The sequence below is a fragment of the Chiloscyllium punctatum genome, unplaced genomic scaffold, assembly GCF_047496795.1.
Source record: "Chiloscyllium punctatum isolate Juve2018m unplaced genomic scaffold, sChiPun1.3 scaffold_100, whole genome shotgun sequence".
In the NCBI taxonomy this organism is placed as follows: Eukaryota; Metazoa; Chordata; class Chondrichthyes; order Orectolobiformes; family Hemiscylliidae; genus Chiloscyllium; species Chiloscyllium punctatum.
In genome coordinates this window covers 308,642-380,730 of record NW_027309834.1, presented here as the reverse complement: position 1 = coordinate 380,730, position 72,089 = coordinate 308,642, and the positions used below count along the sequence as shown (strand labels likewise).

The following is a 72,089-nucleotide window of genomic DNA, read 5'->3' as shown; positions in this document are numbered from 1 at the left end:
ATTCAATGTCTAATTTGGATGACTTTAAATGTAAAGAGATATTGTGAACGGGTGCAGCTGAACAAGATTCGGCCAAAAAAAAAACAACGATTTTGAAGAATTTGCATTAATATTCCACATGAAGTGTAAGAATTGGAACTGAGCAGATGTGATTGATTATCAAGGAAAGACATTCCATAATGAATAAGAAGTGATCCGTCGTTTGGAGATGTACTTCCTGCTTTAATCACATGCCTTACAGATTTGAGGACAATCAGCACGATGTTGGGTTCATTTGATACCCTCTGAAATCGGCCAATGTAACTGAGCACCAAAACGTGCAGTTTGGTTTTGCAGTTTAACCTTGTATTTTTATCATCAGTGTTTCGTTTAAGCTGAAATAAATTCAAAGTTAATTTTAATAAATCTTTAAACGTTCCAATGAAGTATATCCAATTCAATTCCGGTCATTGCACTGCACAGAGTGAGGTTGCAGCAAAATTAATAAAATGAAACGAACAAAATAGCATTTCCAGGAATTTTACCCAGCTCAGGTTCAGCCATAGGAGAAAGGCCATCGAGCTATAACATGACCGTCACTTCTCTCTTCACGTGCGAGAAAATCTGTCTGAATAAATTATAAGTCGAGGCGAAATGTGCGTGTGAATGTGACAGGCATTCCTTGTTCGAAGGTTCATTCTGAGACAGTTCTCACTCGGAATGAATTAAGGACAGCTGTTCCTTTCAAGGACCATGTTGATTTCTTGGAGTTTGCTGGTATTATTCTCCTGAAAGCAGGAACATAATGGTGTGTATTCGATTCTACTCAGGGAATTTCTCATCCCCGACCTTCACCATACATACTGTTGATGTATCACATGTCAGCCCAATTTCCCAGAGTACTAGGTGGCCAAGAACTTAAAGTGGTGGGTTAGTAGTTCATTGAAGTGCGTGTGGTTTCGAATCCTACTCGGATTTCTCCTTCCTTTAAACACAGATGTGGTCTTCCTTTGCGACTTCTATTCTTTGGTTGATATGGGATGGAGAACGTTGTTCTTGTATGGGAGTTTAACGAATAATTGGAAACACATCAAAGTCGAAATAAAGCATTTTGATTCTGTTGTAAGTTAAATTGGGATAATGAAAGTCAATGCAACTTTTCTTTCCTCCTTTCATTCCATCTTGACTTTCTAGGAATTTACATCGAATGACGGAGAAACAAATAAGGAGAAAGCAGGAGCAATAATTTTTCCAGTGGAATTGTGAATTACTGTTTTAACGTAACACTCCTCACTGACCAGTATGTCAAACGGTCAATTGGAATTGGAACCACAGAAAACTTCTGCAATGAAACAAACCTTTCATTTTCCATAACTTTTTGCTGTGTGTGAATCATACTGCGAACCATCCTCCAGCGTGATCACAAAGTAGCCAACAATATAAGGTTCACCAATTTTCTTTAACAATCCCAGCTTCGGCATATATCCATTTGTGATGTGTCCATTGTCATTTGTTTCCTCCAGGTCTTGAAGATCTTATACCCCACAAGAGGGGCCTTTTGGTTCGAGATCGGTCAAAAGAATTAACGAATGCGGTTTTGTTCAAAAAGCATGTGCCATTAATTCATTGAATTAAGGTACCTTGAAGCATTTCTATCCAGCAACACAGAGGTTAGAGTTTCTGTGTTCCGTGGTGAAATTGCGCAGTTATATTTGAAAATTAGGTATTATCTACACTTTTTTGAGAAATACTACAGCCTAAATTACAATAAAGATTAATCATATATAATATCGTGACATGTTTTGCAGCAAGTTAATTCAATGATAATTCCTGGGAAAGAGTTCTTAATTACAAAAACGTCCACTCAACTGCAATATGAGGCATGATTGACAACATGTTAATCCAATGGTAATTCCTTGGAAAAGATATCTTATTTACATAAATTGTCATGCCATGGCAAGAGTTCAAGGTTATTTCAAATGGTCAATTAATGTGTCAGTATTCATTTTATGCAAACTCTGTTGTTCTCGTATCTTAGAATTTCAGCTTTATTCTGCAAATCACCAGTACAATTTCACAGTGTTCAATCACTATTCTCAGCCAAATCATTGTTATCTTTTAAATTTCAAAAAAAAACATTTCGTGTTAAGGCAAAATCCACATATACTTATTGCTTCAAGCAATAAACTAAATTCTAATTTAAATCTTCATCTTCCCCCTTTGGTCATTCTATGACCACATCATAAAGGCATGGAACAAATCATTCCAATTCGATGGCAGTAAAAGACTGCATTACTTACTCTTCCTTCGAAGGGGAACCAAGGCCAAGCAATGGTGTTTCCTCATCTTCATCTAAGTGGAGAATAAGCATTTTCTGTGTGGACCAATATTGCCATTAGAAGTTAATACTTTAGCAATAATACACTTCACTATCGGAATACCAACAAAAAGACCAATTAAAATCATAGCACTGTACATAGCCGTATTAATTAGCCAGTTTCACATTGCTTCTTCATGAGCTTATGTGGCTAGTTCCTGATGTGTTTGATCAGTTTGATAAATCTTGTCAATCACTCAATCCTATCCTGTCGGAAGTCTAAACTTATCAATAAAAGAAGGTGTTAGACTAAATGATGCAGTAGTGGAGGTCGGCCATTCAGACCATTGAGTCTGCTCCAACATTCAATGAACTCATGGCTGATCTGATAATCTTCAACTCCATTCTCCGGCATTGACTCGACAAAGCTTCATCGTCTTTCTGATTAAATATCTGTCTGGCACAGTTTGAAAATACTCAAAACCTCAGCCTCAACACCGGTTTCGGGAAAGATTTCCACAGATTCACTGGCCCCTGAGCCAAGAAACTACTCTACATTTCCGAATAAAGTAGGCAATATCAAATTTTGAGATTATGTCCTCTGGTGCTCTCCTCACCCCATAGGGAAACTACATGTCGGTATCTACACTGTCAAAATCCCATGAATATTTAACGTTTATAAATGTTATTACGTGATTATAGAGCTCTCTCTCTCCTCTCTCCCCCCCACTCCCTGCCTCCTTTGTTTCAAGGAGATTTATCCCAGCCTAACCAATCTTTCCAAGAAGCTCCATTTTACCCAATGTTGGCAACAAGTTCGTAAATATCTGCTGTCCCCAACAGGATCCTTGCATATTATTAAGGCAGGTAGAGACATTTCTGAGAGGCAACAGTTGAAATTTCAGGCAAAGACGGGAATTGGAACTTGAAATCAGATAAGGAAAGCACTAGGATTGGTCCACACAAGGACTAAATACCGTAATGAGAACTCCGACAAATGAGAATTAAATCATATCCCATTGACTTTCAGTGGCTTTACTGGAACCTAACCCTCGTGTAATCGTCTGCGGAGCTATTATTGAGGAAAGACGGGCTGAGACTGGCTATATAATCACTTTGACAACAGAAACTTGTGCGTTGGTAGATATTTTTGTTTACAAACTCAACTCTTGCCTCTGTGAAGCCTGCATAGTTTGCATGCTATAACTGAGATGTGGAACAGATGGGTGTGGCTTCGATTACACTTAAAGAACTGGACCCCCTCCACGACAATGCAGTCACTTGATTGAACCCTCTTCAATACCTGAATATTCATTCCCATCACTGCGAATTCACAATTGCAGCAGAGTGCACCAACTGCAAGTTGCACTGGAGAAAGTCATCCTGGCATTTTTGACAGGCCTTTCAAAGCTCAACATCCATAAGGATGATGCATTGAAACGCCACCATTTGCAAGTTACACACCAAGGTACATAGCACCCTGACTTGGAGAGGTATCACTGATAAACACATTGAGTCGTGAATCGGTCTTGATGGGTGAAGTTGTATACTACAGCCCCCATCTGTTAACTTACAATTTTAAAAAATGTTGATTCATGCAGTGACCAGACTTGTGCTCAGTCCTTTTGCTATTCCCTAAATTAAAAAAAGTTCTACTGTCCTACACAGCCCGTGGTCGACAACAGCAAATACCCCAAAACCCTTGAATCAACGGATTTCCCTCAAAATTAGAGTCGTGCTGGAGAAGCACAGCCCGTCTAGCAGCATCTGAGGAGCAGGAAAAATCGACGTTTCAGGCAAAAGCCCTTCATCACGAATGAAACTGGAAGCCTATGATGTGGAGAGATAAATGGGAGGGGATGGGGCTGTGGAGAAGGTAGTTGAGAGTACAGTAGGTGGATGGAGGACGGGGTGAAGGTGATGTGTAACAGAAGAAGGTGGAGCAGATAGGTGGGGTTAAGATACACAGGTGGGACAGTCAGGATGACGGTGTTGAGCTGGAAGGTTGGAACTGAGGTAAGGTGGGAGGAATGGGAATGAGAAAACTGATGAACTGCACGTTGATGCCATGGGGATGAAGGGTCCCAAGGCAGAGATGGAGGGTTTCTTCCTCCAGGCATCGCGTGTTGAGGCAGTGGCGATGGAAGAGGCCTAGGACCTGCATTTCCTCGGGAGAGTGGGAGGGGGAGTTGAAATGTTTGGCCAAGAAGCAGTGGGGTTGATTCTTGCGGGTATCCTGGAGATGTTCTCTGAAGTGCTCTGTGAGAAGACATCCGGTCTTCACAATTTAAAGGAGACCGCATTGGGAGCAACGGACGCAATAAATGATATGTGTGGAAATGCAGGTGAAACTTAGATGGATGTGGAAGGCTCCATTGGCGCCTTGGACGAGGTGAGGGGGAAGATATGGTTGCAGGTTTTGCAATTCCTATGGCGGCAGGGGAAGGTGCGAGGGGGAAGGGTGGATCATTGGAGGTCGTGGGGTTGATTTGGTCTTTAGTGAAAGTGGATAGGTGTGGGGAAGGACATATATCCGTGGTGGTGGGGTCCGTTTAGATGTGGCGAATCTGTCAGCGAATTATTTGATTTATGCGACGGTTAGTGGGATGGAAAGTGAGGACCAGGGGTTTCTGTCCTTTTGGTGGTTGGAGGTGTGGGGTTCATGGGCAGACTTGAGGGACATGGATCAGATGTTTTGGAGGGCATTTCAGCCCCATTGGAGAGGACGTTCTGGTCTTTAAAGAAGAAGGGGAGGTGGTGAGTTCTGTGCTGTAACTGGTCCTTTGGATGCAGATAGGTGGAGGCAGGGGAATTGGGAATACAGGGCAGCATTTCTGCAGGAGGTGGGGTAGGTGGAGGTGTAAAACAGATAGCTTTGGAAATCAATGGTTTAGTAAACAAATGTCAGTAACACTGACATCCTGGGATATTTTTCCCTCCAAACCCCTAGCCAATTTGAAATAAGACAGTTCCATTCACAAATACCTAGTCAAGTCCACGCCCTACAACGACCTACGCCCCCATCCCAGTACCTTCCTCTGCCACTGCAGGAATATCAAAACCTGCGCCCACAGCGCCCCCCCCCGGCCTCTGTCCAATGCCCCAAAGGAGCCTGCCACATCCAACAAAGTTTCAACCGCACGACCACACATGTCAGTTTTTGTATCCATTGCTCCCAGTGAGGTCACCGCTATATTCGGGCTACCTGACACCTTCTTGAAGAGTGCTTCAGAGAACATCTCCAGGACACCCACAACAACCAAACGCAATGTCTCGTGACCAAATACTTCCTCTCCCCCCACAGTACCGAGGGCATGCAGGTTCTGGGCCTCCTCCACTGCCACGCCATCACCACCGAAGGCCTGGTGGAAGAACGCCTCATCATCTGCCTCGGGACCCTATAACTCCATGGCATCAATGTGGATTTCACCAGTTTCCTAATTCCCTCCCCCATCCCACCTTACTCTATTTCCAATATTCCGGATTGGCACCGTTTTACTGAGCTGTCCATCTTTTTTCCCACTATCCGCTCCACCCTCTTCTCTGATCTGTCATCTTGGTCTCTACCTCCATCCCCCTATTGCACTCTTAGCTAAATTCTCCCCGGCGCCACCCCTTCCTATTTATCTCTCAAACCTCGAGGCTCCCAGCCTTATTTCTGATGAAGGGCTTTTGCCAAAAGCGTGAATATTTCCTGCAGCTGGGATGCTGCCTGACCTGCTGTGTTTCCTCAGCACCACTCTAACCTTGACTCTGATCTCCAACATCAGCAGTAAGCACTTCCGCCCAACTGATTCCCCTGTCCATTGATCTTCAGCGATCGTGAATGTACACTCCATGATCTCTTTGTGCGTCTCTGTAACACAGAATATTACTGTTATTGTTTCTTCTCCAAAAATTCATTAACACTCATTGATCTGGATTCAATTCCATTCGGCATTTTACCTTTCCACCTGATTGATGCATCCCTGCTGTCCCTGGCTTTCTTGGTCACGGTCAAATACACGACATTTTTTTGCATTATCAGCAAACGTATAAATCATGGCTCCTACAACTAAAGCTAAATCATTGATCTACATCAGAAAACAGTGGACCACCACTGGAAACAGGCATCCAAATATTGTTCATTGCTAGTTGGGATTAACAACTGGAATAATAGCAGAATCGATCCCCTGCTGTCATTTGTAAACTTGCTGGTGATTCTGCCAGTTGGTCTCCTGAGTGATCGCTTCTCACATATGGGAGAGGTGAATGACCTGTGCGCATTATGACTTTGCAAGTGAGTTTAGACCTTAGCAGGTGATTGAATCCCATTATGCAGTCATCCTATGGACCAGACTTCTTGGCGACATGGGCTTCCTTGTTTCTATTTAGTTTGGATAATCAGTTGAATTCGAGTCCACACGGACATAATTCCCATTGTCCTCGTCGTCCATGTATTTTTCTTCTTCATTATTCTCCCACGAAATGTGGCTATCATTGGTCTGAAGAGCAGTTGATGTTCATTCTTAATTCCTCCAGCACTAGACCTGCTGATTTTGTTCAGAAATTTCTTTTGTTTTTTGGAGAACGTTTTCTGTTCTGATCGCCAGACTTCAGGAAGCGTGTGTTTGCACGAGAGGGTGTTCGGAGGAGATTTACCAAGGTGCTGCCAGGGCGTGACAATTCCCACTGCGAAGTGAGGGCTGCAGGTGCTGGAGCTCAGAGTCTAACTTGTAGTGCTGGAAAAGCTCAGCAGGTCAGGCAGCATCTAAAGAGCAGGGGAAGCAATGTTTCTGGCACGAACCACCGCCATTCCATTACCACCGGATGCGTGGAGGAAGAACGTCTCATTCCGCCTTAGGACCATTCAACCACACGGGTGTGTACTTGAACAGCTCCCTCATTTCACATCCTTCCACATTATACCAGTCACAAGCCTCCAACTCGGCACTGCTCTCTTGACCCGTCGATCAAACACCCCTCTGAACTGTCACTTTCTCCCTCACCTTCATCCACCTGTCGCTTTCCCAGATACTTTACACTAACAGAACTCCCCTCCCACTTATATCTCAACCCCGACCTACAAGTCTCATTCCTGATGAAGGGCTCATGCCCGGAACGTCAATTCTCCTGCTCCACGGATGCTGCCTGACATGCTGGGCTTTTGAAGAACTACACTGTCGCTACTGCAAAGATAGATGAGCGCGGCTGGGGCTCTTTATCTGACAGTGGGGAAAGCTGAGCTAGGAACTGATTAACGTGCACAGAAAGGGAATAGATATATGTGATAGGAATAAACTTCTTACGGGAAGGGTTAATAACCAGGGACATAGCAAGAGAGAGGATATTCAGAGAAGATTTAGGAAGAATGCTTTCATCCTGAGAGTGTTGTTTGTCTGGAACTCACTATTTGAACGTGTGGTAAAGCTAAGAGACATCAGAACATTCCGGAGTATTTCGCCGAACATTGAGGAGCTAGCCCTTCATGACGAGGTACTGGAAAGTGGGGCAAGGATCAAACAGATGCTCGATGAAAGACTTGAAACTGTATCTTTGAGTGCAGTAAAATGGAGGCTAGCGCAGCTCTGTGGCGAAACGAAAGATGTTTTAGACTTTCACTGCGTTGTTAAGATTGTGATTCAAAGTTTGTTTCTTTGAGTCCCACCAGATTCGGAGTTTAGAACATAGAAAATAGAACAATACAGCACAGAACTGGCCCTTGGCCCTTCGCCCCTCGATGTTGCACCGACCTGTGAACTATTCTCACTTCATCTCCCTACATTATCCCAAAAATCATCCATGTGCTTATCAATTTATTTCACATTTCAGCTGAATCAATGATTGTTCTACTGATTCATCGTCAAGTCCAGTCATCTGGAGTTCTCGTCCCTGCTACTGACCAGAGGACATTCCTCACCTTCTTGGTGGTGAGCTTTGAGGGAATTGTATCATTTGAAACATGATCAGACCAGAATCGGCTGCTCATTCACAAAACCCACTGCAGAAACCCACTGTCTCTAAACACATTTCTCACCCACAGTTACACAGAGTTTTTCGGTTTATTCAGTGTCTTTTTCACTTTGGGAGACAGGTTGATTTGGATAGCTTTAAACTGAAATTCAATTTACACTTGTTTAACATTCTTATATCTTTAGTATTCATGAAAAATGTGCAATATGTCCTCGGATGTGTTTGGTCAGCCATAATGATATCAAATGACGGGGTAGTGCTGGCCGGTGAAATTGCCTCCTCTTGTCCCTCTTCCTGCCTCTACTGTTTCTGACAGAGGAAATTTAACAATAACATGATGAGGACACTGTGAATGTACACCACTGAATATCAAGGACCACCCCTTTATCACACTGCTCTAACAGCTGGAATACACAGCTTCTGTTGCAGCTTTGATCAGACAGTGGAGGATTCTACTAGGCGCTCTGTCAGACTGCATGCTCCTTCACACAGGTTTCCAACTGGGCACATGGAGTAATCGGCCATGTGGATTTTGGAAATTCTGGGACAGATTTCCCCTTTGCTGGGCTAGAGTTCTGGCCACGTTAATAAGCATGAATTTAAGCGATTCTCTATCTTATTATGAATTCTTATCATTTTACAATTTAAACTGAAATTCAATTTACACTCCTTTAACATTCTTATATCTTTAGTATTCATGACAAATGTGCAACATGTCCTCGGATGTTGGAATGGTGAAGATTGGTGATGAGTGTAGTATGTTTCATGTTGTCTGTATGAACTTTCAGAAGGAAATTAGTGAAGTATCTTTGAATCAAATTCTGTGCCGTATTGAAGCCGACCGAATGAAAACCCTGTGACAGCGATAATGGAACATTGTCTTTAAACAGGACAGTGACCCACGGAAACGCAGCTTTCAATCAAGTCTAGTTAACACTACATTTTTCTATGTCCCTTTCCTGAACCAGATGCTCCAATCGCCACAGGTCAAAGTCAGTTCCTCTTCCTCTGCCTTAACTTTAATTTCAAAATTACAACAAAACTAGAACAGGTTGGTCGAAGGTCCCAGAGGTACGAATAGCGCACGTTACAGGTTGGTACTCTGCTGCTCCCGTGGAGCAATTCATCATCACTTTCCAGCGTGTGAAATGCTGCAGCTATAAATTCAATTATTATCTGAAGTTGCTTTTCCTGATGTTGATCAGGGATCATTGGTGCACCAAACTGAAGTGTATTTGAAAAATAACGTCGAATAAAGCAGAATTTATTGTAAACCTACAGCTTCTGATTTGTGGGACTTTTCTGTATTTCGGAAATGTGGCAATTATCAGCCGCAAAGCTGTCCATATTCCGCAGGCGATTATCCATCTGTGGATCGAGAAACAGAGGTAATGTTTTAACATGATGACATTTTTCAAATCTTTGAACCTCCACTGTATTTCATTCTTGGAAAGGCTGTTAAACTCCTATCATATTATCCCATTTGCTGCAAACTCGCACAGTTTATTGAACTGTTCGAAAGGAATTAGATTTTTCTCTTTGGGTAGATTGAATGTTGCCGATGAATGTGCCGATAAAGTCATAACAAAAAGTTTTGCTGTTTTGCAGAACAGAGTGTTCAAACAGGAATAAGGACGAGTCTTTTTGCTGGGTTTTTCGCGCAGAGATCAGTGAGTATTAAATGGACTCCGTTCCGTTCCTGGTCATTGTGACCAAAGGTTCAAGGCAAGAGATGGCAATGATGGTGATGCCTGACGTCTACAGGGCCATTTCTACTCACTTGAGTCACCATTGTATTACAGATCAGGTGAGTGGGAGAGATGAAGATCCTGATGGCAACCCGAGACAGTGCGACGATTAATCCCACGTTGTTAATCTTACTCTTTACCATAAACCAGTTAGCCAGCGGAGTGAGCTAACTGGCTTCCGTTTACTGCAAAGCTATAACAAACAGGTCAGTATATTAACAATTTGTAGTAGTTCACGTAGAACCAACCGCGAGAACTTTCAAACCACTCGCCCTTCTTATACCTAACTTCTTCAGTTGCAGTTGTTATGCAATTTCTTTCCAATGGAAGCTAAACAAATCGTGAGTGTGCCACTTTTGCATCCCCATCTAAGCAGCCCAGAATCCCTGTCCCTGTTAAATTCGCCCCTTCTGTGTCTGCATGTGGCTTTTCAAATATTCTGGAATCAGCTTCAATTTTTTTTTCTTTCTGAAAAATCATCTCCGATTTCAATAACTCTCAGAATAAAAAGTACCTGCTGAAAAATTCTTTGTCGCTCCTCGCTGGTTTTGAAGCTCTAACCTTTAGATAAACATTCACCTCAACAAGGGAATTTCCCTCTTATTTACCCTTACCAACCTCACATAAGCTGAAAAAAACCTCCATTAGGACACAACTCAGTCATTCCTGATTTGTTCCGCTTATTCTTCATCTATCTCACCATCCCTTTAAACCCCTTAATTTCTTTTCACTTGGCTTTATCTCCCAGTAAATCTCATTTCCATTGTCTCGAACGATTTTGTATCATGGGAACTCTCACCATATCCTTCCGAACCATATTCCAACCTCAACCCCCGTGTATTTCATCATGTCTTTACATCCCAGTAAATTTCGTCCTGAGAAATGATGTTGGGTCGAATTCAACGCATGAAAACTTACCACTATGCTTTGCAATCTCCTTGCCGGTACAGGAAAGAGCTGGGCTATTTCACTTACAGTTGAATCGGTTGGCTGAAGCAACATTGGTTCAAATCGCAGTCACAAGGGTGAAAGTTGTGTTCATTTTAGTTTCTTCTCAACGTATGGTGAAGTAACACAGTGAGGAATCAATTAATATTATTAGACATACATAAGGGCGCGTGTTAAATGTGAGGTTATTAGATCAGGGTAATTTTGATTAACATAGACCAGAGATTATTCAAATCTTAGGCTCATGAGATTGACAGAGAACGATGTTGAGCGAAATAGACTGTCTTGGCAAATGCTAGTGTTATTAAGTTGTGGGTGTAATGTACTTTTAATGGTGCTGAAATGTCTGGCTAGCGCAAGGAGTCCAGAACAAGGTAACAACATAACATTTTGAAGAAACAACGAACAGCTTTGTTACATGGATAAAAAAACAAATTTACATTCGCCTAATCAGTTTAAATTATGCCCCAATCATGTTTGAAGATAGTATTTTAACAATGTTAAAATCAGTGAAACGATCCGACGGTTTGTCAAAGAAATATCAGACATGTTGAACAGTTCACCAGAGTGGCAAAAACCAGCAAAGAGAGCAGCTAAAAGTCCAACAGATGTCGGTTGCTAGTACGATCTCGGAGAGGTGACTATCTGGAGAAGGAGATTGCATTAAAAAAAAGCATCGACACCGACCTGGAGAGAAAATCTACAGAGGAAGATACAACGGGAAGATTCGACAACTGGCTGGTTTTAAATTTGAATGTTTTTGTAAATATTTATGTGGTCGGGGTTTGGGGAAGGCTTTTGAGACCAGTATTGTTGAGCAGAATGTTAAAGACAGGTTTAGAGAAAGGAGTTGTAAGTAGTTGTAAGTTAAGTGTTCTCTGTAAAATGCAAAACATTAATAGTTGTTATTTTTAACTTTAAATGCTAATTTTTACTATAGTTCTTTGCCTCTTGAATTTTAATAGAATGTAGCACGGGGTGAATCCTTTCTGTTTTGCTTGTTTACATAAGCAGAGGAGTTTACTCCGTTATGTAATACCAGTTACTGTGGTTACTGTGTTGTTTCGCTCATTTGTGCATTATGCCTCATTGATGATTTTGAAGTTGTCCCCTCGACGCAAAAGTTCCGTGCTTTTGCACCATTATACAAAGGGTGCAGTGTGTCTAAGCAACAGGGCTCCCTCCAATAACATCCGACGCTGATTCAATCGATCTATCCTGGTATTGATCCATGGAAGCAGCACTGCGCACTCTCCTCGAGTTTGGAAAACAATTCCCTCTAAGATAATGTAACATCCCCGCATTCAAGGGGATTTCATTCCATCTCATTCAATTCCTCAAAGAATCCGATTTAACAGTTTTTGTCACTGAGTCATTTATTTGTTTGAGTTCAAATCGTGTGAGCAAAGGGTCACAGTTGGAGAGTGCTGGTCCCATAGCCCAGAGGTCAGACCATACTCTGTGCACTGAACTTTGCTGTTCATCATTTCACTAACAGCAGGTAGATGTATCTATGCACTACAAAATTTTCACGTCTGTTTTAAGAAGCAAGATAAACAGTTCCTGGTTGCTACTGTTGTTGTCACAAAGACCAAGATTGTAAATGATGGAAACATGCACTGATCGAGACTGTCTGCTCGATCAAATCCCTTTTCTCCCCAACAGGTGGTCAGATAATGGTCTGAACCGCTTTCTTCTGTTCCCTGTCACTCTGGGATGATGTGAGCTGTGAAAACTCTTCTCTGAGCTGGGGGTAACGTGGTAAAGTTTATACACACCAGGTGCAGTGTTCTGAGCGACAGGGATCGCTGCAGTAACTTTCCGTGCTGATTCAGACAGCAGAGCCCTTGTTGTGAATTCGAGAAGTACACAGACACTGTTCCCGATTACTGGCAGAGATTTTCTCTTTCCCAGCATTTCTGCGCTTTTCTATCTGTCTCACACGGAATTATTTGGCCAATCCTGGGTGGAGTAACCTGAATGCCTTTTTGTTTCTCACGCTGTGATCTGCATGTCCTTGATTAATATGATCTGCCTTTACCAATTACAAAGGTTTTCACTGCACTCAGGTAAATGTGACAATCAATCAATCAAATATCATCAATCAATGGAATGACACAGACATTTCCTTATTGTTTGGATCCAGCACAGCGAAGGTGGGCTGTATGGCCTCACTTTGCACGATTTCGTGATTCTGAGTGAAATCATAGTTAAACCAACAGAATGTGGGAAGTTGCTCACAGGTTACATTGATACAGCCGGGACATATACGCGCCGCAGTGTATCACACAATAATAGAGAAGACCTTCTTGAAATCATCTTCTGAAGCACATGCCACACGCCAGATTAAATGTTGAAGACCGCTGAAAACTGCTGTAGTCAACGCTAACAGAGTGATCCAGCGGGAGCGTACTGGGCTCATAACCCAGAAATTAATGGATTGAAAACATCCTCTGCTCGTTGACAATTCCAGGTTTCAGTGTGTGTACTGCCCGGCCAGTGTTCCTCTATACCATAGCTCCATTCAACGTATTGCATGTTGTTTCAATTTCCACTTCCTTTCTCTCAATGTATCTGAAATGAATATTGTGTACTGATACACCCGCCAAATTTACACAGGTGAAGAAACACACTTGTGAATGTCTGGAAGCTCTTTTCCTGTTCTCTATCTGTCTTCTCTGATTTAATTTGCAAAATCACTTGCCAGAGCTGGGAATAAGCTGGTTTTGGTAAGATATATCAGTTGCAGAGTGCTCTATCAGTATGACGCCCTGCATTTCTTCCCCACACTGTCTGCTGGCACGTGAGTGACACCACGCATTGATGCTATCTCTCCTCCTGTCTCTGGGGCAGAGTGGCTGAGGGTGAAACAATGTCTCATCTTTAACCCTCCTTCCACGTTAGATTATCTGCAGCCCCGCAGTGTATACCTGTGGAAATGGCTCTTAGTGAGTGAGGGTTTTACTCGGAATGCCTTCATCTCGGACAGTTAGAGCTCAGATGCAGCAAAGAAACAGATGTCCCTATTAGAAAAGCCTTTCTGCGGGATTGCTGTATGAAGATCGATTCTGAACACCAAATACGCTGCACAAAAATGCCCTCACATGAAGTTACCTGTGGGAAGAGAATCCGGAGTACATTTCTCTATTTCCCACTATCTTAATATCTTTGTCGCTATCTCAGATAAATGATATTGGGAGGAGGTCCCCAATCAAACTTACTCATTTCTAGCACTTGAGGGACCTGGTTGCGCCGATGAGAGAGAGCTTTAGCGTGTATTCGCGCTTGCCTCCCCCCACACTGCCTGCAGGTGAATGGAAATAGATGAATAATCTGCCGATGGACACCATTCAGTCCAAGCGGAAGAGATAAAGAGCACCGTCCCGTGAACAAGGAGCGGGAAAGAGTAGGTGATATTCTTGAAACTCTCTTGCTGTTTCGAAATCCGAGAGCAAAGTGGGATGTTATTGGATCTGAGTGACTCTCAGCTGGTTGAGTGTTGGAAATACAAGAGTGTCTCGGGGTATTATCTTCACTTCGTAGCTTGTGTTAATACTGGCATGTGAGAATTCTTCGTTAAAGTCGCCTTCGAGCCTTGGTTGTTTGACTTCACTTTTGTCCGGTCGCCCTATCAACTGTTAGATTAAAAAGGTGAAAATTATGAAGTTGCACCCCTTAAAATAACATTGTATTTTGGGGTCAGACGTGTCATTGTAGTGGACATGACACAGTCCCATACGTGGTGAAAGCGAAACAAATGGTTCAGGATGTTCACACACACAATCCCACTCTGAATAAATCCACCATCTGGATGTTCGCACAGTTCTGAATGTTGACCTTCAGGAAATGGGAACGTGAAATGATTAGACACAGCGCTGAACAGGTTGATGGGAATGGTGTGGTGTATGAGGAATAGCAACAATAAAGCTCATTTGGAAAGTTGGGACAGTTCTCCTTGGAGATCAGAAGGCTGAAAGCTGGCTTTATTGAATCTTTCCAAGTCATGAGTGGTTTAGTCGTCGGAGAAAAAGGAAGGGAGAATGTTCCCTTCACCTGAAAGGTTCGAGAACGATTCGGTACAGTCTTAAAGTCAATAGACAATAGACAATAGACAATAGACAATAGATGCAGGAGTAGGCCATTCTGCCCTTCGAGCCTGCACCGCCATTCAATATGATCATGGCTGATCATTCCTAATCAGTATCCTGTTCCAGCCTTATCTCCATACCCCTTGACTCCTCTATCTTTAAGAGCTCTATCCAATTCTTTCTTAAATGAATCCAGAGACTGGGCCTCCACTGCCCTCTGGGGCAGAGCATTCCACACAGACACCACTCTCTGGGTGAAGTAGTTTCTCCTCATCTCTGTCCTAAATGGTCTACCCCGTATTTTTAAGTTGTGTCCTCTGGTTCGGCACTCCCCCATCAACGGAAATATGTTCCCTCCTGCCAGAGTGTCGAGTCCTTTCATAATCCTATACGTTTCAATCAGATCCCCTCTCAGTCTTCTAAACTCAAGGGTATACAAGCCCCGTCGATTCAATCTTTCCGTGTAAGGCAATCCTGCCATTCCAGGAATTGACCTCGTCAACCTACGCTGCACTCCCTCAATAGCCAGAATGTCTTTCCCCAAATTTGGAGACCAGAACTGTACACAGTACTCCAGGTGTGGTCTCACCAGGGCCCTGTACAGCTGCAGAAGCACCTCTTTGCTTCTATACTCAATCCCTCTTGTTATGAAGCCCAGAATGCTATGAGCCTTCTTCACGACCTGCTGTACCTGCATGCTTGCCTTCATTGACTGGTGGACAAGAACACCCAGATCTCTCTGAACAGCCCCTTTACCTAATTTGATACCATTGAGGTAGTAATCTGCCTTCCTGTTCTTGCCACCAAAGTGGATAACCAGACATTTATCCACATTAAACTGCATCTGCCATGCATCTGCCCACTCACCTAACTTGTCCAGGTCACCCTGTAATCCCCTAACATCCTCATCACATTTCACCCTACCACCTAGCTTCGTGTCATCAGCAAATTTGCTAATGTTATTGCTGATACCATCTTCTATATCATTTACATATATTGTAAAAAGCTGCGGTCCCAGCATGGATCCCTGCGGTACCCCACTGGTCACTGCCTGCCATTTCGAAATGGAGCCGTTAATCACTACCCTTTGTTTCCTATTAGCCAACCAATTCTCTATCCAATCTAGTACTTTGCCCCCAATCCCGTGCGCCCTAATTTTACTCACTAACCTCTTGTGTGTATCTTTATCAAAAGCTTTCTGAAAGTCCAGGTACACTACATCCACTGGATCTCCCTCGTCCATCTTCCGAGTTACATCCTCAAAACATTCAAGAAGATTAGTCAAGCATGATTTCCCCTTCATAAATCCATGCTGACTCTGTCCTATCCTGTTACTATTATCCAGATGTGCCGTAATTAGTAAAAGAAGAAAAATGTACTTGAGGAAAAACGTTTTCTCATAGGGAGTGGTTAGGGTCTGTAAACCACTGTTTGACTTGACAAAGACACAGTTTCAATCGAGTTATTTAAAAACGAATTTGATGTTTATTTTGAAAGTAAAAGTGTGCAGAGTTACAGGGAGAAGGCAAGAGAATGATACCAAAACAGAAGCACATTTTCATCTGTGGAGACCCAGCACAGCTGAGGTGGTTTGTGACACATTTTTGATTCTGAGTGGACCAACAGAATGCAGGGAGTTAAATAACGGTGATATTGGCAAAGCCAGGATAAATCTACACAACAGAATATTACCCAGTAGGTACATGTCACAGGGAGGATGGCGCTGTCTAAAAATCCTGCAGGGTGTCCTGCCATCAGGCACAGTGCACTTCACTATTCAAATTCTACCAGAGTGAGAGCCAGAAAACGCAACTTGGTTAATTGTACGTTTTGTTTTCAGCACGGGAGTTACGAACAATGAGGGAAAGTGGAAATACTAGTGATTTATTCACATTGTATGTGTTTAAGGGAAACAGGGAGCTGAGGAAGACACCATAAGACCATAAGACCAAACGAAATAGGAGCAGAAGTAAGGCCATTCGGCCCATCGAGTCCACTCCGCCATTCAATCATGGCTGATGGGCATTTCAACTCCACTTACCCGCATTTTCCCCGTAGCCCTTAATTCCTTGTGACATCAAGAATTTATCAATTTCTGCCTTGAAGACATTTAGTGTCCCAGCCTCCACTGCACTTTGCGGCAATGAATTCCACAGGCCCACCACTCTCTGGCTGAAGAAATGTCTCCGCATTTCTGTTCTGAATTTACCCCCTCCAATTCTAAGGCTGTGTCCACGGGTGCTCGTCTCCTCACCTAACGGAAACAACTTTACTACCGTCCACTCTCTCCAAGCCATGTTTTATCTTGTACGTTTCTATTAGATCTCCCCTTCATCTTCTAAACTCCAATGAATACAATCCCAGGATCCTCAGCTGTTCCCCATATGTTAGACCTACCATTCCAGGGATCATCCGTGTGAATCTCTGCTGGACACGCTCCAGTGCCAGTATGTTCTTCCTGAGGTGTGGGGACCAAAACTGGACACAGTATTCCAAATGGGGCCTAACCAGAGCTTTACAAAGTCTCAGTAGCACAACGGTGCTTTTATATTCCAACACAAGGTAAAGCTATTGAGATCTGACTACAGAAGTAGCAAATACGTTGGACAGCGCAGAGGAGATCGTTGAAGTCTTGAATTCTGGTAGATGATCCTAGCGTGCTTTCATAAGGCCACACTGTTACAAAAGGTAATGTGTCCTTGTCTCTTGGCCTTGTGTTATAGCAAGGCAAATATCACCGTTACACTGCAGGAAGTTCCAAATTCCAACGAGAGGTCAGTCAGCATTTAACAAAGGATATATTGCAAAACCTTTCACGTAAATTGTTGCATTCCATATTAGTGTCTTGCTTTGATTCCTTCCCACGTGACCTGTCATTGTGCCTGCACTGAAGGTGTATTGCTTCTTCTGCGTGGCTTTTACAGTCTGTTTGACATAATGAAGCTGTACTGCCCCATCCTCTGATGCAAATTTCCACTGCAAATCAGCTTACCCCAACTTCTCTATCTGATACTTTTTCCTTTGCTTCGGTTTTAAGCGCTCGTTTTCGACTCAACCTGTCCTCCTCCAAAATAAAAACGATACTCAGCCACACTGTTATCACTGCAAACCAGTGACAATTTCATTCTGAGGTCAATCATTACTGCTGTCTCATTTCACATTATCAGCTTCCGCGCTCTATGGTGGTTTCTGGAAATCACTATTATTATAAACTGCTGCAACATCCGCCAATATGAAATAAAAACTGAAAGATTCAGGAAATTTTATCATCCACAAACAAACTACAATAAGGAATGTAACTATTGGGACAAACGTTAATGCAAGCAGATTGCAAAAGCTTCGTCTGAAAATCTTGCTGCAATTGTTTTGCTTATAATGAGCACACACATTGATTTCAAAGCAGAACCAATCCCCAACTCGTCGAAGGGAATTATTGGCTTTGAAGATGCGTTGAGAATGTTCACTGGAATCATTTCAGTAATGGGAGGACTGTCCTCCGGGAGCATATGAGTAAAATCATTCAATGTCGAATGGGGTTTCCAAACATCAGTGGTGAAGGGAATGTCTTCATTCACAAATTAAACGTTGGGTAAGATTTAAACAGGGACACACGAACAAACCAGACAAAAACATAGAAAGATGATAAACATTAGAAATGGGATAATTGTTTTTGGAAAGTTTTGATTTTAGATCCACGGTGGTCTTTGGTGATGGGTATTTCATGTCCACAACAAGTCTGCACAGAAAACGACTGCAGCCCCACTGTGATGTGGTTGAATGTCGGTTACCTTTAGAAAAAGCTGAGACTCACTCAGGTCAAGGGGATTTAGGGATGCTGGCCTTACAAACCTATTACCAAATTCATTGGAAGTACAAAGGAGGATTTCATGGCGAGGTTGTTCATGATCTGGTTAGATAATAATGAACGTTGTTTGAATTTATGAATAGGGAAATTGTATTACAAAGCAAGGAGTTCATAGTGTAACTGTAAAATCTAAAGGTCAAATTCAGTGCAAACATTGTTTGTAATCCTTGTCCTCAGTCTCCAACAATCAAAAGTAAAGACATTAGAAAGGGCGCAGCCACAATTTCGTGTATAGAAAGGCATGGGGAAACTCAGGGTTAGGTTTACTGAGGCATAAAAACATTAGAAATGATACAAACCAGTTTTATGAGGAAGATAGACAGAATGAGGGATTTTATTAACATGATTTTGAAAATGCTGTACTGGAAACATGCAAGTTTGGGAAGTAAACGAAAGATATCTTTCACATAACACAAGGTTTGAAGTGATTAAATCAGCGGTATTCCCTATTTCGAGTAAATCAATAAATAGATTCTCAGATTCAATACCATTGGTCAATGATCCTGAAAAGCTAGGGTCAGAGTTTCTTCTGCTCAAGAGCTATTTAAATTCAGAACGAATTTCCAGAAAGAACGATTGAAGTTGAGTCCAGAGTCTTTTATAAGACACATGAACAAGCACACAAGTAGGGAATTTACCATTGGGAGAAAGTCAAAGTGTGTGTAAAAAAATTTGAATTTTGTTGATTATCAAAAAAGACTTTTCATGAACACGTCCAGCTGGATAAGATGGAATATAAAATGTTCATGAATTTGAAAAGTATGGCATATTATTCAACACGAAACATTGCAAATGGAATTGATCTTCTAGACAATTGCAAACAAAAGTTACTTCCTAATGAGAAGGAATTGAATTGTCACTAGGAGACAAAATACCTGCTTTAAATATTTGCCCACATCCACATTATGTTACCTATATTTCATGCTTTCTGATCTCCATCCATTAAATTCTCAAAGTTGTCTCTATCTTTTTTAGCCCTCTGTTCTTTCATACAGCACGCAATTTTAAGCTGAAAGAAGCTCTGATCAAAACTGAATGCAATATTCGAACGGTCCCTTGTGATCTATCTAATTCCTTTTTGATTATTACAATGACCTTTGCGCGTTAACAGCAAATTGATTTACATGAAATGGGCTCACCATGTTTTGTTTTCTCTGAATTTAACGCAGTGTGCATGGGAAACACCATCCATTTGTTGAAAAATTATTTTTGGTTCTCTGTCCACACATGGTGTCACGTTTTAACAATTTGCAGCATGGTTGTTGGTAATGAGTCATTTTCCAGAAAAGGTCGTTTCTCAATTCAAAAAACTGGTACTTTCCAATCAACTTGGCTTTGCTCAACATCGCCTTCCGTCCTGAAACTTCAACACAACGATAAATTGAAGCTGCTCCATGCGAGGGTCAAATTTAATACCTCCACTCAACACAGCCTACTACATTGGCACAGAGATACCATCCACTGATTACCTGCTGCACTGGATCCACGCATTAATGCTTACCGCCACATTCCTGGTTGTATCAAAAAGGATGGCAAAACGAGTCCCTCTAATTCCACGTCTGGTAAGTGAAATTAAACGTTCGCCTTTACCAGTGGTTCCAAGGTTCTATGAGGAAATTGATGAGCTGCTCATTACTAAGATGAGTTAATTATTTAAAAATATATTTGCAATATTTCCGTCCACTAACTCCTGGGCTTTTTTATTTAGATTTCGATACGTAGAAATCTTTTAATTTTAATTTTGAACAGACTCAATGACTGATCTCCACAGTGCATGCGGAATCAATTATAACATGTCATAACACTCTGAGTTCTTCCATCTCACTCTGCTGTTTGGGACGTGTTCCAGTTCTGGGAAATTCACTTCCCTGTGTATCTGCTGCGGCTCCCAGCATGCCCTGTGGTACTACACGCATTTTCCTTCTGCCATTTGCTCACTGTGTTGCTGTAATTGTACAGTGGCCTGGTGTCATACGCCCCAGGAAAACAACACAGGCCAAGGTTGAGCAAAACAAACTTTATTGTAAAGTGTCGCTCCTGTTGGTTTTTGCGTTGTTCAATTCAATTTTCAGTTAGTCTTATTTCAGATTTTGAAATTGTATCGCTCTGTACATAAGTGCGATCGCTCAAACATATCTGTTCAGAAGAGAGGGAGTGCTAGTGCTGCCACTGAGCACTGGGGACTGTCTTCGAGTCGGGAAAACAATTCTTCAGAGACAGTGTTACGTCGCCACCGTCACGAAACTTTTAATTCCATCAGCTCCAATTTTTGATAGAATTCAATTCAACAGATCTTGTAACTTCTTTATTTCTATTCAGATCATTTGAGCAGAATGCCACATTGGGAATGCACTTGCCCAATCGAGCAGAGGGGAGGCCATACTCTGGGAAGTGGATTGTGCTATTTATTATTTCACCAACATCACGGAGAAATATCCACTTCTATGCACAATTTACTCAACTCAGTTAAGCATATGGTCAGATGCGCACAGTGTATGCGACGAGATGTCTGAGAAGTTAAAGTGATTGACAACTGACTCATTGTTGTCTACAGGCGTGAGATCGAATCTCACTCTCGTCGCTTATGGAGTGCAGTCGTTCGTGATGCTGTTTTTGTTTGGGTCTCGGCTAAATTGAAGGTCGACTGGTCAGTTTATCGCCATCGATGCTGCAGTAAAGTCTCCATTAATTAGTCAAATCTTTCACTTAAACGGTATTGAAATGCAGACTGACTTCGGATAATGAAAAGGAACACGGTTGTCCTTTCGAAGACAAGTTATTGTGAGCTTTTATCGAATGAATGAGATCCAGGAAAAGCAAATAACGAGAGATGGCAAGCGCATGTTTATCCAATGAGTTCATGAGTATTTTGTCAGATGAAACCTGAAGCAGCTTGGGTAGAAGTGATTCATCTTAGTGACAAAAGCACAGTCAGACAGCAGAAAATAATGGAGAAATTTCAAAAGTGGCCGAGGAAGGGTTCAGGGACAACGTGCACTGGCTTAAAATGCACAGCAGAGAACTTGCTAATGTAGGTACTGTGCATGGGCATGGACACAGTTACACATTGGTCTCTCCCTTTCTCATTGCTCTTGCCAGTGATGAATGCTGAACATGAGACGCAGACAAAGACAAGAAGTATGAAGCAAGCTCCCTCTCTTTATGAACAACTGGAGCAGACATCATGGTAACTGCAGGGACTGGCCAAAACTGTGGATCAATAACCGCTGACTAATGTCGAACAAACATGTGAAATTATTTAAATTTCGTTTATTCTCTTGTCATTAATAGCTATTTACTTCTAACAAGTGTGTGGCCAATAGAATTCAACGCCTCATTTCATGTTGGATAACAACATTATCAAAAATTTTTCAAATTGAGATCTATTGTGATCATGTGACACATTTAATAAGCTCATTTAAATGAATAGAAACCTCATTCCCTCACAGGAAAGAAAACTGCTGATTTCCTCAAATACGTCATCCTTGTTAAATAGCAGTTACTCAGCTTGTATCATATGATGAGATATTTATTGAAAATCCCCAATTTAGCACGATTATCTTACTTCACATTGAGTGCAATAGGCACATGCTAAATAATCCTTTGGGAAGAAAGTGTTTCACAAAGTATATTTGGGTGGTGATTAAAAATAAGTTAAGGTTCTCATATTGTGGATAATACACCTGTATTTGCATCCAACTTTAATAGTGCAACTACTCTGTGGCCCTCAGGGATGCAATCAGTGAGCACACGGTACTTCTATGATCGCATAGAGGCGCATTAGATGTCGGGGTTTCAGCTCAAATAGCACCTACAGTAGCTTCTATTGATATGGAGCAGCAGGGAGCATTGGGGTATCAGGCTGGGAGCTCCACCCTCACATGGAGCAGTTTCTATTCACATGACGCAGCACAGACCATTGGGATACCAGACGGTAAGCTCCAACCGCACCTGGAGAAGCTTCTATTGACATGGAGCAGCAGGAAGCATTGGGACATCACATTGGGTCACCAAATCACCTGGAGAAGATTTGATTGACATGGAGCTGGGAACATTGGGACATCAGGCTGGAATCTCCAACTTTACCTCGTGCACCTCGACCTCATGCAGCTCATGGTTATTTTATGAAATCTAAACCGAACATACATTCTTACACACACATACATTTACAGCTGAAAAGCGTCTCAGAAGATAGATTCAGATAACCATTAATTTATGTCTGGATTCATGGGCTATCCTTATCTGCTGCGAAATTGATATTGTAGCCAGCATTTCCCAGCAGCTGTGAAAGCAGGAGAGGGATTACCCAACCCTTTCCCTGAGAACGTGCTTCTATTACTATGCAGGCGCATATGTGAAAGCGTGCAAAAAGGTCATATGGCGCAGTGGGGTGAACAGGTGTATCGAGGTTTTTGAATCTCAGTTATGTGAATTCGAATGCCTGCGCTGCCATTTCGGTGGATCAGCTGTAATGCTACAGCATGTTGAAATGTGGATCAAAGTTAAAACGTTAGGGTTTGCTTCTCAAAGACTTGACAGTGGTGGGTGCGAATATAGACTCAGGCAAAGGGGTCAATGCCGGTACTAACATAATAGTGTTCGCTTCCCAAACGAAAAATCACGGGCTCAAGCAGCTCTATCGCTGGTGTTTCGTTTCAGAAGTGTTGTGTTTTCACAGGAGCCGACAGCAGACTGTTAAGTCGCGAGACACACGTTCCAGAGACGAGGGTTCGACTGCCATTTCTGCTGATCAACTCTAACGCTGCAGCTTGTTAAAATGCTGTTTCGGTCCCCACTGTATTGATGTTGAAAACAAAAGAAAAATGGGGTTGCCTCCCGAGGAATTAACTGTGGGGTGGGATAGTGCCAAATAATTCAAAATGTCTCTGCTGTCATGATCGTGTTCGCCTCCCACTCGGGATTATCGCAAACAGCTCTGCTGTTCCAGGCAAGTTGAGCTTTGACTGGAACCGAATGGAGACTGATATTTCATCGCTGTTGTGAAACAAAGTCCTACGGTGACTCGACTCGTCGTAATTTGGTTTTCTGGCAAATGGGAAAATCGTTCCAACGAATTTCGATGTGATATGTTATTGAATTTGCCCCATTTCCTTCATTTCCGTCCTGGAGACATCGGAAGGGAAAGGTAATCTAATCGAAACTGTGATTGTTGAAATTTTATGGCCCATTCTTATTAGGTTCTTTCTTTCTCTCTTTTCAGCATTGTCTGGAAAGTGGTGGTTCCCTAATGCTGCAGTATGTTTGAAAGAGTAGTTTGGAATTGTCCTGTTGTTAGTTGTGAGATTACTTTATAAATCATGCACTCGGACTGTCTCACATTTAGCATTCATGCATCTCTGTGTCTGAAAATGCATTAGGTATGCCAGTTTTGTTTGTGTCCCATGTTAAATGCTTTCTGTTTTGCGATTCGGTCAATACATTACGAATTAACAGGGTTTTTGAGGCAACTTCCAGCTGCAAAAATCCTCAACTGATGATCTGGGAAAATTTCACGGAGTATGGTCAGTCGGAGCAAAAGTAAGGAAGTCGTTCCTTTCTGCAGTGTTTCGCAATACTACTTTTCCCGTGAGCAGTCGAACACACTAAAGGATTGTGCCACAGACTGCGACAGCAAGCTCCGCTAAAAAGTAATCCTTTAAAGCCGGTGTAAGCAACACAACATTATTGGGGGACATTATTGGAGATCATGTCGCAGCAGTTACGCTGCAGGGAAAGTCGTCCCAGCCTAGTCCACCTCGCCCTACGGTCCAAACATTGACCACATCCTTGTCTATATTTTATCATCAATTTCACGTGTCTTTTTTTTATGTTTTGAAGATGTCAATTACGCTGGACAACAACGAGCTATTGGAAACAGAAAGGTGAAACGAAGAATGGCTTCAACTTTCAGTGCTGGATGCCCCTGAGCTGCCGGACGGGCGGCTGCGGCTTGTTTCTGTAGTGTAGTGGTCATCACGTTCGCCTCACACGCGAAAGGTCCCCAGTTCGAAACTGGGCAGAAACTGCTTTGTTCTTCAACGGCAGCCTTTTACATGGACAAGAACGGTGCTTTCTTGCTTGCTTTCCCATCTGCAAACCTGCCTTCGAAGTTGCTTGAATAAATCTGCTCTCGTAGTGAAATGTAATGCAATTCCAATTAATGACTGTGCAAAGAATTGTAAAGTTTTTATCCAAACTGGTTCTGATCATATGCAATTCTGTTTGAGAGTGTAGTTACCCCCTTCTGATTCTTCTACGAAAAGCAGTACCGCATTTGCATTCCTTGCGCAGGCGGCTCGGTTCAAAGACAGGGAAGAAGCTGATGCGCTGGTGTCCCAGCGCACCACGGATTCCTGAACTTGTCTGTCTGTCAAATGTACCCCAAAGGCGTCTCTGAAAGGCCTCGTTTGGAAGCTGTCTGTTGTTATTCAACGTACGAGAATTGGCACCAGAGGTCCTGAATCATGTTTTGGAGCAGTTCGCACTTGAGTGGCTCTTTCAATCAGCAACAGCAATGAAAGAAATTACACTCTCAGAGGAACCTCTGGACCTGTGCTTTCATGGTGTCGCTAGTATTAAGGTGCGCCCCGAGACCTAAGCCACGTTGAAACTGAAACGGAGGAATCGACAGAGAGGTTACAGAATGACATCGCATCCATTTGGTTTTCTTGAAATCACTGAGGAGCAGGAAAATGTAAACGGCGAAGTCGAGTGGGGAAGTCAGGCAGTTGCAGCTCTGGAGAAACTCCTTCTTTGTGACTCACTCAGCAACCAGACACGTGAAGGTGACTCAGAGGCGTGAGAGCTCTTCACATCGAGAACAAAAAGCAATCAAGGGCAGTTAGCACCTCTTCCGGAGTGGGGGTGGGGTGAGGTAATTACCTTTTGACTTCTGTTACTATGTTGAGAAACTGCCTTTTAGATTGAGGTGAACAGAAACTGCATTATTGAGTCGCTTCTCGTCGATTCCCACACAGGTTTCCAACTCAGTTGCTATCCATGTGGCTGATGTCCAGGAGTGAACATCTCTGCAGCAAATTGCACGGTTAGGGTAAAAGGCAAGGAAAGTGTCATCTCGAACTGGCTCCGAGGTCAGAGCATCGTCACAATGTGATCTGTCGTTCTCGAATAGGAATGCGACCTCCGGTTTTAGGGTGGAGTACATTGTTTGGGACTCCTTTTTCTGCAAAACAGACACAGTGACTGAAATTACGCTGCACGGTATGATGTGGAACACGGCTTTGTGCATTTTCCCTGTAGTCCGGTGTGCTTCATGTTCCGTGTAAACGTGAAACTTGCCCTGTTTCAAGCAATGGGTGAAATCATTTAGCAAAGCAAGAATCGAAATTGCAGTAATGTCAAGCAGCTCGTGGTTATTTGACCAAATCATAACCGAACATATATTCTCACAGATACATTTGGAGCTGAAAGGAGTCTGAGAAGATAGACTCAGCTTACCATTGATTTATGTCTGGATTGATGGGCTCTCATTATCTGCTGCGAAATTGATATTGTAGACGGGCACATCCCAGCAGCTGTGCGAGTCGGAGAGGGATCATGGAACCATTTTCATGTGACTTGGCATCTGTTGTTATGCAGGAGAGCACAGTTGGAAACGCAAGAAAATAGGTCGCGCGGCCGGCTGGTAGTGTGGCCGAGCGGTCTAAGGCGCTGGATCCAGGTTCCAGTCTCGAAAGGGGCGTGGGTTCGAATCCCACCACTGCCATTTCTGCAGATCAACTCCAACGCTGCAGCTTGTTAAAATGCTGTTTCTGTCCCCACTGTATTGATGTTGAAAACAAAAGTAAAATGGCTTTGCTTCCCGGGGAATTAACTGTGGTGTGGGATAGTGCCGAATATTTCAAAGTGTCTCTGACTGTCATGATCGTGTTCGCCTCCCGCGCAGAAAATCGCAAGCAGCTGTGCTGTTCCAGGCAAGTTGAGCTCGTACTGGAACCGAATGGAGACCGTTATTTCATCGCTGTTGTGAAACAAAGTCCTGGGGTGACTCGACTCGCCGTTATTTGGTTTTTCGGCCAATGGGAAAATCGTTCCAACGAATTTCGATGTGATATGTTGTTGAATTTCTCCCATTTCCTTCGTTTCCGTCCTGGAGACATCGGGAGGGAAAGGTCATCTAATCGAGACTGCGATTGGTGAAATTCACTTTTTATGGCCCATTCTTATTAGGTTCTTTCTTTCTCTCTTTTCAGTATTGTCTGGGAAGTGGTGGTTCCCTAAGGCTGCAGTATGTTTGAAAGAGAAGCTTGGAATTGTCCTGTTGTTAGTTGTGAGATTACTTTATAAATCATACCCTGGGACTGTCTCACATTTAGCATTCATGCATCTCTGTGTCTGAAAATGCATTTAGGTATGCCAGCTTTGTTTGTGTTCCGTGTTAAATGCTCTCTGTTTTGCGATTCGCTCAATACTTTCCGAGTTAACAGCGTTTCTGAGGAAACTTCGAGCTGCAAAAGTCCTTCACTGAGGATCTGGGAAAATTTCACAGAGTATGGTCAGTCGGAGCAAAGGTAAGGAAGTCGTTCCTTTCTGCAGTGTTTCGCAATACTACCTTTCCCGTGAGCATCGAACACAGTAAAGGATTGTACCACAGACTGCGACGGCAAGCTCCGCTAAAAAGTAATCCTTTAAAGCAGGTGTAAGCAACACAACGTTTTTGGGGGACACCGCGTGGAAACAGATACTTCGGTGTATCTCGTCCATGCTCAGCACATAGCCAAATATAAACAAGTCCGGTTCCCCAGTATTTGGCCCCAAACCCTCTCAACCCATCCTATCCAGAAACTCATGCAATTTTCTGAGCCTCCTCCGCTTCCTCTGGTAGCTCATTCCATACACGCACAACCTTCTGTGTGGGAAATGTGCCTCAGGTCCTTTGTCAATTTCAGCCCACTCACCTTAAACCTATGCTCTCGAGTTTTCAACTCACCCCAACTTGGGTAAAACACGTAAATACTCAGTTTCCAACCCTTCCATTAGATCATGTCGCAGTCGTTACGCTGCAGGGAAAGTCGTCCCAGCCTAGTCCACCTCGCCCTACGGTCCAAACATTGACCACATCCTTGTCTATATTTTATCATCAATTTCACGTGTCTTTTTTTTATGTTTTGAAGATGTCAATTACGCTGGACAACAACGAGCTATTGGTAACAGAAAGGTGAAACGAAGAATGGCTTCAACTTTCAGTGCTGGATGCCCCTGAGCTGCCGGACGGGCGGCTGCGGCTTGTTTCTGTAGTGTAGTGGTCATCACGTTCGTCTCACACGCGAAAGGTCCCCAGTTCGAAACTGGGCAGAAACTGCTTTGTTCTTCAACGGCAGCCTTTTACATGGACAAGAACGGTGCTTTCTTGCTTGCTTTCCCATCTGCAAACCTGCCTTCGAAGTTGCTTGAACAAATCTGCTCGCGTAGTGAAATGTAATGCAATTCCAATTAATGACTGTGCAAAGAATTGTAAAGTTTTTATCCAAACTGGTTCTGATCATATGCAATTCTGTTTGAGAGTGTAGTTACCCCCTTCTGATTCTTCTACGAAAAGCAGTACCGCATTTGCATTCCTTGCGCAGGCGGCTCGGTTCAAAGACAGGGAAGAAGCTGATGCGCTGGTGTCCCAGCGCACCACGGATTCCTGAACTTGTCTGTCTGTTAAATGTACCCCAAAGGCGTCTCTGAAAGGCCTCGTTTGGAAGCTGTCTGTTGTTATTCAACGTACGAGAATTGGCACCAGAGGTCCTGAATCATGTTTTGGAGCAGTTCGCACTTGAGTGGCTCTTTCAATCAGCAACAGCAATGAAAGAAATTACACTCTCAGAGGAACCTCTGGACCTGTGCTTTCATGGTGTCGCTAGTATTAAGGTGCGCCCCGAGACCTAAGCCACGTTGAAACTGAAACGGAGGAATCGACAGAGAGGTTACAGAATGACATCGCATCCATTTGGTTTTCTTGAAATCACTGAGGAGCAGGAAAATGTAAACGGCGAAGTCGAGTGGGGAAGTCAGGCAGTTGCAGCTCTGGAGAAACTCCTTCTTTGTGACTCACTCAGCAACCAGACACGTGAAGGTGACTCAGAGGCGTGAGAGCTCTTCACATCGAGAACAAAAAGCAATCAAGGGCAGTTAGCACCTCTTCCGGAGTGGGGGTGGGGTGAGGTAATTACCTTTTGACTTCTGTTACTATGTTGAGAAACTGCCTTTTAGATTGAGGTGAACAGAAACTGCATTATTGAGTCGCTTCTCGTCGATTCCCACACAGGTTTCCAACTCAGTTGCTATCCATGTGGCTGATGTCCAGGAGTGAACATCTCTGCAGCAAATTGCACGGTTAGGGTAAAAGGCAAGGAAAGTGTCATCTCGAACTGGCTCCGAGGTCAGAGCATCGTCACAATGTGATCTGTCGTTCTCGAATAGGAATGCGACCTCCGGTTTTAGGGTGGAGTACATTGTTTGGGACTCCTTTTTCTGCAAAACAGACACAGTGACTGAAATTACGCTGCACGGTATGATGTGGAACACGGCTTTGTGCATTTTCCCTGTAGTCCGGTGTGCTTCATGTTCCGTGTAAACGTGAAACTTGCCCTGTTTCAAGCAATGGGTGAAATCATTTAGCAAAGCAAGAATCGAAATTGCAGTAATGTCAAGCAGCTCGTGGTTATTTGACCAAATCATAACCGAACATATATTCTCACAGATACATTTGGAGCTGAAAGGAGTCTGAGAAGATAGACTCAGCTTACCATTGATTTATGTCTGGATTGATGGGCTCTCATTATCTGCTGCGAAATTGATATTGTAGACGGGCACATCCCAGCAGCTGTGCGAGTCGGAGAGGGATCATGGAACCATTTTCATGTGACTTGGCATCTGTTGTTATGCAGGAGAGCACAGTTGGAAACGCAAGAAAATAGGTCGCGCGGCCGGCTGGTAGTGTGGCCGAGCGGTCTAAGGCGCTGGATCCAGGTTCCAGTCTCGAAAGGGGCGTGGGTTCGAATCCCACCACTGCCATTTCTGCAGATCAACTCCAACGCTGCAGCTTGTTAAAATGCTGTTTCTGTCCCCACTGTATTGATGTTGAAAACAAAAGTAAAATGGCTTTGCTTCCCGGGGAATTAACTGTGGTGTGGGATAGTGCCGAATATTTCAAAGTGTCTCTGTCTGTCATGATCGTGTTCGCCTCCCGCGCAGAAAATCGCAAGCAGCTGTGCTGTTCCAGGCAAGTTGAGCTCGTACTGGAACCGAATGGAGACCGGTATTTCATCGCTGTTGTGAAACAAAGTCCTGGGGTGACTCGACTCGTCGTTATTTGGTTTTTCGGCCAATGGGAAAATCGTTCCAACGAATTTCGATGTGATATGTTGTTGAATTTCTCCCATTTCCTTCGTTTCCGTCCTGGAGACATCGGACTTGTTTGTCTGTCAAAGGGAAAGGTAATCTAATCGAGACTGTGATTGGTGAAATTCACTTTTTATGGCCCATTCTTATTAGGTTCTTTCTTTCTCTCTTTTCAGTATTGTCTGGGAAGTGGTGGTTCCCTAAGGCTGCAGTATGTTTGAAAGAGTAGTTTGGAATTGTCCTGTTGTTAGTTGTGAGATTACTTTATAAATCATGCCCTCGGACTGTCTCACATTTAGCATTCATGCATCTCTGTGTCTGAAAATGCATTAGGTATGCCAGCTTTGTTTGTGTTCCGTGTTAAATGCTTTCTGTTTTGCGATTCGCTCAATACTTTACGAGTTAACAACGTGTCTGAGGAAACTTCCAGCTGCAAAAGTCCTTAACTGAGGATCTGGGAAAATTTCACAGAGTATGGTCAGTCGGAGCAAAAGTAAGGAAGTCGTTCCTTTCTGCAGTGTTTCGCAATACTACCTTTCCCGTGAGCATCGAACACAGTAAAGGATTGTACCACAGACTGCGACGGCAAGCTCCGCTAAAAAGTAATCCTTTAAAGCAGGTGTAAGCAACACAACGTTTTTGGGGGACACCGCGTGGAAACAGATACTTCGGTGTATCTCGTCCATGCTCACCACAAAGCCAAATTTAAACAAGTCCGGTTCCCCAGTATTTGGCCTCAAACTCTCTAAACCCATGCCATGTTGTGTGCCATTGATTTCATTGACATTGAGATATTTTGCTTATACAGGAAGGGATTCATAATCGCGTAAAGTTCGTAATTAAAGTCATATTTTCTTTTTTAAAATTATGAGAATTCCTTTGTGAAACAGTGATTTAGAGATGCCGGAGTTGGACTGGGGTGAGGAAAGTTAAAAATCATGTGACACTATGTTATAGTCCAACAGGTTTATTGGGAAGCCCTAACTTTCAAGGTGATGCCTCTTCATCGGGCGACCTTCATCTCTTCATCCGCTCGGACTAGAGAATAAGGATTGGTGTACGTGAGGAGTTGAACTGCACCATAATGATGTGTTAAATGTTTATTGAAACTCTTCTGCAGAATTAAGTTCACAGAATAAACAATATTTGAACATTCTTGAGCTGACTAGAAGTAAAATCCTGTTGCCCACCATATGAATAATACCCGAATGTATTTTGATTTAATAAAATGAATTTCATTACTTAGATACTTTAAAATTTTAAAAACTGCAGTGTCCTCAAATCTAAAATTTGGATATAATGTAATATGATACATAATGTTATTAATGACCTGAAAATAATAAATTGCAGATTAAGAGATTATTAGAATGAACAACAGACAGAAGCAGATCCAAAACTGGATTGAAAATCAATTCAAACTCTGCTTAGATATATTCTAATCACCATTCCAAGCTGCTCTGGCATATCTCTGTTGGAGAAGGGAACCGAACCCACACCTCCTAGTCTCATAAGAGTGACACTACTAGAGATCCACAAGTGTCTTTCATTATGTTCCTAACAAGGAAGGGTGGGATTATAATCAATTGTGATGACTCAAATGAAAACTAATCAATATTCATTCCGATAATTGGGCTGGGAATTAATTAGACTGTTTCTGTGTGTAATGGACTGAGAATGAAATAATAATTCCCAATAATGATGGTACTAAGCAGAAATGCACTTACTTAAAAATTAAAATCATGACAATTGAAAGAAAGATAAATGCACATATCATGCGCTTCTTGTAAATTCATGAAAAATATGACTGCGGAATGTGTTTAAAGCCGTTTTTCTTATAATGAAACGATAGCTAGAATGCTTAGCAGCAGGATGTAATCGCAAAAAAAACATTCAATGTGACTATTCAGCTGCAGGCAGCTCCCCTTCCTTACACATAGGTATAACTTCCAACAATTCAAAATTTACTCTGATAAAGAAAAGAACATACGCATGTAAATTCTTTTTTCTTGTTGACAAAAAAGTCACAAATTTGAATTTTTTTTAGCTTTAAAGTATTTAACTATTCCTGTGATCAGAAATACAATAAATCTTCATGTTGAAGAAAAATATGATCAAATCAATTCAAATCAAAATAAATATCGATATTCACAACAATTGGGAGAGTAGACACAACAATATCTTTCCATGTACTGATCCATAATTCCACTTTTATACCCCTTACTGGAATGATCAATTATTAGATATTAGCAATAACTAAATTATTAATATGCTGTCAGTGAACTGAATATTAATGAGAAATCTCATATTGCTGTTTGAAAGAGCAATGTGTCGATATAAACAGTAATTCTTAGTGAAATGCCTTAGACATCTCTTAATCAATGAGGCTATGTATACTTTGATTGTTGAAACGAGTAGCATTCAGTTACTTATAAAGAGCATTGGATGGAAATCACTGCTTTTTGGTGCAGAGCTGAAAGATTTTGTTATTGTAGTATTGGCAGTAAGAAATAATGGATTAAATTATGATGTGCATATCACCTTACTAAATATTTTCAAGTTTTCTAAAAGGCTTCTGGTCCAATCTTCAGTTTAACAAGGGGAAGTTTGGGTCAGAACATCAGTAACTGCAAACAATTTCGACACATCTCCATCAAAGTTATTAATCTGATAATTCAGAACAAATATCAAAAACTTACCTCTGTAAATTTAGTTGACTATATTTTTAGATTGTAGTAAAGTTCGTTCTCTACTTATTTCCTTCCTATTTCTGACACCAGTGGCTAAATATGGATTAGATTAAATGTCATATGAGTTAGACGTTCGTTTTCTCTCACAGATCCGTGCAGCACAGGAATTGGTTATTTGGCCCATAACGTTGTGCTGAACATAATGCAAAAGAAACTCATCCCTTCTGCCAACTCTTGGTCCATATCCTTCCAAATTATCGAAATGAACATTAAAGAGCCTTAATGTATCTGCTTCCACCACCAACCATGGAAGTTCATTCCAGACACCTACCACTCCCTGTGTAAAAACAAATTGCCCGTTACATGCCCCTTGAACTTTCCCCCTAACCTTAAATGCATGTCACATAGTTTTTGATGCTTCAACTATGGGAAAAACTTTCTGACCGTCAACCCTATCTACGTATCTCATGATTGTAGAGACTTCCATCAAGTCTTCCCCCAGTCTCCGCCACTCCACAAAAAAGCAATCTGAGTTTTTTCTCGCCTCTCTGAATCCAGGCAGCATCCTGGTAAAAGCCCTCTGTACCCTCTCCAAATCCTCCATACCTGTCCTGTAATGTGGAGAACAAAAGTGAATAAAATACTTCAAGTATGCCTTAACCAGTCTTATAAAGTTACAACATGGCTTCCTGACACTTGTAACCAGTTCTCTGACCAATACAGGCAAGCATACCATTTGCCTTCCTAACCACTTTCAGGGAGCCATGGTCTTGAACACCAAGATCCCTTTCAATAATAAAGCTGTTAGGGTCCTGCTATTAACTATCTACTTTTCCTTAACATTTGAGCTTCCAAAGTGAAACACCTCACACTTGTATGGATTAAACTTCACCTTTAATTACTCTGCCCATATCTGCAATTTATCTTTTTCCTGCTGCATTATATGACAACCCTCTACATTGTCCCCAACTGCACTGAACTTATTAACTCCCCCAATTCGATTATAATCCATTTCACTTCTATATAATTGTATCACAAACAGAAGGGTTCCAGTACAGGTACCTGTGGAAAAAAGACAGGTAATGAGGGAAATGCAGAATTCTTGACGAAATGAGGTTTTTTTTCAATGACAGAACAATTCTGATGAATAATCTTCTAAGGTGTGATTTTTGTTTTTAAATTAACCCAATGTTTTAATTCTCAGTTTACTGATCTTAATGAATATCCAGTACAAACTGCTTTGTTAATATTGAATCATTTTAAGTGTTGAGTTCTAACGTTAATTATTGTTTAATTGTTATTTCAATTCTCACACCATCAGGAGATTCACATTTTAGTTGAATCCATTATTTCTTAGTGCCAGTATCATAATGAAATATTAACATTCTTTTCAGGTCAACTCACCTGCAATCAACCAAAGTTTTCTCATCCAACATCTAACTATCTCATTCTCTTTCATTTGAGTTCTCATATTAATGGAAGGATCATTAAACAGTCTTATCAATTAAGAGATGGCTAACTATTTTTCATATAAATATTTCATTTTTTTCCAACATATTGCACAATTACATTGCAAAAAGAGTTTTCTTATCATTATTAAATTTGTTATCAGCCATTTTAAAACTAATTATGGTCAATATCTAACCGGCAAACATTGTTGAAATCCAATATCTCCAGCTGTCGATGTGGAGCTATGGCTCAATACATCAACTGACGTAAACAATATTGCACTCTGCAATCTCTTAATCTTAGCAAAAATAATTTTAAGTGTTTACGCTTAGATGGATTGAATTGGTTGTGAGCAAAAATGCAGACTGAAGAAAGGTCACTGGCCCAAAAGTTTTCACACTGATTTCTCCCCACAGATGCTGCCAGACCTGCTGAGTTATTTTCCAGCAATTACTGATTTTGCTTGTGATTTCCAGCATCCACAGTTTTGTTTACATTCTTGTATTGATTATATTTCACTTCAATTCTAACATTTCTATATATCTGATTATGACAATAAGAGCTAGATATTTTTCATGTTAAACATGATTTAAATTTTCCGAGTTTCTTGTTTAAATAAACCAGAATTAACAAATGTTTGCTCTATGCTATAACAATAAATCTTGAATTCTTAGCAATCACAATTTTTTGAAAATGAGGAAAGTTATCTTTCGCTGTATAGTCACATTGAAAGACTAATGCTTTATTTCCATTTCATGTGCATTACAAAGCGTGTTAATTTTTATTTATGCAGATGAATAACTGCTTCAAACATATTGACTTACTTGATTATCATGAGATCTATGTTTATTTAAGATCATTGTTGCTTCGTTCCTTCATTATTAGAAATAACTAATTCTTTTTATCGATCCATTACACTCTGGAACTGTCTAATACAAGCCTAGTCCAATTATAACAATAAATATCTCAGTAGTTTTCCCTGTGAATAAACACAGTAAGTATGTGATTATAGTCCTGCCCTTCCTGCAAGGGAATATTATGGAGGACTCCGGTAATGTCTGTACTAGTAGACCAGGTGGCATGGGTTCAATTCCCACCTTCAACAGAGGTGTGTCAAATCACCTCAGAGTTGATGAGAAAATATCTAAGTGTCGATTGAACTGCTTTTCAACCAACATTGTCTCAACTTGTAACTGTTGTTCATTATAATGATCACAACATCTTGAATTTATTTGCTTCACATCACTGATTAAAGTATGAATGTTATTACGCTGCTTCTAAATACCTCTCAACTTTTAGTAACTTTGCAGTCTTAAAGATTCTACGATTTAAGGTGAGGGGGAAAGATTTAAAAGGGGTCTGAGGGGCAACGTTTCCACACAGTGTGTTTCACATTTTAGGATGAGCTGTGAGAGGAAGGGCAGAGGCTGGCACAAATACAACATCTAAAAGACTTTTGGACTGTTTATTGTATAGAAAACGTCCAAAGGGGTATGGGACAAACACAGGGAAATGGGACTAGTTTAGTTTAGGAAACCTGGCCGGAATGCCAAGTTAGGCTGAATGTCCTGTTTCCATGCTGTATCAGTCTAGCATTCGACAACTCAAACTTCACTGTGATTGGTAAAGGAAAGAACAAACGGATGTTAATTCTATTTAGTGTCCATAAAAAAGTGAAATGCATTTTAAATAATTTTGTCACATGAAATAGTTCGCTCTTATTGTGATAAGAAATACAATGATTGTGAGCATTGAAGTGAAATAAAATTAAATCAATTCAACTGTGTTTCCATGGTTAACATAAAAATTGATATTCACAATCATTGTGAGTTTGTACATTGCAATATCTTCACATTACTTCATGTACTGAGCCATTATTACACATTTATACCCCCTACTGAACTGAACAATAATTAGATATTAGCAACACTCAGATTTTCGAAAATCTATCAGTACACTTAGAAGAAGGAGAGATTCAATTTCACTACATGACTGTGCAATGCGCAGACATGAACAGGAATTTTTGCAGTGAAAAGTAGTTACAGTTCTCTGAATTCATAAGGCTGAAATTACTGTGATTATTCAAATGAGCAAAAGTCAGTTTACAAAGCGTGTTGGATGCAAAATGATTGGTTCCATTGTGGGATAGTGGACCTGAAAACAATAGCATTGTTGCAATGGATTAAAATAATATATGGATCTGACGATACACGTTAGGAAGACAAACAAATTATTCTGCAAGTATTATAAGGATAATGAATTCATAATAAAAGTTGTATTCTGAACAAATAAATTGACTCAATATTTTAAAAACACTTTGCTCTGATGTTGATTAGACATACACTAAGATCGGTAAACTGAAGACTGAATTATAATACCTAGATTGATGGATTGAGGACAATAAATGAGCCATTCAATAGTTATTGAAAAGAATTTATATTTTTGTCAAAATGCAGACAATACAGAAGTAATGCATTTCATTCAATGAGTTTACTTGTAGAAACATGTGTTCTTAATTTATGAAATTTTATTGTGATCGATGTTCAAACATTTGTGTCTGAATTAGGAAGTAAATAAAAAGATAATGAAAATGAATATGAGAGTGACCACAAGATACAGTCCGTGATATTGGATAGAAAAAGGAATTCGCATAATCTTATGAGTATTTAATGTTAATAAAATATAACTCCTCAGGTACTGAAGCAGTCCAAGTCCAAGTACAACAAGACCTGGACAGTATCCAGGCTTGGGCTTACAGGAGGCAAGTAACATACATGCCACATAAATGCAGGTTATCACGTATAAGAAATAACCTAACCACCATCCCTTGACATTCGATGGTGTTACCATGACTGAACATCCACTATCAACATTATCCTGTGGATTATCATTGATCAGGAACTGAACTGGTCTCACCACATAAACACAGTGGCTACAAGAGTAATTCAACTCCTGGCTCCTGAAATCCTGTCCAAACGCTACCAAGCACAAGTCAGGAGTGTGATGGAATACTCCCCACTTGCCTGGATGAGTGCAGCCCTAACAACACTTAAGAAACTTGATACCATCCGGACTAAAGCAGCCCGCTTGATTGGCACTGCTGCTACTGAGCATCAGTGGTGGTGAGGGTGGATGCTTGTGGATGTCCTACCTGCAATCTCTGCCTCTTCTTATTAACAAAGATAAAAGAATCTTACATTGCTCAACTTTCTCATCAAAACCGAGTACTGTATTCACCTCAACCCTCCAACCACAAGGGATGAACTCAGATTTCTCCAGTTTCCTCATTTCTCCTCCACCTACCTTGTCTCAATCAAATCCCTCGAACTCAGCACCACCTTCCTAACCTACAATCTTCTTCCTGACCTCTCCGCCCCCACTCCATTCGAATCCTATCACCCTCACCTTGACCTCCCTCCACCTATCGCATTCCCAACGCCCCTCCCCCAAGTCCCTCCTCCCTACCTTTTATCTTAGCCTGCTGGACACACGTTCCTCATTCCTGAAGAAGGGCTCATGCCCGAAACGTCGATTCTCCTGTTCCTTGGATGCTGCCTGACCTGCTGCGCTTTTCCAGCAACACATTTTCAGCTCTGATCTCCAGCATCTGCAGTCCTCACTTTCTCCTCCAGCCCTCTATTATACCATCCAGCAGCATTTCCAACACCAATAGCAGCTCCTCTTAAAATATTTTGTCAGTAACTTGTAATAAACTGGTTAATACAATTACAACTGAAAATGTGTTGCTAGAAAAGCGCAGCAGGTCAGGCAGCATCAAAGGAGCAGGAGAATCGACGTTTCGGGCATGAGCCCTGCTTCAGGAAGGTCCTGACGAAGCAGTGAACCAAATTTTGAAATGATCTTTCTAAACATAATATAGATCAGGTTAAAACTGAAGTAGGTGTTTTACACAACTTGCTACAAGGACACAGACAGTAGAATCTGAGGTGATCATGAGTATGTGGAGGTAGAATGTGGGAGACAAGCTGGGCCTGTATTGGAGTAGTCACGGTGAGAGGGAACAAATGCTGGATGCAGGGTTTCAGCAGCTGATGGACTGACACTGAGGTGAGCCATCGGAAACTGAGCAAGTGACCACCATCTAATAGGACAGAGAAACTGATCCATCAGCCTGAAACTGACTGACCACATGGCTGTCAGTGACTCCAACACAAGGGAATGGAAACATTGCTCAGAGCCTGTTACTGTAACATTCAACACAACCAGGAAATGGAAAGTGAATACTGAGCTGAAAACAAAGCCACTGCTCTGTTAGAGTCAAAATCATTCAATGTTCAGTTATTGAATATTACTGACTCTCAGAATATTCTAACTTGCAGAATCACAGTAAAAGGGGAAAGTAAACAACATTCTTGGCAAAGACAGAATGAACCAACTGCTTGTATAAAAACAGCTCAGAACAAAGGGGCGGAATCCTCTACAAACTGACAAACACAGATACCATTAGATTTATAGATAGTGATTGGAATTCTTTCGAAAAACACTTCCCTGTTTATGGTGTGTGGTAGTAACCATTCTCAGTGAGAACTGCCACTTATTTCCTTTGAAAAGAGTCTCCGTTTCCCCTCAGAAAAGCAGGTGTGTTGCTCACTTACAGACTGACTTACAGACAAAGGAAACCTGATCAGGGACTCGACGGTTAATTAAGCTGTTAGTGACAGTCCATTGCACACAACAAGAGCTTAGACCACAACAGATTCTAATGAAACCAACAATGTGATGAAAAAGGTGAATTAGTCTTTATAATCATGCAGTCTCTCTCAATCAAATAATCCCAGTCAACTTCCAAACATTTTAAAACTATTAATACAATGTGTACATATTTATTTACTTTCCTAATTTCCTCCAAAAATATATCTGATAATTCTCTTCAAAATATATTTTAAATGGTCAATTCATAATCACAATTCATTTCCAATTATTCTTAGAGCAGAACAAATTGCAAACTAAAATTGTTTTCACGTCAATAATGACACTAGAAAATTTGATCTGTAGTTTAACCATATTTCCAAATATTGTTTTGGTTCATTATTGCAGTGAAGCTAAAATTAAACTGTATTTATTTTCTCTGATATCCTTTCATTACTTTATTCCCTAATAACAATGCCCATGGTGCAATGGGTGACAAACATTAAATAAAATTGAATTTTCATTGCAAGAACTTGTACAAATAATCACATATTATTTAGTTCATTCATTGTCGTTGATTATCAGTTATTTTCACTGTATGATCAAGTTAAATTTACTTAAATAATCACAGTACAATTCTCACCTTTATAGATATGTCGAATGAATGCCAAATTATTCTTATTTCAAGTAAAAATAAATTCACGTTTTGCTCTGTTTTATTCCAGGAATAACAGGATGTGTTGAATTATTATGGGAAACAGGAACAAGTGAAGGTGGTGGCTCTCAGACGTGAGGCCTTAAAGCCAAAGGGCCAGGTGGTAGTAACAGTGGGGGGAGGTACCTAGTGCCCCGCTCTCCTCAGAAGGCAGAGAGGATGATGACAAAGTGCACACGAATGGACAGAGGGACGGCAATGGGTGGGATCACCCACCACCCTGTAAGGCCCAGAAGGCTATGTCCATGGCACCACTGGGCATCAAAGCTCAACGTGGACAGACAGTAGGGAGCAACAAAGGGAACTGTCAGAAACCAAACATGAACCGTTCACCCGCTGAATGACAGATGTTGGTGAGTTAACACCCAGCCTGATAGAGAAATGGTAATAATGGGCCTTATTGGGACAATATGGATGAATTAGTTGAGGTACAGTCTCACCGATGATGGTGTCAGGCCAAAATCTCTCAGGCCAAGATACCCTGACGTGTACATCAGAACCTGTCCCTGCAATGAGAGTATGGGGGTATGAGCCAGTTCCCCCCAGTGCACAGCCGATCAGTGTCTCCAGGCATTTACAGATATTACAGGGACACACTGGGGAGGGGACAGGCTGAATGGGCTAAAATAACCTTGGTGTCTCAGGGAACCAAGGGTAATATCGAGGATCATACAGAGAGGAAGCCTGAGGTGTGTAAGGACCACGGGGGATTACCAAACCCCAATCTGTGATGATGATATCATTTTTTTTGTTTTTAAACTGGGACCCCATTTAACTGTAATTATAAACAAGGGACTCCCAGTGGGAGATCATTCTAACCACTTTCTGAATTGAACCATGAGAGCTGAGGCAAACTCAGAAACACAGGGGAATAGCTGCAGTACAGGGAGGGTAACCAGACTGGCAATGTTACAAGTGAAGAAGGAAAGGGCACATAGCCAAGGAATGGAGGCAGAGAGAGGGAGATAGATGTTCACATTGTGTGTGTGCATGTGTTCATGTAGGCACATGAATATTCTTTGATGCTGTGTTTGCGAACCAGCAGAACAAATATTAATACAGGAGCATCTATATCAATGACTGATATGGATTTGTCCCTTACCACCTCAATTACTAAAATGAGAGCAGTCGAAGAAGGAATCAAGGAAGCTGGATGAAATAAACTTCTCCCGACGCAGATCATGCATATGGCAAAATATATTCAGATGTGGGCTGTGGGAAATTGAGGAAGGGATCACTCTGGGAGTTGTCCATTTCGAACAGTTAGGACCAACTATTGATGTAGAGACACAAACTGTAATATGGGAACAACCTGAACAGGCCTGGGACAGGAAGCAAAGGAGAGTCGACATCTCCAGAGTAGTTACCTTGCAGGGAGACTGGAACAGTCAGGGAATCTGGGGAGTTATAGCTAGGACCCAAGCAGCAGTTTGGGTAACTCAAACAGGAATGTGGGCTATTATTTGTAGATCCTGTAAAGATCAAGGGCCCTCTCACTCCCCACACAAACCGGATCCCATTAAAGCTGAGGAGGCAGTAATTGTGACAGTATCAGATTGACAAAAGCAGTGAATAGTCAGACCAGCAGTATCCCAGACTAACTCACAGAAGCCGGACAGCTCATCCCACCTCACTATTGAGTATACGTCCCTCAGTGAATCCGCCACTAAAGAGTATCCTACATTAGCGAACCACACCACTGTATTTAATGGATTGAAATCGCAACAGGATATAGTCTAAGTCCTTGATGTTGTGAATGGGTTCTGGTCCATACCTGTGGACCTGGAATCCCAGAATAGGCTGGCATTTACTGGCTGAGGAAAACAGTACTCCTGGATCCAGTTACCTCAGGGATCCCACAATATTCCACTATATCCCACCGATATATGGCTGATGGAGTTAGTCACATTGATCTTTCCAACACCTCATGACCTCAGATATTAAACAGGCAGGCCAGGCTTAAAATTAACCCACAGAGAGTGGGAAGGTAGGGAGAGATGCCACTGCTCTGTTAGAGTCAAAATCATTCAACGTTCAGTTATTGAATATTACTGACTCTCAGAATATTCTAACCTGCAGAATCACAGTAAAAGGGGAAAGTAAACAACATTCTTGGCAAAGACAGAATGAACCAACTGCTTGTATAAAAACAGCTCAGAACAAAGGGGCGGAATCCTCCATAAACTGACAAACACAGATACCATTAGATTTATAGATAGACAATGAAATTCTTCAGAAAAACCCTTCCCTGTTTATGGTGTGTGGTAGTAACCATTCTCAGTGAGAACTGCCACATTTTTCCTTTGAAAAGAATCTCTGTTTCCCCTCAGAAAAGGAGGTGTGTTGCTCACTTACAGACTGACTTACAGACAAAGGAAACCTGATCAGGGACTCGACGGTTAATTAAGCTGTTAGTGACAGTCCATTGCACACAACAAGAGCTTAGACCATAACAGATTCTAGTGAAACCAACAATGCGATGAAAAAGGTGAGTTAGTCTTTATAATCATGCAGCCTCTCTCAATCAAATAATTCTAGTCAACTTCCAAACATTTTAAAACTATTAATACCAATGTATACATATTTATTTCCTTTCCTAAGTTGCCTCCAAAACTATATATATGACTATTCTCTTCAAAATATATTTTAAATGGTCAATTCATAATCACAATTCATTTCCAATTATTTTTAGAGCAAAGCAACTTGCAAACTAAAATAGTTTTCATGTCAATAATGACACTGGAAACTTTGTTATGTAGTTTAACCATATTTCCAAATATTGTTTTGGTTCATTATTGCAGTGAAGCTAAAATTAAAGTCTATTTATTTTTTCTGATATCCTTCCATTACTTTATTCCCTAATAACAATGCCCACGGTGATATGGGTGACAAGCATTAAAATAAAATTGAATTTTCAATGCAAGAAGTGGTACAAATAATCACATATTATTCAGTTCATTCATTGTCGTTGATTATCAGAGTTATTTTCATTGTATGATCACGTTAAATTCACTTAAATAATCACAGTACAATTCTCACCTCTATAGATATGTCAAAGTGAATGTCAAATTATTTCAAGTAAAACCAAATTCACATTTTGCTCTGTTTTATTCCAGGAATGACAGGATGTGTTGAATTATTATGGGAAACAGGAACAAGTGAAGGTGGTGGCTCTCAGACGTGAGGCCTTAAAGCCAAGGGCCAGGTGGTAGTAACAGTGGGGGGAGGTACCTAGTGCCCCGCTCTCCTCAGAAGGCAGTGAGGATGATGACAAAGTGCACACGAATGGACAGAGGGACGGCAATGGGTGGGATCACCCACCACCCTGTAAGGCCCAGAAGGCCCTGTCTATGGCTCCACTGGGCATCAAAGCTCAAACTTGGACAGACAGTAGGGAGCAACAAGGGGAACTGACAGAAACGAAACCTGAACCGTTTATCCAGCTGAACGACAGATGTTGGTGAATGAACACCCAGCCTGATAGAGAAATGGTAATAATGGGCCTTATTGGGACAATATGGATGAATTAGTAGAGGTACACAGTCTCACCGAAGATGATGTACGGACCCTCCCTCGAGCCAAGATGCCCTGACGTGTACAGCAGAATCTGTCCCTGCAATGAGAGGGTGAGGGTGAGAGTCGGTTCCCCCAATGCACAGCCGATCAGTGGCTCCAGGCATTTACAGATATTACACGGATACACTGGGGAGGGGACAGGCTGAATAGGCTGAAATAACCTTGGTGTCTCAGGGAACCAAGGGTAATATCGAGGAACATACAGAGAGGAAGCCTGACGTATGTACGGACCACGGGGGATTACCAAACCACAACATGTGATGATGAAATCGGTTTGATGCATTTAAAAGATGACATGGGACCCTATTTAACTGTAATTATAAACATGGGACTCCCAGTGGGAGATCATTCTAACCACACTCTGAATTGGGCCATGAGAGCTGAGGAAACACAGAAACACAGGGGAATAGCTGCAGTACAGGAAGGGTAATCAGACCCACAATGTTACAAGGGAAGCAGGAAAGGGCACATAGACAAGGAATGTAGGCACAGAGAGGGAGATAGGTGTTCATATTGTGAGTGGCCTGTGTTCACGTAGGTGTATGCATAGCCCATGAATATTCATTGATGCGCTGTTAAGGGACCAACACTTTCATGATTCTAACACCGGAGCATCTTTGTCTTTTATGCCTCACCCTACAACTCAAATCCTCCAACCCGAACAACATCCTTGTAAGTCTTTTTTGAAACCTTTCATGTTTCACAGCACCCTTCTGATAGGAGGCAGGCCAGAACTGCACACACTATTCCAAAAGTGGCCTAACGAATGTCCTGTACAGTAACATGACCTCCCACATCCGATACTCAATGCTCAAACCAATAAAGGAAAACATACTGAACACCTTCATCATCCTATCTGCCTGCAACTTGACTTGCAAGGACTATGAACCTGCCGTCCAAGCTCTCTTTGTTGCGCAAACGTCTTCAGGGCCTTGCCATTCAGTGTACAAGTCCTGCCCTGATTTGCTTTTCCAAAATGCAGCACATCACATTTACCTAAATTAAACCCCATCTGATCAATATCTTATTGTAATCTGAGGTAACCTTCTTCATTATCCACACCCCTCCAATTTTGTATGACCTGTAAACTCATTTACGATACCAAATTATTTAAATGAATGACGAAACAAATCCAGAAATAGACATCCATTTCTCAGAGTTTGAATGTGCTCTGTGTAAATCCTGCCCAATGACTCTGTACCAGAGAAAGGCTGCACATGCGCCTGGCTGCACCTTGCCCCCTACAAAGCTGGTGGCTCCACATGTGTCCAGAGAATTCTTGCCCCGAATAAAGATGGCGGCACACACTCATGCCTGCTGCCACACTGAGGCAATTCCCCGTTTACTGAAAACACGAGACTGGGACGTTCAAATTTGTGTTTTCCGACGTGCACATTTTGTTTGTAAAACCTCTCCGCTCATACAGAATCGCTCTCACCTCCTGCGGTTCCACAGACAACCTTGATGATTTTTGTGGGTACCTATTCTCTGCCTGGTTACTCGTTTGTCCTTAGTGTATTTGTACAATCACTCTGGATTCTCCTTAAACCTATTTCCTGAAGCTATCTCATGTCCCCTTTTTGCCCTCCTGGTTTACCTCGAGTATACTCCTACTGCCCCTATACTCCTCTAGGGATTCACACAAAAACAGCTCTCTGTACCTGCCATATGCCTCCTTCATTTTCTTGACCAGACCCACAATATCTTTCGTCAGGCAGCATTCTTTACACCTACCAGCCTTGGCCTTAACAGGAACATACTGTCTGTGTACTCTCATTGTCGCAGGCCTATGGAGGCAATGGCAGATGAGGATACAGAAGCAATCATTCTCAGTAAAGAGGTGGTGTTGGGAAAGATACCAGCCTAAAGGTAGATGGGGATCCAGGCTCTGATGGAATGCATCCCAGGGACTAAAAGAGATGGGGTGGGGGGGGGGGAGGGGGGAAAGAGATAACAAATAGACCTCGTGATAATTCACTACCATTTGTTGGATTCTGGGATGGTTTTGACAGACTGGAAGCTGCAAATATGGTGCCACTATTTTTCAAAAAGGACCCGTTAGCTTAACTTCTGTAGTGGGGAAAATGCTTGAATCTCTCAAGGAAGTAGTGGTGAGATATCTGGGTAGAAATTGTCTCATTGAGCAGACACAGCATTGATTCATGAAAGGCAGGTCACGTTTAACGCATTTACTGGAATTATTTGAGGATACGACGAGTGCGTTGGACAAGGCGGACTCGGTGGATGTGGTGTACATGGATTTCCAGAAGGTATTCAACAAGTTGCCACACAAAAGGCTGCTGAATAAGGTAAAAATGCATGGCATTGTGGGTAATGTATTATCATTGATACTGGATCGGTTAACCAACAAAAAATAAAGCATGAGAATAAATGGGTGTTTGGATTAGTGTTGGCACTACAACTGTTTGCAATTTACACAAATGTTTTGGAGTTGAGGACCAAGTGTACGGTGTCAGAGTTCATATTTGATACAAAGATGAGGTAGAGCAATGTCTGCAGAGGCCACTGTCAGTCTGCACAGGGATACAGATAGGTTAAGTGAGTGGGTAAGGATCTGGCAGATGGAGTTCAATGTTGGGATATGTGAGGTCATCCATTTTGGTCGGACTAACAGCAAACTGATGATGAAATGGTGAAAACTTGCAACAGGCTACTGTGCAGAGGGAGCTTGGTGTCCTTGTGCATAAATCACAGGAAGTTGGTTTGCAGGTGCAGCAGGTAATTATGGCAGTGAAGGGAATATTGTCCTTCTTTGCTAGAGGGATGGTTATGCTGCAGCTCTACAGGGTGCTGGGGAGGCCACACCTGGAGTACTGTGTACAGGTTTGGTCCCCTTACATTAGCAAGGATGTGCTGGCACTGGAGGGAGTACAGAGGAGGGTCACTAGTTTGAGTTGGAAGTTGAGGGTTGGTGTATGTGGAGAGATTACAGAACCAGTTTTCTCAATCATTGTAATTTAGAAGAATGGGAGGTTGGATAGGAAACAATAAAATTATGAAGGGAGTAGATAAGACAGAAGCAGGGAGGCTATTTCCACTGGGGTCGGTTCAAACTACAGAGCATTACCTCAAAATAAGGGGGAGCAGATTTAGGACTGAGGTCAGGAGGAGCTTCTTCAGCTAAAGGGTTGTGCATCTGTGGAATTCCCTGCCGAGTGCATCATTTGACGTTATCAACTTGAATGCCTTTAAGGCAAAATGTAGATTTGTGAACAGGAAAAGAATTAAGGGTTATGGTGAGAGAGCAGGAATGTGGAGCTGAGGCCATGAAAAGATCAGCCCTGATCTTATTGAATGGTAGAGCAGGCTTGAGGGGCCAGATGAACGTTCTTGCCTCGTGCAATCAAAATTGGCCTTTGTCCAATTCAGAACCTTAACGTTTAGATCTGGTATATTATTTTCTGTAACTATTTTAAAACTAGTAGAATTATCAGAGACTCCCAAGAGTGTGGAAGCAGGTCATTCAGCCCATCACATTGATACTGACCTGGAGAGCCTCCTAACCTCCCCCTGTAACATTGCATTTCCCAGAGCCACCCAACCTGCACATCCCTGAACATTATGGGCAATTCAGACTGGATAATCTACCAAACCAGCACATCCCTGACGCTGTGGGCAATTCAACCTGGACAATCCACCCAACCTGCACATCTTTGGACTGTGGGAGGAAACCAGAGGACTCAGATGAAATCCTTGCAGAAAATCCCAATAAGGTGATTATCCCTTTCTTATTTCCCAGTTCCACCTAAATAACTTCACTGGGCGTACTCCCAGGAATATCTTCCCTAAGCAAAAACATAATGCTATCCCAAATCAAAAATGCCACTCCCCCTCCTCTCTTGTCCCCCTTCCTATCCTTGCTATAGCATCTATACCCTGGAACATTAAGCTGCCAGTCCTATCCATCCCTGAGTGATGCCTCTGTAATTGCTATAATATCCCAGTGCCATGTTCAAAACCATACCCTGAGCTCATCTGCCTTCCCTGTCAGGCCTCTTCTATTGAAGTAAATGCAGTGCAACTGCTCAGTCCGACTTCATTCTGTGCCTTGCCCTTGCCTGCCTTGACTATTTGACTTCTGAACTGTACCAGCCTCAGAGATACCTCTATTCTCACTATCTTCTTGGGTTTACACCCACTCCCTCACTGGTTTAATGCCCCCCGAGTATCACCAGCCAGTCTCCCTGCCTAGATATTAGACACCTTCAAATTCAGGTACAATCCATCCTTCTTATGCAGGTCAACTCTACTCCAGAGGAGATCACAACGACCCAAAAAACGTGAATCCTTTTCCCCTGCACCTGCTCCTTAGCCACTTATTGAGCACCTCCTCCTCCTCCTCTGTAATATGGACATTTTTCAAGATGTCACCATTTATTTCCCCACATTCTATATCTACACAGTAAACACGGATGCAAAATACTTGTTTCCTATCTCGCCCATCGCCTGCAGCTCCACACAATGGCTGCCTTGCTGATCTTTGAGGGTCTCTATTTTCTCCCTAGTTAGCCTTTTGTTCCTCATGTATTTACAAAAGCCCTTTGGATTATCCTTAACCCTATTTGCCAAAGCTATCTCATGCCCCTTTTTTGCCTCCTGATTTCCCTCTTAATTATACTCCTACTGCCTTTATACTCAAAAGTTTTTTGGATTGGAATAAATGCAAAATATAACATCCTGACAAAACAAACGAGGGTAGGACTTACACTCAATAAAAGTAGGGCCTTGAGTAGTGATATGGGAACAAAGAGACCGAGGGCTTCAGATCTTTGAAGTGTGTGTTACATGTAGACAGGGTGGTTAAGAAGGTGCTTAGCACACTTACCTTCATTGTTCAGACCTTTGAGTCCAGGAGTTGGGACTATATGTTGAGGATGTACAGGACGTTGGGCAGGCCACTTCTGGAATACTCTGTCCAGTTCTGGTTGTGCTGTTATAAGAAGGATATCATTAAATTGGAGCAGGTTCAGAAGAGATTTACCAGCATGTTGCCATGAATGGAGGGATTGTGTTCTAAGGAGAGGCTGGATAGGCTGGGAATTTTTTTCACTGGCATGCACAAGGTTGAGGGGTGACCTTATTAGAGGTTTACAAAATCAGAAAGAGTGTAGATAAGGTGAATAGCCGGGGGAGAGGGAGATTCAAAACTCGGGTGCATTCATTTTGAGAAGAAATTAGAAAGATTTCAGAAAAGACATTAGGGTTTTTTAAAAAAATTATACGTGTGGAATGAACTTCCAGAGGAAGTGGTAGCTGTGAATACAATTACAATATTTAAAAGACCTTCAGATAAGTACATAATAGGAAATATTGGGATGGATGTGGACCAAGCAGAGGCAGGTACAATTAGTTCAGTTTGGAATTATGGTCGGCATGGACTGGTTGGACCACAGGGCCTGTTTCCTTGCTGTATAACATTAGGAGTCTAATCCTCACTAACTCTAAATTCCTCCATCCTCAACTCTCCCGATCACTGTCACCTCATCCAGCCTCACAATTCTTCCTTATTTATATAATTCCTCACCAGCCACAGAACGCTCCCTATCTCATGTCCTCCAGTTTCTCAAATCTCTGCGATAGGTGCCTTTCTTTAGTTCCAGCCTTGAGGATGCCCTCATTCCCTCCGACTGGTTGGAGGACAAACTGGTACAACCTGGTCCTCCAGTATTGCCCTCTGCCCCCTATTGGCCTGCGCTGACATCAATCATCGGGGCCCATTGTGAGGTGAGTGGTGGGATCCTCCCTCTCTCTGCCCTGGGATGAGCTTCAACATTCACAGTAAATGGGGCAGTATCACAGAGCACAGGGGCTGGGGCTATTCAGCCCATTTGGGATGTACCCTCTCCCTCTGGAGATGCTGCAAATCTGTCCCAATTCCCTTCCCCTTTGCCCATAGCCCCCCAAATCTTCCCTTAAATAGTAAAATTCCAAATCTGATTATGAATAACTGCTGAGTCTGTGTCCAGCTGCCATTCAGACTGTTCCAGATACTCAGAACTTACTGAATAAAAAAAGTTCACATTCACATTATTTGCCAATTACCTGAAAATAGTTACTAAAATTGTGACATTGTTAACAATTCTCCCCTCTCTCTGCAGATTAGATATCCTAGAAACAAATTTGCACCTGGTCAAAATCACTGCTTAACCTTCTCAGCTCCAAGGACAATTATCTGTGCTTCTGCTAGCTCTCCACAAAAGAGGAACACATCTTATTTTCATTTATTAGTGTCATAGAGATGTACAGCACAGAAACAGACCTCTGGACCAATTGGTCGATGCCAACTAGGAATCCCCAACAAATGGAGCCCCATTTGCCAGCTATTGGTCCGTATCATTGGAAACTTTTCCTATTCATGTACCCAATCGAATGCCTTTCAAATGTTGTAATTGTATCAGCCTCCACTACTTCATCTGGCAGCTCATTCCACACATACACCACACACAGCTTGAAAACTTTGCCCCTTAGATCCATTTTTAATCTTTGCCCTCTCAACTTTAGCCCATGTGATCTTGTTTTGAACCCACCTAACTGGGGGGAAAAGACCCTGGCTGTTCACCTTATCCATGCCCTTCATGATTTTATAAATCTCCATGAAGTCACCTCTCAGTCTTTGACTCTCCAGGGAAATTAACCCTGGCCTATTCACCCTCTCCCTGTGGCCCAAATCCTCCAACCCTAGCAAAGTCTTTGTAAATCTTGTCTGAACTCTTTCAAGATTCACAACATCCTTTCCAGAACAGGGAATTTCAAACTTAAAACATAATTCCTGAAATGGCTTAATCAATGTCCTGTCCAGCCACAATTTGACGTCCCAGCTTCTGTACTCAATGCATTGACCAATAAATATAAGCAAAACAAACACCACCTTCACTAGTCTGCCTACCTGCGACTCTACTTTCAAGGAACAATGAACCTGCACTCCATTGTCTCTATGTTCAGCAACATTCCCAAGGACTTTAAGTGTACAAGTCTTGCCCTAACTTGCCTTTCCAAAATCCAACAGCTTACATTTGTCTTAATTGAACCCAGTTTGCCATTCCTCACTCCAATGGCCCATCTGGTCAAGATACTGTTGCATTCTGAACTAACTTATTCATTGTCCACGACACCTCCAATTTTGGTGTCTTCTGTAAACCCACTGACCATATCTCATACATTCACATCCAAGTCATTTATTTAAGGGCCCAATATCCATTCGTGCAGGACAATGCTGCTCACAGGCCTCCAGTCCACAAAGCAACCCTCCATCACCACCCTCTGCCTCCTGCCTTCAAGCCAGTTTTGTATCCAAATGGCTAGTTCTCCCAACATTTCATGTTATCTAACCTTGCTAACCAGTCTGCTTTGTGGAACATCGTTCAGTGTTCATATAGACAACGTCCACTCCGTGCCTTCATCAATCATCTTTGTCACATCTTCAAAAAAACACAATCAAGTTAGAGAGAGAGAACTTCCCACACACAAAGCCATGTTAACTAACCCTAATCAATCCTCGTCTTTCCAAATACATGTAAATCCTGTCCCTCAGAATCCCTTCCAACAACTTACCTACCACTGACATTAGGTTGACTGTTCTCTTGTTCCCTGGCCTTTCCTTCCCACCTTGTTTAAATAACGGCACCCATCTTCCAGCACCTCACCTGTCACAAACAATGATATAAATACCTCAGGGAGGGACACTGCCAACACCTTCCTAGCTTTCCACAAATTTCTGGGATACACCTGATCAGGTCCTAGGGATTTATCCACCTTGCTACTGTTTAAGACATCCAGTACTTCCTCCTCTGTAACATAGACACTTTTCAAGTTATCACTACTTATTTCTCCAAACTCTGTAGAATAGAAGAGCATAGTATTTCTCCCACAACCTGTTGTTCCATAAATGGCCTTGTTGATCTTTAAGGGTCCTATTCTCTGTCTGGTTATTATTTTATCCTTAAAGTATTTGTAGAATCTCTTTGGATTCTCCTTAAACTATTTCCTAGAGATATTTCAAGTCCCCTTTTTGCTCTCCTGATTAGCCTCGAGTATATTCCTGTAAAAACGTGATCCTGTACTCCCAATTCCTCCGCCTTTGCCATATCTGCTCCCAGAAGAAGCAATTCCACTCCAGGACATCCCAGAAAGGTTTCCTCTTTCAAGGACCGCATTTCCCTCCCACTTGATCAACAATGCACTCCAACGCATATCCTCCACTTCCTGTACCTCCGCCTTCCCCCCACCCCTCCAACCACAATAAGAATATAATCCCCCGGTCCTCACCTGCCACCCACTAATCTCCAGTAACCTCTGCTATGTCCGCTACCTACAGTCAGACCCCACCACCAGAGATATATCTCCCTCCCCAGCCCTTTCTATCTTCTGCAGAGACCATGGGATCTTTGGTGCTGATGTGCTGCCCCACGGATACCTCAGTCACTCACCCTGCCAAATGGCCTAGTGAGATTATCACTAGATGGATAATCCAGACACCCACGTAACGTTCTGGGGCCCAGGGTTTGGATCCCGTCACGGCAGACAGTGGAATGTGAGTTCAATAAAAATTTGGAATTAAGAATCTATTAAAGACCACGAATCCATTGTTGATTATTGCGAAAAAAAAACTCATCAGATTCGCTAATATCCTTCAGGGAAGGAATCTGCCATCCTTACCTGGTCTGGCCTACATGTGACTCCAGACCCACAGCAATGTAGTTGACTCTTTACTGCCCTTTGGGCCTAGCCAGTGACACCCTCATCCTGTGAATGAATAACAAAGAAGGTCAAGTCTTGTACACAACCATACTATTCTTACAGAAAAGTGATCTCTCAGTAAATTTGCTTCTCAACTCCCTGCTGACTATTGGGGAAGTGGGGGGGGGGGGGGGGGGGGGGTCAATAGTACTATCCCAATAAGGAGATCATCCCTTTCTTATTTCTCAGTTCCACCTGTATAACCTGCCTGGATGTACTCCCAGGAATACCCTCTTGAAGCCCAGCTGTAATGTTATCCCTAATCAAAAATACCTCTCCCCCTGCTCTGTTGCCCCCTTTCTATCTTTGCTATCGCATCTATACACTGGAACATTAAGGTGCTGGTCCTATCCATCATTAAGTTATGCCTCTGTAATTGCTATAATATTCCAGTGCGATGTTCAAAACCATACCCTGAGCTCCTCTGCCCCCTGCATTGAAATAAATGCAGTGTAACTGCTCATTCTGTTCCTTGCCCTTGTCTGCCTTGACTGTTTGACGTCTGAACTGTACCAGCGTCATACTTAGCTCTTCGCTCACTCTCTCTCTGGGTTTACCCACATTCCTTCACTGGTTTAATGCCTCCTGAATAGCACTAGCCACTGTTCCCTTCCAGTGCCAGTACAATCCATCCTTCTGATGGAGGTCAATTCTACCCCACAAGAGATTCCAATGATCCAATAATGTGAACTCTTCAATTCCTATGTCATTGATACCAATAAACAACAGGATACCCTCAAAATGGTTATTCTCCCCTTTAAGAATATTCTGCTCCCTCTCTGAGACATCCTTATACAAAAATTACACATTCGAATAATAAGCCTTACACTCATCAGGTCATCATAAAAGGATTACATGACACATTGAAGGTTTGGGGAGACCTTTTGAGAGAATGCGATGATTCAAAGGAGAATTTTTAAGCAGCAAATGGGATTGATCTGGAACACAATACTCACACACACAATGCGAATATCCAGATACTGATATACTGAGTAATTCAATCAGAGTTTAGCAGAATATTTACTGAGATCACCATCTGAATGTCCACCTGTAATATCCCGTAATACAAGTTTATAAAATCTGTCACTCTCAGTTCAAGTTAGAAACTCACACCATCCCCTCCTTGTGGCCCAGGATTACTGTACATATTACCCTAGAGGACATCAGCAGTCAACTCAGAGGGAAATCTGTGGGTTTCTAGGAGATTCCAACTTGAGATCTCATGTGACTGAACACAGCAGTTCTTTGACACATTGGAGAAAATGATCCAAGGGTCAGTGAGTTATGGGGAACAAGAATTACTTTCTTTTCTTTCATTCCGTGCTGCCGCTCTGCCTCATCAATAAGACATGGGTGTGAAAGGCTAATGCCTAACGATGGGCAAGTTGTCTCCATCCTGACCAATGGGTAGGAAGATCCTCTCAATCACTCCAAAGCGTATCCCTAAAAAGATAGCAACTCTGTCTGCTTCCCACTGCCCAGTGCTCCCAGTAAATGCTTGGAAGAATGGGAAGGGGGGATATCTCCTAGAAAAGGCATAACTGTAAAGGTCTAAGAGGATTATGAAAAGAGAGAGTTGCACAGGAGAAGGGGGCAACAAGTTGCCAGATGGGGTGTAACTTGGGAAAAATGGGAAGTTGCTCATTTTGGAGGAGATAATAAAAGAACAAAGTACTATTTAAATGGTGGAAACTGTAGAAAGCTGCACCACAAAGGGACCTGGGGTAATTGTTCAGGAAACACAGAAAGCTACCACACAGTTACACCAGGGAATCAGGAAGGGGAAATCGAATGTTTTGTTTCAAAAGTTTTCAGTATTAGAGTTTGGGGTCTCTACCTGAGAGTAACGTGTGGCAGTGCTGGTGAGACCACCATATCTGCAGTAATGAGAGCAGTTTTGGTCCCTTTAGATAAGGAAATGTGTCACTTTATTGGAGGCATTTCAGGGAAGATTCAATGAGATAATCCCTGGTTTGGAGGGATTATCTTTTAAATAAAGGCTGAAAAGGTTGGGACTCTACTCACTGGATTTTGGAGAAAGAGAGGTGATCTCATTGAGACAGATGGGATTCTTTAGGGGTTTGACAGGATAAATACTGAGAGGATGTGTCTGAGGGTAAATACTGAGAGGGGAGTGTGAAACCAGATTATGAGTCACGGAATCAAGGGTTCGGTTTTGGATTCAAGTTTAAGGTGACACAGGCGCGGGTAAGGGGTTTCAGTTGCAATGGAGCTGGGGTGAGGTGGAGAAAAGCAACGTTTAAGAGATTGGAATTCCTGGTGTTTGTGATTGTGTGGATGTCTGATCAGAAGGTCACCTTGGGGTCAGATATAACAGCAATATTGTGAAGAGTGTCATTCTGCCTCAGAGAGTTCCCAGTGAGAGGGAAGGGCTCAGCAGAAAGGTAAAGGTAAGGCAATGGGTTTAACCATGACAATGTTTCATTGGAGGAAACTGCAGCTAATCGAGTAGTAGGAATGTGGTAAGCAGTTTGATAACTGAGTAACAGTGGAGTAATGGAGAGGGATGATGGGGAGGGCGAGCTGGGCATCGTCAGTGTACATGTCAAACCTAACACAGTGTGTTTGGATGATATCACCTCCTGGCACTATGTACGTGAGATACAGGAGAGACCAAGGATGGATCATTGAGGGACACCAAGGATTTCAGAAAGGAAAGGGAGAGTGGAGATGGAGCAGGATTTTCCAACAACGGTGAGGTCAAATGTTAGTTTTTCACAGAATGGGAGAGAAGGACATAACCAAAAAAGACCAACAGACAGAACAAGGAACAATATACATGAATTGGCGAGGGGGGGGGGGGGGGGGGGGGGGGGGGGGGGGTTGATGAGGCGGCAGCGGAGGAAAGAGAGTTGGAAAGTGAGTTTAGTGAGATTAGGGTAAAGGGTCAAGGTGAACTTTGATAAGGCTTGACAAGAGACTGGAGAAAGATGTAGGTTTAGGACAAAAACCAGGAACACCACGTGAGGCAGTTGGGCTCAGTGGGCTAGTGGGAGGGAGAGAAACAGCAGATCGGATTATCTCAGTCTTAGTGACAGAGAAACTCCATGTGCTCCTCACTCGTTGTTGGAGGGGAGGATGGAGGAGACAGGATGATGGGCAGTGTTTTACAAAGAAACAAAACCAGGGTTAGTGATATTTAAAATGAGTGAACAAACCTGATGTATTTAGCTTTTATCCAGAATATTAAAACAAACGACTGAAGTCCTGGTTTGAATCCCATCTTGGCAGATGGTGGCATCTGAATTCAAGAAAAAAAAAACAACGTATTAGGAATCTCCTGATCTCCATGAAATCATTGTCATTGGCGGAAAAAATCCTGCCAACCTGACAGCGGCCCAGCCAGCTACTCACTGTATTAATCACTGCAAAGTCTCAACACAGGAATGAAACTGGATGGACCAGTTGGCAACTAACAAGGCACCAGAAATTACAACCACAGAATCAGCTCTCTCGGATGGTGCAACGTCCTCCTCACTAACATAGGGTTTTTGGTGCCAAAATGTGGAGAGCTGTCTCACAGACTAGTCAAGGAACAGCCTGACATAGTCATACCCACGGAATCATCCCTTACAAACAATGACCAGACACCACCATCACCATCCCAAGATATCGAGAGTGTGGTGCTGGAATAGCACAACAGTCAGGTAGCATCCGAGGAGCAGGAGAATCGACGTTTCTAGCCTAAGCCCTTCATCAGCCTGACCTGCTGTGCTTTTCCAGCACCAGACTCTTGATTCTGATCTCCAGCATCTGCAGTCTTCACTTTCTCCTGAAATCTCTGGATATGTCCTGTCCCACCGGCAGGACAGACCAGGCAGAGGTGGTGGCACAGTGGTGTACAGACAGGGAGGATTTGCCCTGGGAGTACACAGCATTGGCTCCGGAGACCAGGAAGTCTCATGGCTCCTGCTGATTACCACGTCCCGTCCTCCCTTGGCTGATGAATCACTTCTCCTTCATGTTGAATAACATTTGGAGGAAGCACTGAGGCAATAAAATGGTGTCAAATGTACTCTGGGTACAGGATTTCAATGTCCAAAATCGAGACTAGCTCTGCAATAGAATACTGACTGAGCTGGCCAGGTCCTAAAGGGTATAGCTGCTCAACTGAGTCTGCAGCGGGTGGTGAGGGAACCAACAAGCGGGAAAAACATACTTGATCTCATTGTTATGAATTGACCAGCTGCAGAAACATCTGTCCATGACAGTATCAGTACGAGCGACCATCACACATTCCTTTTGGAGACAAAGTCTTGCCTTAAAGTTGAGAAAAACCTCCATCGTGTTGAGTGACACTATCACCGTTCTAAATGGGATAGACTTTGAAGAGATGTAGGATCTCAAACTGGGTATCTCTGAGGCACTATGGGACATCAACAGCAGCAGAACTGTACTCCAGCACAATCTGTAATCTCATGGGTTTGTACATCCCGCACTCACCCATTACAATGGACAGTAAAGGAGGGCATGCCATGAGCAGCACCAGGCAGACTTAAAAATGAAGTGCCAACTGGGTGAAGCGACCAAGCAGGACTATCTGCATATCAAACAGCATCAGCAGCAAACAACAGAGCTAAGTGCTCCTACATCCAATGGAACAGATCGGAGCTCTGCAGTTCTGCCACACCCAGTAGTGAATGGTGATGGACAATTAAACAACTCACTGGAGGAAGCATCACAGATATCCCCACCCTTACTGATGGAGGGGCCTCACACATCCATGTACCAGATAAGATGACAGCATTTGCAGCAATCTGCAGCCAGAAGAGCAAAGTGGGATGATCCATCTCAGCCTTCTCCAGTGGTTTCTAACATCACAGATGTGAGTTTTAAACCAGTTCAATTGAGTTTGAATAACATCAAGAAATGGTTAAGTAGTGCAAAGGCTACAGGCCCTGCCAATATTCTGGCAATAATACTGATGGTTTGTGCTCCAGAACTTGCCACCCACCAAGCCACGTACCGCTCCAGCACTGGCATCTACCGACAATGTCGAACATTGCCCAGGAATGTTCAACACAAAAACACAGGGCAATCCAACCCAGGCAATTTCCATCTATCAGTCCACACTCGACCAGCAGTAAAGTGATGGAAGATGTCATCGACAGGGCTACCAAGCAGCAGCTGCTCAGCAACAGTCAGATCAGCGACCCTCATTTTAGGCTCCACCAGGGCCACTCAGCTCCCGATTGTGTTACTGCCCTGATTCACAATCTGGCAACCAGCTGAATCCCAGAGGCGAGGTGAGGTGAGTGTGATAACTCAGTCCCACTCCAAGACCACTATTTCTAGCTGATTCCACCCTTGTCTCACCTCATACACTTTCATCCACCTTGTGTTATCTCCAGACTTCATTTTCCAAACACACTCAGGGCCAGCTTGCCACATTCAACCTCCCTGTAATCTCAAGAAAGTCTAAATCTCTGCTTGTTGATTCATCAAAAGGCTCCTAATTATAATCAACATACAGCCATAGAGATGTATAGCAAGTAAACAGATCCTTCGGTCCAACCCGTCCATGCTGACCAGATAACCCAACCCAATCTAGTCTCACCTGCCAGCACCTGGCCAATATCCCTCAATTTAAAATTCTCACACTTGATTTAATTCCTGACTGTGATAATCCCTAGCTCCCTGCACCACACACACTGAGACCTCGACAACCCATTTTCTTTGAGACTCCCAACCATTTGTTAATTCATTACTTCACCTGTGTGGCTGTTTCTATAGTTGCTGAAGCAGCTTGGTCTGAAATTCGCAGCCAAAACTTCACAGGTCTGCCTTTAAGACATCCCTCAAAACCTGCTTTTTGGCAATGCTTTTGGTCACCTGACCTAAAATCTCCATCTCTGGCCTTATGTCTAAAGTTCTCAATAGTATTTTTGAGAAATTATAAGCATGATAATAAAAATACAAACTGTTGTTGATTTGGACATTATTTTCAAATCATCACTGTTACTGAATGAATAATCTATAATGTCTCTTACCCAACCACATTGTAGGAGCACCTTCACCACACAAACTGCAGCTGTACAAGAAAGTCAAACATCACCCTCTTCACAAGCAACAGGGCTTTGGCATTAATCACTGGTATCTGTGGAAGGAGAAACACAGTTGATGTTTCAGGGAGTGCAAAATGGATTACAGGGAATGAAAATGGTGCAGAATTTGATCGTCAGAAATGAAAGGAAAATACACTTGCCTATTGGAAAAAAGAATTCTTGACTGTCAAAAATATTCAAGATAAAAGTAATCTGATAATAGAGCAGTACATGGTCAGGGGCTGGGCCCGCAGTGAAAAACTCATTTACAAAGGGTCTATAAAAGTAATAATACAGTAGTAAACATACCAAAAATACACCTATGGTTCGAGACTGAGGAAACTAGATATTGACAAAGTGGTTATGAGGGAGCCCAGAGGTGAATCAGAGCAGTATTGGCTGTTATGATCACAATGACTCTGTACTAGACAAAAGGCTGCACATGCGCCTGGCTGCACCTTGCCCCCTACAAAGATGGCGGCCCCGCACGTGTCCAGTGAATCGTTGTCCCGAATAAAGATGGCGGCGCTTACTCAGGTCTGCAGCCGAGCTGAGGCCATTCCTAATTTACTACAAACACGCGACTGGGACGTTCAAATTTGTGTTTTCCGACGTCCACAACTTGTTTGTAAAACCTCTCCGCTCATAGCAACACAGTTTTTCTCCCGTTTCCCTGTTTATTTCTTTCCTTACCGTATCCTTTCTCTCCATAACTTCGCGAGCATTCATTCCAGCGACTCTGCGCCGCGCGCGAGGGTGATCACATGGTTTAGTTTAGCTCCGCCCTTCATTCACTTTGATTGGTTGGAAGACCAACATCCCGCTCGGTTCTCTAGCTCCGCCCACCGTCCTTTCATTGGTCCGGTGCTGACATCAATCACCCGCGGGTCACTGTGTTAGGTGGAGCATGCGCAGTGCGGCCTGCTTTTGCTGATATATTGGGTAAAGTGATGGGAGAGTTTACTGAGGGTAAGAATTCCCTTTGTGTGAGCTCTGCAGTAGATTTTCTTTATTCATGGAGGGAATTGCCTTCCTACTCATGACTGTATAGCTGTGATTGATGAATCAATGCCATCTGAATCAGTACACAAACACCCCATTTTCACAACATCTGAGATCTTTAGCACATTGTATCACACTCTTCTTTGGAGACAACAAAAAAACACGAAACGGAGCCTCAAGGAATCAGAACAGGAATAGAGCATTCATTGCCTTCAGCTTCTTCCCCCATTCTATCAGATCATAGCTTGGCCAATCCAGACCTCAACACCTCTTTTATGCTTGATCCGCATAGCCCTCAACTGCTCAATATTTCAAAAATCTATCTGCCCTCTTTTAAAATAATTTGAGACAGAATCACAGATTCCCTACTATGTGGAAACAGGCCCTTCAACCCAACAAGCCAGAACAACCCTCCAAAGAGTAACCCAACTGTTTCCCTCCCACATTTAACTTTCACAATTTTTTGGTCGAGAAAATTCTAGCCATTCACTGAGAGAAACAAATTCTTTACATTTTCTAAAATGAATGTTCCCTTATGTAATGTCCCCTGGTTTGAGACTTCACTGGTGGTAAAAGATCTAGTCAACATCTACCCTGTCGAGCTCCTCAGAATCTTGTTTCCATTAGATCACCCCTGCTTATGTATTCTTGATAGGTCAACCCTTTTGTCCTCAAAGCAGCTAAGTGAATCTTTTTTGAATGGTCTCTGATGTTAGTTTATCTTTTATTAAATATGGGAGCTAACACTGTATACAGCACTGCAAGTGAGGACTCAGCAACAGCCAGTGTGGTTAACCAATCCTCAATCCATGCTAACACATTACGCCGATACCATGAACTCCTAAATTGTGCAATTAACTTTTATGTAGCACTTTATCATTTGCATTTTAAAAATCCAAATACAGAACATCATTAGATTGCCCTTTATCAGCCCTGCTTGTTATCTCCTCAATGAACTGTCATAAATTTGTCAAATATAGTTTCCCTTTCACAAAACCCAGTCTACCATGTTTAATGATAAGCTTTTCTAAATGTCCTGCAATTTCATACTTTAATATTTGACTCTGTAGATTCTTACAGTAGATTTGCTAAGTATGATTCGCCTCTCTTAAGTCCATGCGGACTCTGTCCAATCTTGTCACTGTTCAGTAAGAACCTTGACTGTACTCCAATATAGTCACTAAACGTATCTCTATTTCTTTTTAAAAATTGACTACTTATAAATGCTGGACCCATGCAATATCAATGAATTAGTTACTGAATTTTGGTTATAATTTTTTTTGTTAATTCCTTTTCGTACTGTGTAATGCAGACAGCACCAAGTGATCACTCTTAATTGTCAGTAAATTTGAAAATAATATATTTTAAAAATGACATCCCAAAATGCTGCCTCATTATTGTGCAAGGAGGATTTTGCAATCAATAGTTTGCAGATAAAATTGAACAGATTTTTGCTGCAATTTGGCCAGACTGCAGGTTACACCAAAGTGGCAACTCTGTTGTCAAATTCTTACTTGACACTGCCCAAGGTGATACTGATGGGACTTCACTTTGCCATTCTTGTTCACCAGTTTTATTTCCAGGTTTAATTCTATAATCATTCTAGAGCTTGTATTTTTAGACAACTTCTCTTTTAGGTACATATGTAAATATCATACTGAAATGTTGCACTGAATGGTACCAAATCTGAAATTAGTCTCGAATCTGATAGTAACATGGTCTGACCCTTCGACATATGTATTGGCATAAGTCTATGCCAGTTATTTTTCTGAAGCCTGTGATTCCTGATGAAGGGCTTATGCCCAAAACATCAACTCTCCTGCTTCTCGGATGCTGCCTGACTTGTTGTGCTTTTCCAGCATGACACTTTTCGACTCTGATGTCCAGCTTCTTTGGTCGTCACTTTCTCCTTTGAGAAGATTAAACTAAGAATAATTTTTGTTGATCAAAGTGCAATAGGAACCAATTCATGAAATTCAGATATCTCACATTTACCTTAACTATGGGAAGGCTAAGACATTACCAAATTATTGTCAGTAATTGAAACCTTGCTCACAAATTTGTGCAGTATCAGTGCCTCACCTTTAGAGTTTTCCCAGATATCATGCAGCTGGAGTATTTTGTTTTGCACTCAGCTATATGTTGTTCTCACTTGTTTCTTTGTGAAAGATTACAAAATTAACTTGGATGAATGAACTTGTGATTCCTTTAACCAACGTTGGGAGAAAAAAAAAGTCGGTATTTCAAGTGCTGATAAAGTAAAATAAACTGATAATCAGTAGAAAGGGTTTAAGATGGATATGTGCATTTACACTTTTGAAGGCAACCTGGCAGATTTGAATACCATTCGGGTAGTCAACAACAATACAGAAGTAACTTATGAATTGCTTACTGTACACCAACAACACAAGCCAAGTATTAGTGAAACCACAGATTGTCTCCCATGGATTCCCAGATCTAAACAGTGCATTCCAGGTATGCTCACTATCACCATCTGGGAGCAGTCTCCCAAAGTGCTCCCAGAATTTAGAAAGCACACACACTGCCTTCCAAAGATAAATCTGCTGTCACAGGCTTCATTCTTATTGCATACAATGACATTTATTGTCCAGTTCTTTAACGTGACAAATGAGTTTACAAACAATGTATAAAATACTTTAAATCCTGAAGAAATGTGATGTCAGCACTTTGTAGAAGTGAATGGAAAGTGTGATGTTTGCTTGACCTTTGGCTCTATGTATCAGACCGAACTGAACCTTTAACAAGATGTGGGATGTTTCCCACACACTTTGTTTAAAAAAGCAAAGATTATGCTCTGAGATTTAAATGTTCAATCAGGTTTAATAAAAATCTTTCCAAAAATTGAGAGTTTGACTTCAGCTCCTTGAAAGAGACATGCTCCCGGCCTTCAATTGTGTGACATGTGATCATTCTTTGGTAAAGGTGGCTGTGTGCAACACTGCAGGCTGTTGTGCTGAAGTGCCTTATTGGGTGGAGGAGCTTTATTACTGCTGCAACTTGGCTAATTTTGAGATAGAATATTACTTTGAGTTAAATCTTGTTTTTAAACTGAGACAACTTGTGTAACTCAAGTGTGGAAACTATGCTCACGTTTGCAATGAACCTTTCACTTTTGGAGATTAGTATTTTTCTGATCGGTTTTGTAAATAAAGTTCACTATAGAAAGCACAGTGCTGGAGAACCGCAGGTCCAGCAGCATCTCTGAGGGGAATAAAACATTGTAAGCTCCAAGTCCAGTGACCTTTTGTCTGTTCAGACGAAGAGTCACTGAAATTGAAATGTAACATTATTTTTCTCTTCACCGATGCCCTCAGAACTGCTGAGTTTCTCCAGCACTTTGTTTCTGGGGTTCAGATCTCCAGCATCTGCAGTTTATTGTTTTGTTATAGATCCTATGATTTGACTTGGGGAGCGAGAGGCAGCAACTGTGATCAACTCGAATAAAACTCTCCAACCATGGAAAACAAACACATAGTTCTTTAGACTTTGCAAAACACGACTGTAAATAAGAAATGCAATTAAGCTAATTCCAAGGCGGCATACCACTGGCCTTGTCTCAACATTGCTACTCATCTTTGAGAACTAATCTGTCAGAATTGTGTTTATTCGTGTCCTTTGAGATCACAGTCCACAAATGTCCCAGTTCCAATTCCTGGGCCGGGCCCAGTTACCACATTGCAGTGGGGTGGGGAGCTTTGTGTCAGCCTGAAGTTTTTGTTAAGAGCAACATTGCGGGTGAAAGTTGACGGTTTTGACGAATATTGCGTCATCAAACTTGGAGGAAATCCTTCCGAATGTATTGATTAACTGGACTGAGCCAGTTTACATGCAGCCCTGTTCATAGTGCTGTCATATTCTAAGTTAAGAATCACACAACACCAGGTTATAGTCCATCAGGATTATTTGGAAACACACTAGCTTTCGGAGCACCGCTCCTTCATCAGGTGATTGTGGAGGGCACAATTCTAAGGCATAGAATTTATAGCAAAAATGTATAGTGTGTTGTAACTGAAATTATCCATTGAAACATACCTTGATTGTCTGTTGAGTCTTTCATCTGTTCGAATACCATGATAGTTTCACTTCTTTCATGTGTAAATCACAAAACCTTTTTTTAAAAGTTGCATTCCTGTCAGTGACCCATCAAATCACTCATTGTATTAATCACTGCACAGTCTCAACAAAGGAATGAAACTGGATGGACCACATTATATCTACCAATGCACTGGAAAATACAACACAATCAGCCCTCTTGACCCTTCTGTCTCACTGTGGGCCAAAACAGCAGCAGAACTGTACTCCAGCCCAATCTGAAATCTCATGGCCTGGTATATCCCCCACTCAACCATTAACATCAAGCCAGGGGATCAACCCTAGTTCAATGGAGAGTTCCGCAGGGCATGCCAGGAGCAATACCAGGCATACCTAAAAATGTGGTGCCAATCCGGTGAAGCTACCCAACCTGCATGCCAAACAGCGCAAGCAACACCAAATATAACTATGTGATCCAACAACCAATGGATCAGATCTGAGCTCTGCAGTTCTGCCACACCTAGTCAGGAATGGTGATGGACAATTAAACAACTCACTGCAGGAAGCATCACAGATATCCCCACCCTTACAGATGGAGGGGTCTCACACATCCATGCAACAGACAAGACAACAGCATTTGCAGCAATCTTCAGCCAACAGTGCCAAGTGGATGAGCCTTCTACATTGGTCCCTGACATCATAGACGTGAATCAACTTGGTTGAAAACTTATTTCAAATCAGATCAAGAAATGGAGAAGTAGTGTAAAGACTGTCAGCCCTACCAACATTGTGGCAATAATACTGATGGCTGTGCTGCAGAAATTGCTGCCCACCAAGACAAGTCCAGCACTGGCACCTATTGACATTGCGGAACATTTCTCAAGGATGTTCAACACAAAAAAGCAGGACAGAGTCAACCCAGCCAATTTCCCTCCATCAGTCGACATTCACTTTGCAGTGTCATCAACAGTGCTGTCTTGCAGCTGCTCAGCAATAACCTTCTGTGAGACCCTGTTTGGGTTCTGCCAGGGCCACTCAGTTCCTGATCTTGTTACAGACTTGATTCACAAACTGACAAACAGCTGAGTTCCAGAGGTGAGGCGAGGGTGATAGCCCAGTCCCACTCCAAGACCACTATTTCGACTTCAGTGTAATCACCTGACCTCACCACAGTCTCAGCTCATTTACAGAAACTCTCATTCATTTATTTTGTTAACTCTAGATTTCATTATCTTAACCCACTCCTGGCCAGCATCCCACAATCACCCTCCCTATAATCTCCAGAATATTGAAAGCTCTACCGGCCAAGTGCTCACTTGTACCAAAACTTGCTGGTCCATCAAAAGGCTCCCATTTATAAGCAACAACAATTTACTTTCACACCCTTGACTTAATTCCTGGCTGTAATCATTGCTATCTTCCTGCACCACACACCCTTTCATATCTCAATAACTTAGTTTAGACTCCCAATGATGTGTTTATTTTTGAGGTCAGCTGTGTGACTGTTTCTATAGATTCCAAGGCAATGTGGTCTGGAATTCCCACCCTCTAAGATCTGCTTTCTTCCTTTAAGGCATTCCTGAAAAATTGCTTATTTGGCAATGGTTTTGGTCACTGGACATAATATTCTCCAGCTGTAGCCTTATGTCAAAATTTCTCAATATTTTTGTGAAATTAAAAACATGTTGAGTTGTACAGATATCTTCTACTTTTCACTATCGCTGAGTGATTAGTCTGTAATGTCTCTTACTCAACCACGTTGTGGGAAACCTTCACCATTCAAACTGCAGCTGTACAAGGAAATCAAACATCACCCTCTCCACAGGCAACAGGGCTTTGGCAATGATCACTGGTATCTGTGGAAGGAGAAAATACGCATGATGTTTCAGGGAGTGCAATATGAATTATATGGATTGAAAATGGTGCAGAATTTGACTGTCAGAAATGGAAGAAAAATCCACTCACTATTGGAAAACAAGAATTCTTGACTGTCAAAGATATTGTGGAAAAAATAACCTGATAATGGAGCAGCATACGGTCAGGAGTCGGGCAGCAGTGGACAATCCATTTACAAAAAGGTCTGTGAACGTAATAGTAAAATACTAAACATGAGACTGAGGAAGCTAGATAATGAACAAGTGGACATCAAGGAGCCCAGAGGTGAATCAGAGCAATGTTCACTTTCATGATCCCACAGTCAAAGATGTCTAGCACCAATACAGACTCTTCAGTCCAACCCATCTATGCAAACCAGATATTCTAACCTAAACTATTCCCATTTGCCAGCACTTGACTGACATCCCTCTGAACCCTTCCTATTCAAATGCCTTTGAAATGTTACAATTTTGGTTGACCTTTCGGCTCCTTTTGAATTTTCCCCTCTCACCCTAAACCTATATCCTCTCGTTCTGGGTTCCACCACCCCAGGGTAAACACCTTGTCTATTTACGCTATCCATGCCCCTCACGATTTTATAAACCTCTTCAACATCACACCTCAGCCTCTGACACTCCAGGGAAAATGGCCCCAGCCTATTATGCCTCTCCCTGCAACTCAAATCCTCCAACCCTGGCAACATCCTTAAAAAATCAATTCTCAAATCTTCCATGTTTCAGTGCCTCTTTCTGATAAGAGGGAGACCAGAATTCCACACAATATTCCAAAAGTGTCCTAAGCAATGTCCTGTACAGCTCCTTTACTCAATGCTCTGACCAACGAAGGGAAGAATCCCAAACAATTTCTTCACTGTCCTATCTACCTGTGACTCTACTTTCACGGAACTATGAACCCGCATTCCAAGGTCTCTTTGTTCAGCAAGACTCTCCAAGACCTTACAATTCGGTGTGAGTCCTGCTCTGATTTGCTTTTCTAAAATGAAGCACCTCACATTTATCTAAATTAAACCCTATCTGCCACTCCGCAGCCCATTGTCCCATCTGATCAATATCCCATTGTATTCTGAGACAACTTTTATCACTGTCCACAATACCTCCAATTTTGGTGTCATCTGCAAACTTACGAACAGAACCGGCTCTATTCACATCCAAATCATTTAAATGGATGAAGAAACAAATCCAAGAGAAAAAAAAAACATCAATTTCTCTGGGTTTGAATGTGCTCTGGGTAAATCCTGCCCGATGAATCTCTACCAGGGAGGGCTGCACATACATACCTCTGAACTTTGCCCCCAACAAAGCTGGCAGCCGCGCACGTGTCCAGTGAATCTTTGCCCCGAATAAAGATGGCAGCGATCACACAATGAGGTTATTTTCCAGTTTACTGCAAAAACAGGACTGTAAGTTTCAAATTTGTATTTTCCGATGTGCACCAAATGTTTGTAAAACCTCTCAGCCCATACCAATACCATTTCCCTCCCGCTTCCTGCTGTTTATTTCTTTCCTTACCAACAGCTCTCCATCCACACGTCCCGCACATCCGCGCCCACCGCAAGGATGATCAGGTGGTATAGTCTAGTCCCGTCTTTCATTTACTCTGATTGGTCGGAGGACCAAATGCCCCGCCAGGTCCTCCAGCTGTGCCCCTGCCTTTCTATTGGTCTTCTGCTGACATCAACTACCAGGGGCCCATTGTTGCCTGGAGCATGCGCACTGCTTCGTGGCTTTTGTTGCTGTTTATCAGTTACAAGAGTGAGACACAAAGTTAAAAATCACACAACCACCTGATGAAGAAGCTGCAAAGCTAGTCCTTCCAAATAAACCTGTTGGACTATAACCTGGTGTTCTGTGAATTTTAATTTTGTCCATCCTAATCTAACACCAGCACCTGAAAGTCAAGAGTGTGGGAGGAATGCAAAATATAACAACAAAAGAACTAGGAACAGGAGAAGGCCGTCCTGCCCTTTGAGCTTGCTCTGCCATTCATTAAGATCATGGCTGATCATTTCGTGGACGCAGAACCATTTACTAACGTTCTCACCATATCCCTTAATTAATTAATTATTTCTTTTTTTTAAAAAAAAAAGCTACCTTAGCTTTAAAAACGTTTACTGAACTAGCATCAACTACCTCCCTGGGCAATGAATACCACAGAGGTCAAGACGTTCTTCTCAATTCAGTCCTAAATTTGCTGCCTCTAGTCTTATGGTGATGCCCTCTTGTCCGAGCTTCACCTGCCAGTGGAAACATTCCCACTACTTCTGTTTTATCCATTCCATTCATTATTTTATATGTTTCCCTTTCTTCTGATTTCCAATGAATATAATCCCAATCTACTCAGTCTCTGTTAAGCTAACCCCCTCAACTCCGGAATCAACCTAGTTAACCTCCTCTGCACCCCCTCTAGTGCCGGTACATCCTTGAGCAAGTAAGGAGACAGAAACTGCATGCAGTACTCCAGATGTGTCCTCACCAGCACCCAATACAGCTGGAACATAACCTCTGCTTTTAAACACAATCCCTTCAGCAATGAAGGCCAAAATTCCATTTGCTTTCTGAGTTGATTGTTGTACCTGGTGACCAACCTTCATGCAGAAGGTTACTGAGGTGCCCCTGCATAGCAAATGATGCAACTTTTTAAAATTTAAGTAATAATCTCTTTTTTAATGTTACTCCAACCAAACAGTAGGACTTTACATTTATGAACATTCTATTCCAAATGCCAGACCATTGCCCACTCACTCAATGTATCTATGTTCCTCTGCAAAGTTTCACAGTCCTCTGCACACTTTGTTCTGCTACTCATCTTAGTGTCATATGCAAACTTTGACACACGTGGTCGCCAACTCCAAATCATCTGTATCAATTCTAAATAATCGCAGTCCCAACACTGATCCCTGAGGCACACTATTAGTCACTGATTGCCAGCCGGAATAGTACTCATTTATCCCCACACTTTGCTTCCTGTTAGTCAACCAATCTTCTATCCATGCTAATACTCTACTCCTAACACCATGCACCTTTATATTATGCAACTGCCTCTTGCACAGCACCTTGTTGAAGGCCTTTTGGAAATCTGGGTACACCGCATCCACTGGGTCCTTGTTGTCCACCTTGCTCGAAATGTCTTCATAGAATTCCAAAAGATTTGTGAAGCATGACCTGCCCTACATGAACCCACGCTCTGTTGTCCAATGGGACAATTGCTATTAAGATTCCCTGTTATTTCTTCCTTGATAATAGACCCAAGCATCTTTCCCACTACAGAGAATAAGCTAACTTGTGTATAATTCCCCACCTTTTGTCCACCTCCTTTTTAAAAACGTGCCGTCACTTTTGCTGCTTTCCAATCTGCTGGGACTGCCACAGATTCCAGTCAATTTTGGAAAATTACTGCTAGTGCATTTGCTATTTCTCCTGGCATCTCCTTTAGTACCCTGGGATGCATTCCATCAGGGTCAGAAGACTTTTCTGTCATTAGCTCAATTAACTCCAACAGTCCAACACTAGCTGTTCCGTAATAATGACAGTTTCCAAATCCTCACCTATCTTTGTCTCTTTGCTAATTATTGGCAAGATATTAGTGTCCTCCACTGTGATATCCCATAATTAAATGTTCCTTCTCATTTTCCAAAGGACCAACATTTACTTTAGCCACTCTTTTCTCATTCAATATAAAATTTTGTTTTCTGTCTTTATAGTCTGTGCTAGTTTTTTTTCTCATGTTCTATCTTACTTTTCTTTATAGCTCTTCTGTGGCTTTCTGTTGACCTTTATAGTTTTCCCAGTTCTAGTTTCAGGCTGTTTTTGGCCACTTTGCATGCCTTCTCTTTCAATTTGATTGCTTTCCGTAGATACCCATCACAGAGTATGCCTTTTCTTACAGTCCTTCCTTTTCACTGAAATATATCATTGCTGAGCACTTTGTAAAGTGCCTCTGAAAATCTTCCACTGCTCATCAACTGTCCCACCATAAAATCTTTGTTTCCAGTCTACTTTATCCAGGTTCTCCCTCATTCTATTGTAGTTCCCTGTTTTGAAGCACAGGACCCAGGTGTTAGATTTTATCTTCACACTCTCCATATGTATTCTAAATTCAACCATACAGTGATCACTTCTTTCAAGAGGATCCCTAACTCTGAGGTCATTAATTATTCCTGTCTCATTGCACAGGGCCAGATACTGGATAGATTGCTCCCTTGTCAGTTCCATTTCATACTGTTCAAGAAAACTATCATGGATACACTTAATAAACTCAAGGCTACCCTGACTGAGCTGGTTCGACCAAACTACATGTAGATTAAAATCACCCATGATAATAGCTGTACCATTTTACCGGCAATAGTTATTTCTTTGTTTATTGCCCATCCCAATGTGATGTTATTATTTGGTGGCCTGCACACAACATCTGTCAGTGACTTTCTTGTTGGAATTTTGAATGCATCATTCCAGTTTCTCCGAATGTACAGCAATAACAACAACTATTTGCATTGAATGGAATCTTTTACAATGGCAAATCTCCCAAGGTGCTTCATGGATGATCAAAATATTGATTAAAGAGAATGATTTTAAAATACATCTTAAAAGGAGGATAGAGAAGGTGAGGGAGGGTATTCCATAGACTTCTGCCCTTGACAGCACCATTCGTGGAGTGATGCAAGTGGGATGGGTTGGAAAGGGAATGTGCAAAGGGGAAATGGAGGAGCACAGACAGTGCATAATGTCTTAAGGACAGAGGAGATTCCAGACTGAGTCTGTCTGTCAGAGAGTATGGCTGCCTCATGGAGTTTGAAGCACTGCAATGGGTCCATACATGTCACGGTAGTCGAGGAGTGTATAACGGTGGCTGAGAGAACTTTTGATGAGGATTAGTCTCCTGAGGTAGTGTGGGCTGAGGTTAGAAACAGAAGAGGAGAGGTCACACTGCTTGGAATTTATTTTATATATAGGCCTCTGCAGAGTTCCAGGGAGGTGGAAGAGAGGATTAGCAAAATTATTCTGGATAGGAGTGAAAGTAACAGGGTGGTCAACATGAGGGACTTTAACTTCCCCAAAATTGACTGGACATGTTATTAATCTAATACGTTGGATGGATCGGTTTTTATCTAATGTGTACAGGAGGGTTTCCTGACACAGTATGTTGAAGGGCCGACAAGAGGGGAGGCCACATTGGATCTGGTCCTTGGTAATGAACCAGACTAGGTGTTTGATTTAGTTGTAGGTGAGCACTTTGGAAAGAGTGACCATAATTCAGTTAAGTTTAGTTTAGTGATGGAAAGGAATTAGTACATGCCACAGGTCAAGAGTTATTGATCAGGCAAGGGCAATTATAATGCTATTAGGCAAGAATTAGATGCACAGAATTGGGAAGCAAAATGCAGGGAATTCAGACAATGGAAATGTGGAGCTGGTTTAAGGAGCAGATATTGCGTGTCCTTGATAGGTATGTCCCTGTCAGGCAGGAGGAAGTGATAAGGTAAGGGAACCTTGGTTTACTGTGGAAACTGCATCTCTTGTTACGAAGAAGAAGGAAGCTTTTAAATGTTGATGAGGCAAGATGGTTCAGATGAGGAGATGGAGAATTACAGATCAGCTGAGAAGGATTTAAAGAGAGAGTTAAAAAGAGCAAAGAGAGGACACGACCAGTCTTTAACATATAGAATAAAAGAGAACCCTTAAGCTTTCTATAGGTATGTGAGGAATAAAAAGATGATTAGGGTAGGAATAGGGCCAATCACAGACAGAATGGGAAGATGAGTGTTGACCCTGTGGAGATCGGAGAGATGCTAAATGAACATTTCTCATCAGTTTTCACTCAGCAAAAGGAGAATATTGTAGAGGAGCAGAATGAGGTATAAGATATTAGACTAGAAATTATCAAGGTTAGTTATGAACAGGTGTTATCAATGCTGGAAGGAGTGAAAATGGACAAGCATAGCCTTTGGCTTGGATATTTGAGTTGTCATTGTCTGCAGATTTCGTACCAGAGCAGTGGAAGATTGCAAATGTTGTGTCCTTGTTCAAGAAGGGCAGGAGAGATGATCCAGGTAATTATAGACCAGTGAGCCTTACTTCTGTTGTAGGAAAGGTTTAGAAAAGGATTATAAGATTTAAAATCATCTGGCAAACATCAATTTGATTTCAGATAGTCAACTTGGTTTTGTCAAGGGCAGGTCATGTCTCACAAACCTCTGAGTTTTTTGAGACGGTCATCAAGCTTGTAGATAAGGGTAGGGCATTTGACGTGGTATACATGGACAAAAGTAAAGCCTTTGACAAGGTTCCACATGGTAGGCTGTTGGAGAAAATGCAGAGGCATAGAAACAAGTCTCACTACGAGAGCAGATTTGTTCAAGCAAATTCGAAGGCAGGTTTGCAGATGGGAAAGCAAGCAAGAAAGCTCCGTTCTTGTCCATGTAAAATTCTGCAGTTGAATAACAAAGCAGTTTCTGCCCAGTTTCAAACTGGGGACCTTTTGCGTATGAGGCAAACGTGATGAGTCCAGTTACTGGTCATGTGCCACCAGGATCTGTTTTGGAACCACTGCAGGTATAGGTGAATGGATTAGGAAATTTGCAGATGACACTAAAGTCAGTGTAGTAGTGGACAATGTGGAAGAATGTTACAGGTTGCAAGCGGACTTGGATAAACTGCAGAATTGGGCTGAGAGGTGGCAAATAGAGTTCAATGCAACTAAATGTGAGGTGATGCACTTTGAGAAGAATATCAGGAAGGCTGAATACTGGGTCAATGGAAAAAATCTTGGTAGTGTGGTGTGCAGAGGGATCTTTGAGTCCATGTACATAGATCCCTGAAAGTTGCCACCCAGGTTGATAGTGCTGTTAAGGCGGCAAACGGTGTGTTCGGCTTCATTCATGGAGGGATTGAAATACCATACTGCAAGTATACAAAATGCTGGTGCAGCTACACTTGGAATATTGTGTTCAGTTCTGGTGCCCATATTTCGGGAAGGATCTGGAAACATTAGAAAATG

The 72,089-nt window shown here is 42.2% G+C and overlaps 1 long non-coding RNA gene and 4 other non-coding genes across 5 annotated transcripts; 4 read left to right on the top strand and 1 right to left on the bottom strand.

Moving 5' to 3' along the window:
- Positions 1-24,849: 24,849 nt before the first annotated feature.
- On the top strand, positions 24,850-24,922 carry trnav-cac (transfer RNA valine (anticodon CAC)). The gene has a single exon. It is a non-coding gene; the product is annotated as a tRNA-Val (tRNA).
- A 1,619-nt stretch (positions 24,923-26,541) lies between these two features.
- trnal-cag (transfer RNA leucine (anticodon CAG)) lies at positions 26,542-26,623 on the top strand. The gene has a single exon. It is a non-coding gene; the product is annotated as a tRNA-Leu (tRNA).
- Positions 26,624-28,145: 1,522 nt separating this feature from the next.
- trnav-cac (transfer RNA valine (anticodon CAC)) lies at positions 28,146-28,218 on the top strand. Its single transcript has one exon. It is a non-coding gene; the product is annotated as a tRNA-Val (tRNA).
- A 1,619-nt stretch (positions 28,219-29,837) lies between these two features.
- Positions 29,838-29,919, top strand: trnal-cag (transfer RNA leucine (anticodon CAG)). The gene has a single exon. It is a non-coding gene; the product is annotated as a tRNA-Leu (tRNA).
- A 281-nt stretch (positions 29,920-30,200) lies between these two features.
- On the bottom strand, positions 30,201-58,900 carry LOC140471526 (uncharacterized). The gene is made up of 7 exons (XR_011957070.1): positions 58,839-58,900; positions 58,092-58,198; positions 55,260-55,342; positions 52,000-52,086; positions 48,170-48,274; positions 43,297-43,360; positions 30,201-30,326 (listed from the first exon to the last, which is right to left on the bottom strand). It is a non-coding gene; the product is annotated as an uncharacterized lncRNA (long non-coding RNA).
- Between the last annotated feature and the right edge of the window lie 13,189 nt (positions 58,901-72,089).